The following is a 72,089-nucleotide window of genomic DNA, read 5'->3' as shown; positions in this document are numbered from 1 at the left end:
TAGAACATGATAAACCAGTTGAAGTTAACATAGGCTTAATGACAAAGAAGCAGCTTAATCATAAGCTGAAAGAAATTAGGAATGTCAACAAGGTAAAGGAAGCTAGGAAAAATAGGAATGGAAAGGAAGGTGTGAACAAAAGCAATAATTATATGTCTTTTCCTAATGCTCCTAGAAAGAAATGTTATAACCGAGGAAACACTAACCATCTTGCTTCTTTTTGCCGGAAGAATAAGAATATAAACTCTTTACCTCCTAAGTCAGGAATTAAGAGTCAGTCTGTTAGGTTTAAGCCATAAAATCCTTGTTTTCATTGTGGTAGTTTATGGCATTCCATTTATACTTGTAAGGAATATCATAGTTTGTACTATGATTATTATCAAATAAAACCTTCTTTAAAGAAAGTTACTTTAATTCCTTCTAGTGTAAAGTCTGATGCAAAGTCTGATATAAGTTCTGATAAATAGCATGTTAGCATAAACTCTGATATTAAATCCGCTGCAAATGCTAACAAACTTAATAAGGCCAAAGGATCCAAGCAAGTCCGGGTCCTTAAAACTAACCATTAGTGGTCTTTGTGATTGCAGGGTAACAGGAAAGATATCCTAGTACTGGACAGTGGATGTTTAGGACATATGACTGGAAATAAAGCCCTGCTATCAGACTTATGGAGATGGCAACATGGGAAAAACTCTGGGATATGGCAATATCAATCTTGGGAATGTCATCATTGAATCAGTAGCTCTTTCTCAGGACTTAAACACAATATGCTAAGTGTGAGTCAAATCTGTGACAGAGGTTATCATGTGAATTTCTTTGAAGAACACTGTGAAGTTATAAGCAATTCCATAGGAAAAGTGGTTCTGAAAGGATACATGCATGGTAACATTTATGAAGCCAGACTTTCAACAAGTACTGATGGTTCTGCAATTTGTCTGATGAGTAGAGCATCAATTGAAGAAAGCTGGAATTGGCATAAAAGACTCTCTCATTTAAATTTCAACAACATAAATGAGCTTGTAAAGAAAGATCTTGTAAGAGGATTGCCAAAATTAGTATTTGCTCTTGATGGCCTTTGTGATTCATGTCAAAAGGCAAAATAAAGAAAATCTTCTTTCAAGAGCAAAACTGAATCCTCAATTCTTGAGCCTTATCACCTACTACATGTTGATCTATTTGGTCTGGTCAATATCATGTCTATTGCAAAGAAGAAATATGCTATGGTTATAGTGGATGAGTTCACAAGGTACACTTGGGTGTATTTCCTGCACAAGAAGAATGAAACTGCATCTATTCTAACTGATTATGTTAGACAGCTGGATAAGTTGGTCAAAGATTCTGTTAAAATTATAAGAAGTGATAATGACACTGAGTTCAAGAATTCAATCATGGAAGAGTTCTGCAAAGAGCAAGGAATCAAACAGGAATTTTCTGCACCTGGAACTCCACAGCAAAATGGAGTTGTAGAAAGAAAGAACATGACTCTCATTGAAGCTGCACGAACTATGCTTGATGAAGCAAAGCTACCAACCTACTTTTGGGCTGAAGCTGTGCAGACTGCTTATTTTACACAGAATGCTACACTCATAAACAAGCATGGAAAAACACCATATGAGATAGTGAAGAAAAAAAGCCAAATCTGAAATACTTTCATGTATTTGGATGTAAGTGTTTTGTTCTTAAGACTCATACTAAACAGCTGTCAAAATTTGATCTAAAAGCTGATGAAGGAATTTTTGTTGGATATCTACTTTCCACAAAAGCCTTCAGAGTCTATAATTTAAGAACAAGGGTTGTCATGGAATCTATCAATGTATCTTTTGATGATAAGAAGATTGTTGGACTTGAAGATTTCAATGATCAAGATCAGCTGAGATTTGAAAATGAAGACTTAAATTCTGATTCTGTAAATTCCGATGACTTAAACTCTGATCTTGTAAGTTCTGATGGGTTAAGTTCTGATGTCATTGAAACTGTGGTAACAACTCCAAAGGAAAATACACCTGTCTAGGGGGAGCAAGATGAATATCCTACCACAACTCAAGACTCTCAAGAAGTATTAGAACCTGTCTCTGGCTCTTCAAGTTCTGATTCTTCAAGTTCTGATGAGCCAAATTATGATAATTCTGGAAACTCTGATACTTCAAGTCCTGAAGGATCCAACTCAAATTCTGAAGTCTCAGAGAGCATAACTACAGGGGGAGCATCAGAAAATGCCGATGGAGATAGCATGGATAATGAGGGAGGATCCAGTTCTAGAAATCCACTTCCATCTGCAAGGAAGTGGACCAAATCACATACACCTGACTGAATTATTGGAGATCTTGAAGCAGGTGTCAGAACTAGAACTGCAACATCAAATGAATGTCTCTATCATTCTTTTCTATCTCAGACTGAACCAAAGAAAGTGGAAGAAGCTCTTCAAGATGCTGACTGGGTACAAGGTATGCAGGAAGAGTTAAATGAATTTGAAAGAAATAAAGTCTGGACCCTAGTGCCAAGACTAAAGAACAGATCAGTTGTTGGCACAAAATGGGTGTTCAGAAATAAAACTGACAGTGATGGCATAATTACAAGGAACAAAGTTAGGCTGGTTGCTAAGGGTTACTCTCAACATGAGGGTATTGATTATGATGAAATATTTGCACCAGTTGCTTAATTGGAAGCCATAAGAATCTTTTTGGCTTATGCAGCTCACAAAAAGTTTAAAGTCTTTCAAATGGATGTGAAAAGTGCTTTTCTCAATGGAGAATTGGAAGAAGAGGTGTATGTTGAACAACCTCCAGGCTTTGTAGATTCAAAATTTCCAAATCATGTCTACAGGCTTGACAAAGCACTTTATGGCCTTAAGCAAGCTCCAAGAGCATGGTATGAGACTTTAGCTCAATTCCTTATGGAAAGTGGATTTCATAGAGGTACAATTGACAAAAAACTGTTCTACCTCAACCATGGAAAGGACTTACTTTTGGTACATATATATGTTGATGATATCATATTTGGTTCTACAAATGCCAAACTCTGTGAAAAGTTTGCAAAACTAATATAATCAAGATATCAAATGAGTATGATGGGAGAACTTAGTTATTTTCTGGGACTTCAAGTCAAGCAAAATGAAGAAGGTACTTTCATCTGTCAATCCAAGTACACCAGAAATTTACTCAAGAAATTTGGAATGCAAGACTGTTCAACTGCATCCACTCCCATGGCCACTGCAACCAAGTTAGATAAAGATACAGGTTCATCAGTACATATTACTAACTACAGAGGTAAGATCGACTCTTTACTCTATTTAACTGCAAGTACACCTGATATCATGTATGCTACCTGTCTTTGTGCAAGATTTCAGGCTGATCCAAGAGAACCTCATCTAATAGCTGTGAAAAGAATTTTCAAGTACCTCAAGGGTACAGCTGATCTAGGATTGTGGTATCCTAGAGAATCAGACTTTAAGCTAATAGGTTACTCAGATGCAGATTTTGCAGGATGCAAAATAGACAGGAAAAGCACAAGTGGAAGCTGTTAATTTCTTGGAGGCAGATTAGTTTCTTAGTTTGGAAAGAAACAGAAATCAATTTCCATATCAACTGCAGAAGCAAAATATATTGCTACAGGAAGCTGTTGTGCACAGATTCTTTGGATAAAGAATCAGTTACTGGATTATGGGTTAGAATTTTCTAAAATCCCTATTTTCTGTGATAATCAAAGTGTTATTGCTATGACAGGTAATCCAGTTCAACACTCAATGATAAAGCACATCAGCATTAGGTACCATTTCATAAGGGAATATATGATGGAAGGTACAGTGGAATTGTATTTGTGTTCCAACAGATCAACAACTAGCAGCTATCTTCACAAAACCACTATGTGAAGCTATTTTTATAAGATTGGTAAATGAACTTGAAATGGTTTCAGGTTCTTTCTCTAAATCTGCTTAGTTTTTGTTCTCATGCATCAGACTTTATGATCAGTGTTTATAGATTTTTTCTTTCATGTAATATGTGCTTAAATTGAAATACATTAAATGCTGATTATTATCTGATGTGGATCTTTATACTCTGATAGTGATTTGAATGTTCTGTGACTATTCAATCTAATGAGGATACATGTACTAGATGCTGATCTAAGTAGTCTTTAAGGTACTAGAAATCCCATGTTTGAATTAGTTGTTTATATGGAAACTCATTAACACAAGCTAATTCTGATTTTGAGCTAAGTCAAATTTACTTTGTGTATCTTATTACTAAGTCATAAACTAGATTCTTGCTTCTTATCTATCAAATTTTGATGTCAGTAAACCTTAAGGATGAACCACATGCTTGATAAGCCACTTATCAAAAGAAAAGAAAAGAAAAGAAAAATTAAAGTCAGATACTCCTTTGAGATATAGAGAAAATAATGTGGAAGTGAAGACCCACGTGCATTGCTGGTATTAAGTAATATGCATTAGAAATGCAAATAAATTTTTCTTGGTGACTTTTCACATTCTCTAATTACTGGAGAAATACTTTGATAATAGCATAAATTCTGATAAGCAGTTGTGACTCACTTACACTGAGAAGCCACTGTAAAAAGGAATTTCAAAAGATGCATAAAATGAGTACAAACAGTTGAGGTGGATTCTTGCATAAATTTTTTCTATAGTAAACTTCATGATTGCTGACAGATTTTAAGCACTTTTCTTAGTTATGCCTTATTTCTAAGTTGTACTGAAGTTTATCAGACTTTAATCTTTATCTGATATTCTGCTAAATGCACACACTCTCACTCCATATGAATGATGAAAATTACTGTGGTGATTAAGTTGTTTTTGACAAACAGTTAAGTGTCATTTGCATAAATTCTGAGGACAAGTTCTGATGGAAGTTCTGATGATTAAACTCTGAAGAATCAAGTCAGTATTTGTGTAACACCCCCAAATCCGGGGTCGGGGATCCGGGTTGTCACGAGTTCCATTTCCCTTAATAACACCCAATCTTAATAAACAATCAACTACTCTGCACTGTGACCCCACAATAAACACACACACCACAAGTTATAGTCTCAGAGATGAATACCCAAAAAATAACACAAGTCATTTTATTCCACATAATAAGCCATTACACCTCAAGAAGGTTCTGAATAAATTTACATTTCTTTGCCATTATTACAATTCATATTATACATAAGTCTGGTTCATCCATAGTTGAAAACCTAGCCTATTTGTAGCTCCTACCTCAGCTACGGCGACATCAACGCTTCCAGAAAACTGCAGAACATTTTCTAACCGCTTGCGAATTAAAAGCTTGGTCCTGTTCATCTTGTCTATCTGATGTTGTGTGATGAAAGAAGAAAGCAAGGGTGAGCAACAAGCCCACCGAAATAATATGTATAATAATTAACAATATATGAGCATTCTCATAGTACTCATGAAAGTCTTGGTCAAGAAAAAATGAACCAAGCTGATATCTTAACGCGACCAAGTCGCAAAATATTCAGTATATCTACATATATACTTTTCAAAATCTTGGAAGTCCTCTTCCATGCATAATACACACAGAGTTCCAGTGTATAATTGTATAAAAATATCGTTGCAAGGTGATCTCATATATCTAACCTTGTCTCAACGTTTTTCTGAAACCTTTGTCATTCATAAGACAATTATTAACTAGATATAAGTTTAAAAGATGAAGTTACAAGATACTCCAATATACTTATATCTTTTCCGAATACTACTTGAACTACCACCGTTCAATGTATAAATAGTTCATCCCATAGATTAAGCTACAAGACAAAACTTGTATAGAATCAATCTTTAAAATATCATCAAAATAAAATGAAGTTACGAGATACTTCATTTGATGCAAACATCATTTTGAAAACTTGACCCTGCCAACACTCAACAATCGCCCAATCGTAGCCTTTCTATCGAAGTGCTCTGGGTAGTGTTGCAGAAATATCCAATTGGATGATGAACTCATTATGGGAGTTTTGTCGTGCCAGGAAGACCACTTACGATGATCAGTCGCAGTAGTACAACCCCACCATTTTCTACATGTAGAGGAGAACCTGTCGGATTTACTTGTCAACCGAACACTAGACTCCTAAGGAATGGACCGTCTTAGCGGAACTTCCGGGCCATTTGGGCCAATATAATAAGGCTAGGTCGGCGCCACTCGACCACTTGCGCCACTCCTAGTTCAGATGAAATCCATGACTATGAAACGTAAAGCTCGTTCCCCTTTTCCCCAAGTAGAAACTTGTTGATACGACTCCACCAAGAAGACGTATCTAGCTGGAAAGGAGAACTCACCGATATTTCCCAGGCGATGCCTGTTAATGGATTAACTTGTTCCAAGAATTTTACTTCTCGAGTGTTGGGTAAGTAATCAAAAATTCTTTTATCAAAATAGCAACCTTGTTGCGAATATACAATACACCACAGAGCCGGATCCCTCAGGTTTTGAGCGAGTATTTAAATCCCCTTCGAAAGTAGGATCTTAAATATAAACATGAGTTTTGGGATCCGCTCTAACTTTAAAAATCATTTTGAAGACTCGCAAAACATTTTTAAGAATGTTTGGCGTGATGCTGATTTAATAAAATAAATCAGTCCCAATATATTAGAAAATATCTGAATATTATTATTTAAATAATATTCCCATAAAGAATAATCTTTATAAAAATAATTGTAGTAAAAGTTGTAAAACTTATACTTGAAATGAACATTAAATAACCAAAGATTTACTTATACGAAAGTAATATCTTTATTTGAATAATCAAAAGCAAGTTTGATTATCGACACATTATTCTTTAATAAAATAAAGAATATTATTTAGTAAATAATCGGAGTCATAAGTCCTCGAATGAATATTCAAAATAATATTCATTAATAAAATAAACGGAGTCATAAGCCCTCGAATGAATATTCAAAATAATATTCAATAATAAAATAAACGGGGTCATAAGCCCTCGAATGAATATTCAATATAATATTCATTAATAAAATAAAGTTATCGAATAAACCTTATTCGATTCATAGTTTTAAAAACTATTCATATATATATATAAATATATATATATATATATATTATACTCGGGAGCCTCGACTTCCGGTTTTAGAAAAAGTTCACCTTTGGGTCCCCAATACTAAGGGTATATGCAAATTACCGTTTATCTCTAGCATAGGTATTATCAACTGAATCAACAGATATATGTATCAAGAATACGAAACAGGCATGCATATATACCATATCACATGCTACAATATATCGCAAGAATTTGCTAAATAACCATTATGCATATATCACAAGATAATGCATGTACAAATGTATACATCACAACAACAGTATAACGGATAGAAAACTTTCCTGAGCGACTGGGGGTTATAAATGGCTTGGGACGAGTCTGGTAACCTATAAACAACATATAAGTTGGAATTAAACCAAAGTCACTTATAAATCTATACTTTAACCAATTTAGACTCTAACGCTTGCTTTGCGCTTAATGATTCTCTTAAGTCGCTCGAGTACCCTCGGCTCCACCATTTTTAATAAATTAACCATTACGAGTTTTAAGGCGATTCTTTCGCGAGTGCCTTACCAACTGCCTAACACACTTTACATAAATGTTTCATATCCCAATTAGTCATTTAAAGTCCTTAACCAAGGTTTCAAAGTAAGGCGAGGGGTAATGATTCGTTCGCAAAACGTCGTTACTTAAAACGGCCGTTTCTCCTAAACCGTACATCGGAATCAAACGAACTACATATCAAAATGAAGCTCGTAACATGAACTATCTAATCATGGAAATGGTCAAAACCTAGCAGTGAGTTCACGGGTCCTAATGTTAAGAACAAAAACATCCTAAAGTAAATCGGACATTACGACGACTATGTTTACGCGATTACCCAAATTTAAAACACTCCAATTCAACCCACAATCAATCCACAATCACAACCCAATCAAAACTCCATCCATACTACATCATAACAGCCCCAAAAACTCAACATTAACAATTTATACTTATTCTTAAACTTGAATTTAACTACACTTAAGTTCATTAATCAACGATCCAAGAATTACCACCCAAAACTTCACAAAACTAACTAATCTCTACATTCACAACAAGCAAGCCTCCCATGAATTAAAATCAACAAAACTAAACCTGATTACTCAAATAAAGTTAGGGTTTGGAGGGGTTATACCTTCCTTGGAGAGTGGAGAATCAAGAGAATGGCTTGGAATCACCCTTAAAGTCCTTATCCAAGCTTAAACTAAACAAAACTTCAAGAACAAAATTTTAGTTCTTGAAAAACACTATTCACCATCTTCTTCCATGATTTTTAGGAAGGGATTGTGAATGATTTAGGAGCTCAAACTTATAGGATATCCATAACTATGCATAAGGAGTCTTAGATAATTACCTTGTGATTTAACAATGCTTGGAACTTGATTTTTGATTTTCTTGCTTTGGAAAAGAAGAAAAAGTCGAGAGCATGGAAGAAGAAAGGTGAGAAAATGTTGTGTTTTTGGTGAAAATGAATTGTTGGCTTGGTTGGTTGATTTTTGATTTGTTTTGTTTTGTTTTATTACCTTTTTACCATGGTAATTTTTGTGTGGTTCTAATTCAACCAACAACACACTTGCTTGGTCATGCTTATGTCACCATGTGATGTCATCCTCCCTCCTTTGTCCTCTTCTCATTGGTTTGATGACATCATCCTCACTAATCTCTTTGATTAGCTTTTAATTATTTGGCTAATGACCGCTGATCTGTTATATGGTTTGCTTAACTTTCGTTTTCGTTTATCGTTTGAGGGATCATACCCTGGATCTTATTACTTGGGTTCCCTTAACCTTTCTCAATACATTATATTCCTTTTATGATCCTCTCTTACAATCCTTGAATTTAAATCCTTTTTATCCTGTTACCTTATACTCAATTCTTTCTGTATCTGGTAGATTTTCGGGAAAAATCAAAAGGTTCAAATTTGGATTCTGACGATCTTTACATACACTTATATATCATATAGAGTACCAATAAAATCTCAGAATATCCACAAAAGAACCCCTTCATAGTGTGGCATGAAAAGTTTTCTTAATCAGCATAATCAGCAAAACACTATTCATAAGGGTTTCAAAAATTCCAAAAATTGGGCTTATTACAGTCTCCCCTCCTTAAAAGGATTCTGTCCCGGAATCAGATAGAAAATGAGTAGGGATACTTTCTTAGAATTGCACTTTCTAACTCTTACATAATTTTCCCACATTGTGGTTCTACCATCAAACTCTGACTAGTTTGATAACTCTTCTCCTAAGCATTTGTCCATTTTTGATCTATAACCCTTCCTGGTTGCTCCATGTAGGTTATGTCTGATTGCATGTCTATGCGCTCATGTGCCCCTATTTATCTGGCATCCGAATTACACTTTCTTAACATTGATACGTGGAACACGTTATGAACTTGCTACATATTCGGGGGTAGGGCTAGCTCATATGCTAACTTCCCAATACGTCTTAATACCACAAAAGGTCCAACAATTCGTAGGCTTAGCTTTCCTTTCTTTTTGAACCTCATCAATCCTTTCCAAGGGATACCTTTAACATTACTAGGTCCCCAATTTCCTATTCTTTCTCCTTTTGTGTCGAATCAACATACTTTTTATGTCCATCTTGGGCTACTACCAGCCATCCTCTGATTAAATCTATTATATCCTTGGTCCTTTGAATCACTGCTGGTCCGGGCATCTTGCGCTCTGCAATCTTCATCCTAATATAAGGGAGATCGACATTGTCTTCCCTCAAGGATCTCATAAGGCGATATCTCGATAATGACATGATCTATTGTCGTGAGAAAACGTAATCCGCGTTAAGTGATCATTCCAAATTCTTTCAAGTCTATTGCACAGACTCTTATTATAGCTTTTAGCATTAGAGCTTTTGCTTCTCAATACCCATTCTTTTCCAGTTCGTAATCGCTACTACCTTCCGTTCCTAATATTATACTGGCTATACTTTTGCTCGTTAGCGTTCTATAACCTTTTAATAACCACGTCAACCTTAGTATCACGAATGTGTTTCCATTCCGAATACCACCACAACTTTACTACTCCTTTTTCAGCTGTTTCTATTTTCCAAAATTTGATCAATTATATAGAAGTAAAGGAATGTGTTGAGAGATCACTATGATCATGAACACTTGTTCTATTGCATAGTTAGTACAGAAGGTGGCCAGCCTTTAGTACTTGACAAGCAATTAAACAACATGTGGTATCCTACTAGGCTTCTATCACACAGATAGATAGTCATTCGAAAATACCTCCCCTTCAGGAAGGGTTGTTCTTCTCAGCTTATATGAATTGAAAAGGAGAGAAAAGAGCGAATTGAAGAGAATTGTATATATGAAAAAAAAATATACTGCCACAAAATATCTGGCTTGGAACCTACCTCTTGAAAGGAATATGTCCTAAGTCCAATCATGAATTAGGATTTAGGAATAACTTCCTGTGTAATCTATTTTGATTTCATTGATATTAATAAAAGACTTGTTTTGTTTTTATTACGGGCTCTATCTATTTAAGTGTTTAAATAAGATATATCATAGTTTAGAGTAAAGCTTTTTATGGATTATGATGAGATCATAATAGTGAGACCTAAAAGATGATAACTCTAAACTTAAATAGTTCCTGATCATAGGATTACTAACTGGTAATTAATAATCCGCAAAGATCGGTACATACTATGTTTGCTTCATTATGAAGGATGTCTGTTCTCATAGACATTTGTGTGGTGACACTATAGCTAGTATGTAGGTGCTTATTATAGAATAAGTTCACTGAACATGACTCGCACAGCTGAACAACTGATGGAGTTCACTCACGTGTCAGCAGTTGTTCACATAGTGATAGTTGTACAAGTATCCTTGGACTTGAGGTCATCATAGTCATCTTGTGTACACTGAACTATGCTTTGGTTTAGTTCTTAGTCTCCAGGAACAATTATTAGGGCTCTACTGGGTATAGGAATTTGTACACGAAGATAGTGTATGATCAATAAAGGATCTACCCCTTCCAGTGTAGGAAGCGAATGTTCAAGGCTGATCCACTTATGCTAGTTCAGGAATCTCTGGCCAGAGTGAATGAAATTAGAAAGGAGTTTCTAATTTGCATAGAACTACGCATAGTAAATGGTAAGCAAGTGATTAAATTAGATAGGCTTGACACGAGATCCATGCCTTGTATTTAATCGGGACATTGTAGGGTAGAAGGAGTTTATTGTACGGTAACTATTCACTGAATAGGTTCTTGGTATTCTAAGCAGTGAATTTGTATTATCCGGATAGTCGCGATATGCTGAGAAGTATCCCTCACGATGTAGAATAAATGTGATTAATTAATTAATCATATTTAATAAATTAGAGAATTTATATAAATAATGATAAAATAGTTTTATTATTATTTATTTCTACTACCGACTTAATATTGAACCTATAGGGTCACACCATAAAAAGAGAATGATTTAATGGTAGAGGAAATTATTAATAATGGCTAATAAATTATTTATTTATGAAATAAATAATTAATTGGCAAATTTAATAATTGATTAAATGAGATTTAATTGATGATAAATTAATTAAGAAAAATTCTTAATATTATTAATTAAGAATTTAATTTTTGGAAATTAAATCAAGAGAGAGAATTTTTTCTAAAGTGTTTAGAAAAAGGATTAATAATTAAAAGGTTTTTTAATTATTAATGAGAATAATAAATGGGATAATAATAATATTTATGGGAAAATTTCAGCTGAAAATTTTGCCTATAAATACACTATTATAAACCCTATTTTTATTCCAACCCAAAAAAAAAACCCAAAAGTTTTAGAAAACCAAATTCTCTCCACCTCATCCTCCTCCTTAACGTCGTTTTCTTGGTGGATACCGGTGGAGTGCTTCACGTTTGAGGAGCAGCTGCTAAGGATCTCCGAACGTTGCTTTTGGATCGCATATTAAAGGTTAGTAATCGATCCCTATGTTTTTACCACAATTTATATGCTTTTATTTGGATTTTATGTGTGTAAAAGTGTTTTACCATGTCTCTACTGCGATTAAAATCCAACAATGGTATCAGAGCATAGGTTGTATGCATATAGATCTGTGATAAAAATTTCAGAATTTTATGTGCTTGTATGAATTAATTATGATTTTTACAAGTTATATCATGGATTAATTTTGTCTGATGAGAAATCGTTTCTCAGAATAATTTTGAATGTTGATCTAGGTTCTACAAGTGTTGTAGATCGTCTGGGTATTTTTTTCATAAATTTAGGATGTATAGATTTTTTATTATGAATTTTTGAAGTTCTTACAATTAAATTCGTAATTAAATAAATCATATATATATATATATATATATAATTGATTGTAAGTATATATATATATATATTGCATCTGCTGTATTGCTGTTGCTTGTCTGTCTACTACTGCACGGAAGAAAAGTACAGAGAATGACAGATCAGGCGGCACGTTGTTCGAGGAGGGAAAAAGACGGCGGCTGCTGCGAGAAAAGAAAAAAAAAAGGGGTGTCGCGCATTCCCGGAATGCGCGACACCCTGTGGCGCATTCACGGAATGCGTTACACCTTTTAATGGCTTAAAAGGGTTGTAACGCATTACCGGAATGCGTTACAGGGCTTGTAACGCGTTCCTGTAATGCGTTACAGCCCGACTGTTCACATTAAATTTAATTTTCTGGGAGTTTCGTAACTCCGTTTTAGGCGTGCAATATACCGTTGGATTCGTTTTTCTGAGACGGATCTAATGGAGTGATCAATTTTAGTTTATATAAAAGTTTTGAACTGTTTATATTTCCATGAAGTGTTTTAAAGCTGTTTTTAACTGTTTTAACTACTTTTAAATGCTTTATGTGATACATAGAGATGTATAATGATTAGACCAATATGCTAGATGATGTAACATGCCTACCTTGATGTTTATTCATGTTTATATATGTGATATATGCTTAGTTTATCATGCGATGATAGATTTAGGTGAACTGAAATGAACATAAGGTGTTTGTTAGACAATCTAGTATAGTGAAATTATTTCATAACCTTAATAACAATATTATGAATACAATCATGAGATTATTGTGTTTGTGAAACACGTAATTGAATATGAATTTTCGATATGAGAGAAATGATGATTCTGTCAACAACAGATTTCTATCTGTAAGAAAGGGTTATTAAGTGACGCCTCTTGACAATGCTCCACCCGATCTGGGAATCATCTGATTATTGATTATTGATTTGAAATATTTAATTTAAAAGGAAGAATCTCTTTATAATATGATTATGATTGTAATGTAATATAATCCCTCTAAAATTAAATAATATCAAGTAGTAATTGGCCAATGATACAACGGGCTTGTGTCGGTCATAGCCTTCCAACATGATAGAAAGTAGTTCTTATTTTTGAATTATTGTCGGTTCGTGCTACAACCGAGGGCTTTGATTTTGAAATAAGAAATACTTGTCTATTACATAGAGATGTGTACATTGAATAAGAATCTAAAGGTCGGTACGTGCCACAGCCATGGGCCTTTGGGGACTGATTCAACTGTACGGAATGTTGGGTTAGACTTGACTTAGAATATTGAGTTTGTCGTGCTACAGCCGAGACTCAATTATTCAAGAGGCTAAAGTTTGATTAGGGAATAACATAAGATGTAATTGACAAGAGTTGTCTGCCTATTGAACATTACATGGCGGTTCGTGCCACAGCCGGGGTTGTGTAATGGAATGTAGGAACCCTATTCCCACTAGCATTATGAATGCTTAATTTTTCACGTAGGGGGTTGAATAAATTAGGTAAACTAGTGGGAGCCACTTATGAATAAAGGCCCGATTCATATAGTGTTTTTAAAATGAAATCGAATATTTGCTAAATGTTGTTATGTGTTTATCATTTACAGATTTACAATATACATTATGTCTTATGCACTATCACTAAGGAGCATACTGGATGCTCACAAATTGACTGGTCCTAATTATGCTGACTGGCTTCGAAACTTGAGAATTGTTCTCAGGATTGAGAAGCTGGAATATGTGATTGACTCACCTAAGCCTACTGAACCTGCTAGTGATGCACATAATGATGAACATGTTGTGTATCGTAAGTGGATAGATGATGCAAATGTTGCTCAATGCATCATGCTAGCTTCCATGAACATTGAGCTACAGAAGCAACATGAGCATATGGATGCTCACACTATCCTAATGCATCTACAAGAGTTATATGATGTGGCGGGAAGGACAGCTCGATATGAGATATCGAAGGAGCTGTTCGGTTGTAGGATGTCTGAGGGATCATCTGTGAATGACCATGTACTTAAGATGATCAATTTGATTGAACGTCTTGGACAACTTGGTTTTTCCATGGATGGGGAGCTGAGCCAAGACTTGGTCTTGCAATCGCTTCCGAGTTTGTTCTCGCAGTTTGTTGTGAACTTTCACATGAATAAGTTGGATGTCAGCCTGCCTGAACTCCACAACATGTTGAAGACTGCGGAATCGAATTTTCCCCCTAAGAAGAGTTCTGTTCTTCTAATTGGTGAAGGTTCCAATCCTAAGAAAAGGAAGAGGAACTCTTCCAAGAAGAAGAAAGTAGGTGAAGAAAAGCCGGTTCCACCAAAAGCTAAAGACCCCAAGAGCAAAGTTGTTTGCTTTCACTGTAACAAGGTGGGGCACTGGAAGAGGAACTACAAGGTTTACCTTGCAGAATTGAAGAAGAAGAAGGGTAGTGAGACTACCGCTTCTGATTCAGGTATGTTCATGATAGAAGTGAATATGTCATTAAATCAAATTTCTACTTGGGTATTAGATACCGCCTGTGGTTCGACCAAGGAGAAGTAGGACTCTTGAGGAAGTGGAGGTGATTCTACTGATGGGAAATGGAGCAAGAGTTGCAGCTGAAGATGTAGAATCATTTCATTTACATATGCCTACGGGCAAGACTATTATTTTAAATAATTGTTATTTTGTTCCCTCGATTGTGAGGAATATTATTCCCATGTTAGACTTGGCTGGATTTTCATTTATTATTGAAAATAATGAATGTTCTATTATTAGAGATAATATTCTTTATAGACGTGGTACTTTAAATAATGGTCTGTATAAATGTGACATAATTTACTTCAGATTGAACAAACTAATAAAAGAAAAGGGATGATGAAAATCTCACTTCATAGTGGCACTGCAGTCTCCATTTAGTAGACATGGAGAGAGGACTGCAAATTTGCTAGGAATGGTACACACAGATGTATGTGAACCAATGTCTAAGCAAGCCATGGGTGGATTTTCATACTTCATTACTTTCATAGATGATAGATCTAGATTCGGATATGTGTTTGATGAAACACAAGTCTGAAGCCTTTGAAAAGTTCAAAGAGTATAAGTATGAAGTGGAGAAACAAACCAAACATAGTATTATAATTCTTCGATTAGATCGAGGTGGTGAATACTTGAATGGAGTGTTTCTAGATTATCTCAAAGTAAATGGTATACTCTCCCAGTGGACTCCTCCAGATTAGTATCTGAAAGGAGAAATTGAACTTTGTTAGACATAGTGCGGTCCATGATGAGCTATGCAAATCTTCCAGTATTCCTATGGGGTTATGCATTGGAAACCTCAGCATATTTACTGAATAAGGTGTCTTCCAAATCTGTTCCTCAAATTCCGTATGAGATATGGAAAGAAAGGAAACCGAGTCTTAAACACATTAAGATTTGGGGATGTCCAGCTTATGTCAAGTAAGTTGACCCAGATAAGCTGGAATATCGATCCGTAAAATATAGTTTTGTGGGATATCCTAAAGAGACTTTAGGGTATTACTTTTACACCGATCATCGGGTGTTTGTCTCCAGACATGCTACCTTTTTGGAAAAGGAGTTTATCCTTGAAGGAAACAGTGGGAGCAAAATTGAACTTGATGAAGTTCAAGAAGCACAAACTACTACGGATAGTGGAAACACCTGTTCTGACTGAACAACCTTTTGTGGAACAACCCATTCATAGATCAGGGAGAGTGTCTCGCCAACCTGAGAGGAAATATGGCCTTGTCATTGAGAATGACAATGAGTTGTCGATCATTGATGATGACGACCCTGTGACCTATAATGAGGCTATGAGTAGTGTTGACTCAGAAAAATGGCATAGTGCCATGAAATCCAGAATGGAATCTATGTATACGGTATACAAAAGATAGATTATAGCAGATGGTCAGGTGGAGACCTATAAGGCCAGGCTTGTGGCAAAAGGATTCAAACAAAGGCAATGAATTGACTTTGATGAAACCTTTTATCTGTAGCCCTGTTAAAATCAGTTCGGATTTTGCTTGCGATTGCTGCTTACTACAACTATGAGATCTAGCAATTAGCCAGATGGTTTTCTTTCCAAGAGAAATGAAAACCTAGTGTGTAAGCTGCTGCGAACCATATGTGGTTTAAAGCAGGCTTCTCGAAAGATGGAACATTCGTTTTGATGAGACAATCAAAGAGTTTGATTTTATCAAAAACGTAGATGAACCATGCGTCTACAAAAGGGTTAGTGGGAGCGCGGTAACATTTCTTATATTGTATTGAATTAGAGTTGACACACATAATAACATAGCAGACCCACTCACAAAGCTACTTTATGAAAGTCACTTTGATCGTCATAAAGACAAGATGGGTATTAGATACCAGAGTGATTGGCTTTAGTACAAGTGGGAGATTGAAAGGAATATGTCCTAAGTCCAATCATGAATTAGGATTTAGGAATAACTTCCTGTGTAATCTGTTTTGATTTTATTGATATTAATAAAAGACTTGTTTTGTTTTTATTATGGGCTCTATCTATTTAAGTGTTTAAATAAGATATACCATAGTTTAGAGTAAAGCTTTTTATGGATTATGATGAGATCATAATAGTGAGACCTAAAAGATGATAACTCTAAACTTAAATAGTTCCTGATCATAGGATTACTAACTGGTAATTAATAATCCGCAAAGATTGGTACATACTATGCTTGCTTCATTATGAAGGATGTCTGTTCTCATAGACATTTGTGTGGTGACACTATAGCTAGTATGTAGGTGCTTATTATAGAATAAGTTCACTGAACATGACTCGCACAGCTGAACAACTGATGGAGTTCACTCACGTGTCAGCAGTTGTTCATATAGTGATAGTTGTACAAGTATCCTTAAAATTGAGGTCATCATAGTCATCTTGTGTACACTGAACTATGCTTTGATTAGTTCTTAGTCTCCAGGGACAATTATTAGGGCTCTACTGGGTATAGGAATTTGTACACGAAGATAGTGTATGATCAATAAAGGATCTACCCCTTCCAGTGTAGGAAGGGAATGTTCAAGGCTGATCCACTTATGCTAGTTCAGGAATCTCTGGTCAGAGTGAATGAAATTAGAAAGGAGTTTCTAATTTGCATAGAACTACGCATAGTAAATGGTAAGCAAGTAATTAAATTAGATAGGCTTGACACGAGATCCATGCCTTGTATTTAATCGGGACATTGTAGGGTAGAAGGAGTTTATTGTACGGTAACTATTCACTGAATAGGTTCTTGGTATTCTAAGCAGTGAATTTGTATTATCCGGATAGTCGCGATATGCTGAGAAGTATCCCTCACGATGTAGAATAAATGTGATTAATTAATTAATCATATTTAATAAATTAGAGAATTTATATAAATAATGATAAAATAGTTTTATTATTATTTATTTCTACTACCGGCTTAATATTGAACCTACAGGGTCACACCATAAAAAGAGAATGATTTAATGGTGGAGGAAATAATTAATAATGGCTAATAATTATTTATTTATGAAATAAATAATTAATTGGCAAATTTAATAATTGATTAAATAAGATTTAATTGATTATAAATTAATTAAGAAAAGTTCTTAATATTATTAATTAAGAATTTAATTTTTGGAAATTAAATCAAGAGAGAGAATTTTTTCTAAAGTGTTTAGAAAAAGGATTAATAATTAAAAGGTGTTTTAATTATTAATGAGAATAATAAATGGGATAATAATAATAATATTTATGGGAAAATTTCAGCTGAAAATTTTGCCTATAAATACACTATTATAAACCCTATTTTTATTCCAACCCAAAAAAAAACCAAAAGTTTTAGAAAACCAAATTCTCTCCACCTCCTCCTCCTCCTTAACGTCGTTTTTTTGGTGGATACCGGTGGAGTGCTTCACGTTTGAGGAGCAGCTGCTAAGGATCTCCGAACGTTGCTTTTGGATCGCATATTAAAGGTTATTAATCGATCCCTATGTTTTTACCACGATTTATATGCTTTTATTTGGATTTTATGTGTGTAAAAGTGTTTTACCATGCCTCCGCTGCGATTAAAATCCAACACCTCTGAACTATAGAGGTTTGTCATAGGAGAACAAAACATATGTGTATATATATCAACATCAATTATTATCGCATTGCATTTCGCATGCTTAAATATTTTTGTTATTCCGTCCATCATTCTATGGACCCATGCTCTTCCTCGAGCTTATACTTAATCACCTTTGAAACTCCCTCGACATCGAAAATTGAATCTGGAATCTCATTTTATACATCATCGTTACTAGAATTCTATGCTTGCACTGCAACCTTCCCCGTATAGTAATACGACTCTTTATTGATAGAAGGAATAAATATTCAATAAGTAAATAATCGACCTAGTTTTTCTATCAAAGATAACTTATACGTCAACACGACCCGATTAGTGGTACTCAATCTCAACATCCACTCCAATACAACTCCCACGGTTGTGATCAGCTCATTGCTCGCAGAATCATTGCTGCATTACTATGGTCCACCACTGACCTACTGTCACTTTCCATGAAATCTTAATATCTAATCATACGGAGTCCATACATGTTGTATAGAATTCTTCTAAGGAGTTAACATAATCACCATTCATAATTCATGAAGAACACTCCTGATCCTGACATACATACATGACATGAAGCATATAAAATTGTAGAAGAGTTTCAATCAAAGCACCGATAGCAGGTTAATAACATTCTTAATCATATGCCTTAAATAGAAGACTTAACTCAAAGGTTCGTCTAGTCCTTTTTGAAACATGGTCCTGGCTTATCTCAAGATAGTATCTTCTGAGATAGATAGCCCGCTCATGGCGATTACAAGAATTAACCTTTACCAACTACTATTATGGTTGGGTATTGGACAGTCATCAGAAGGAATGTCAATCTTCCAAACCATAATACAACCTTCACAACTTTAACCCTCATCACTGTATTCCTTTGGCACAAGCGCCTATAATTATCCTCTTACCTTTAAAGTGTCGGCCACCTCTTTGGCCTTTCCTGATAGTAAAATTTCCTTACAGTCAATGTCACTTTAACCAACTCCAAATAAATTTTCTACCTGATTTCAATCACAGCTTATGTGAAAATGCTTTCCTTAAAATCTGATGAGTAAAAAAAAAATCACCATTTTTCCATAAGTTATTGCCTCAGTATTTAGAGGTTAATCACTGTCATGACTGACTCTCAATCATATTTAGAACATCTTTTATCTTAGGTCCTAATTGCCCTGAACAATTTCGACCTTTACTGGTTCGATCCATACTTTCTCGTGGTTTAACATGTGCCCCACTTGGCATCATTATAATTACGTCATATTTCCTTTATCAATATTTCTATTCTTGAGAATTTTGAATATTGCTTTTCTCCTTGTAAAACCTCTAAGGTTATCCTTGAATCGTTCCTCCCGTATTCCCTAGATACAGGGCATATCAAAATACCATATACTAATACTAGAATCATTGTCTATATACTTTTGAAAAATTTCTCCACTGATTCTTTAAAGGTTGTTGTTACCTTAATCCTTTCCAATTCATACTGTCAAAACTCATACTATCCTTATTAAGGGTGAAATGCCAACCTTTATGCATTCCCCTATGATTCATTTTAAGTTACCGATGTTATATCCTTAATTCCACCTTTAAAAAGGTACATGCATCCTTCCATGGATAAATCAAGTCATATATTCCTGATAAGGGTGTCTTATTCAATCATTTCCACCTCGATAGTATATGCCTAATTTCACAATAACATCTGTATTCAAAATGAGGTCAATCAATATGGCCTCCAAAAGATAACAACGGTTATCCGCTTTTCTTGCCTAATTTGGTAATGATAACAAGGATGTTCTGGAAGATATTGGTCGTGGTCAACGTGAACTTCTTCTTAATAATTCCTTATTTACTTTTCTTGTTTTATCTCAACAGTCACCTCAATGCTGGGATATTTTTCATACCTGGCGTCTCCCTTTCTGGGTATCAAGCCACCGGTCTTACACTTCACATTCTTGAAGGTCACTTCCTTCATCCACTTTTCCTAATTTCTTACTTCCTTGTCTCCTCAGTCTATCCGCGTCTCATTATTTATCCTTCGAACTATCTCACGGTTTCCTTGAATCCTCCCAACTTAAAGGGGGTACAATATATGTATCTCTTATGCCTTCAACCAGCAATTTAACTCATGGTGAATCACCCTCATCATGACGATTACATACTTTTCTATTTCTATTGCTACGAGTCTTTAGGGTTTCCTCATACCCAACTTCCTTATTATTCCTCAAACTCTATTACCTTTATATTCCTTTCCACTTCAGTTTCTTTTTATTTTCCTTTCTCTTATCATTATTTCATGAACCAACACAACATAAGCATTGATTTCAAATATCCCGTCATTCTGGATTCGTGTCCTCAGAACGAATCTTGACAACTTTTACAGCTTATATTCATAATTCATCATACTCGTCCGCCTTTGTTCTGGCTCTAAAGCTTTTACACTATCTCCATAACCTTGGGAAGTACTTTCCTGAAAACAATTGACTGAACTTTAATCAGTTTATTGTAACATCTTGCTCCGTGCTTTTCTTGGTCTTTCACCAGTGGGTGGTCTCTCTCTTAGGAGGGTAAGTGACAAAAACAGTCTTTTGTGATTCGTCAATCATTTAGAATCTCAAATGATTCCTATATTTCCTTTAGCCAGGCTCTTGCCTCGACTGGGTCAGCTTGTTCCTTGGAACTCTAAGGGCTTAGCGACTTAAAGGTCCTGAAAGAATTTCACACCACATTGTTTCCTCAAGGTGGTGGTTAGGGGTAAAAGTATAAGTTTTGTTTTAGGCAGGTCCATGGATTGCCCAATAGGAGTACCATCCTGGTTCTTCCTATCTTGCTCGACTTCTGTTTTCTCAGTCTAAATATTTCTTCCTACTCCCCATAATTGGGGTCATCTTTTAATTTAAAATCCTCATTTTCCACTTCATTATATTCTGGGTTCCTTATAGCTTAATTACGACTTCCCTGATTATCACATTCAAGGTTTTTCCCCTAATCTTATTCCTCGTGGGGGCATAATGCTTGGAAAAAAAAATTAAGAATCTCTGGATATTTGTCTTATTTACTTTGCTTAAGTCTTTCCCTCGTTCCGTCCTTGCATGATTGCAAATTATGAATTCTCAAGTTCTATAAACTTCATGACACTCTCTTAAGTGTTAATAGTGCAATTAACAATATGAACTTATCATAAACAGGCTGATCTGAACTGAAATTAACGAATATATACATAACCATTTGTTCGAGGGTACAACAACTGAACACATTAAAGAGAATTACATCATGTGATCTGATCGCTTCTATCCCAAAAGTACTACCATAGATAATCATCTAGTCATTAAAACTAATCATTCATAACTTAGGCTAATCCTCCAAAAGCAGAGCTACATGAAACCCTTGTCTGATCGCTTTGGCTCTGCACACTACCATGGATCAAGAAATACGGGCACGCACGACATCCCTAACCTGCTCCATCACAGAGGTGATGAGGTCTAAGATAGTTGCAAGTAGAGCTGGATCAATCTGACCCTCAAGATGGCCTCTAGCTGTAACACGGGTGGTAGCCTCAATCCTTTCCATGCTATGAGCTAATCCTGCCGGAAGTACCCCACCCTCAATCCTTGGTGCAGTAAGTCGATCCAACAGATCACTCCTAACATTACGGGCCTCAGACAGGCCACCCAAAGTCATGTAATAATCGGCGATAAGAGAAGCATGAGTGGTTGCATCTAGCAGTCCATGGGGTGCAGGTGGTGTAGGCCCAGGGGATCCAAATGGATAACCAAGCACGGTATCAGGTGACAATGGTGCAGGAGATAGAGGTGGCATTTCCTCAGTAGGTGCTGGGCTCTGTACAGGGGAGGGAACAGGAATTGGTGGAACCTCATTGATGTCTTCAGGAACCTCATTGGTGCCGTGGAAGGCCCCACTCCTTCTGCCCTCATTAACCTTTGTGCCCTTGGTAACTCTTCATCCTCTAGTGCCACCCTCGCGGCCATTCTTGCTCTGGTAGTCGCCCTGACTATGGTCATCAATTCCTCAGCGGTCCTCTCTTCATTCTCGTCAGGATCCTCCACGAGATCCTCCTCGGCAACAATCCCTTCTGGGATAACATCCTCAACCGCAACATTCTCAATATGAATCTCATCCGGTTCCTCGTTAGGGTACTCTATCAGATTCACAATTTGATCTCCAACATGTAATAAAACATCCTCATGTTGATGCTCCTGAACCTCAGGGTTCGGTGCCCCGCTTCCCTATACGAGAACGAACTATGTTACTACCACGATATTTATAAGGGTTCCCATAAGGGTTTTAACTGTCAGTACTACATTAGGTAGCCCGACTATGAACTTGGCAAGAGTTCTTATTATCTTAGTGAACTTATTATCATAACGCCACATCATCTCTGAGGTTTATAACGCTTAGCTCTGATACCATTTCTGTAACACCCCCAAATCCGGGGTCGGGGATCCGGGTTGTCACGAGTTCCATTTCCCTTAATAACACCCAATCTTAATAAACAATCAACTACTCTCCACTGTGACCCCACAATAAACACACACACCACAAGTTACAGTCTCAGAGATGAATACCCAAAAAATAACACAAGTCATTTTATTCTACATAATAAGCCATTACACCTCAAGAAGGTTCTGAATAAATTTACATTTCTTTGCCATTATTACAATTCATATTATACATAAGTCTGGTTCATCCATAGTTGAAAACCTGGTCTATTGGTAGCTCCTACCTCAGCTACGGCGGCATCAACGCTTCCCGAAAACTGCGGAACATTTTCTAACCGCTTGCGAATTGGAAGCTTGGTCCTGTTCATCTTGTCTATCTAATGTTGTGTGATGAAAGAAGAAAGCAAGGGTGAGCAACAAGCCCACCGAAATAATATGTATAATAATTAACAATATATGAGCATTCTCATAGTACTCATGAAAGTCTTGGTTAAGAAGAAATGAACCAAACTGATATCTTAACGCGACCAAGTCGCAAAATATTCAGTATATTTACATATATACTTTTCAAAATCTTGGAAGTCCTCTTCCATGCATAATACACACAGAGTTCCAGTGTATAATTGTATAAAAATATCGTTGCAAGGTGATCTCATATATCTAACCTTGTCTCAACGTTTTTCTGAAACCTTTGTCATTCATAAGACAATCATTAACTAGATATAAGTTTAAAAGATGAAGTTACAAGATACTCCAATATACTTATATCTTTTCTGAATACTACTTGAACTACCACCGTTCAATGTATAAATAGTTCATCCCATAGATTAAGCTACAAGATAAAACTTGTATAGAATCAATCTTTAAAATATCATCAAAATAAAATGAAGTTACGAGATACTTCATTTGATGCAAACATTATTTTGAAAACTTGACCCTGCCAACAATCAACAATCGCCCAACCGTAGCCTTTTTATCGAAGTGCTCTGGGTAGTGTTGCAGAAATATCCAATTGGATGATGAACTCATTACGGGAGTTTTGTCGCGCCAGGAAGACCACTTACGATGATCATTCGCAGTAATACAACCCCACCATTTTCTACATGAAGAGGAGAACCTGTCGGATTTACTTGTCAACCGAACACTGGACTCCTAAGGAATGGACCGTCTTAGCGGAACTTCCGGGCCATTTGGGCCAATATAATAAGGCTGGGCCGGCGCCACTCGACCACTTACGCCACTCCTAGTTCAGATGAAATCCATGACTCTAAAACGTAAAGCTCGTTCCCCTTTTCCCCAAGTAGAAGATACGACTCCACCAAGAAGACATATCTAGCTGGAAAGGAGAACTCACCGATATTTCCCAGGCGATGCCTGTTAATGGATTAACTTGTTCCAAAAATTTTACTTCCCGAGTGTTGGGTAAGTAATCAAAAATTCTTTTATCAAAATAGCAACCTTGTTGCGAATATACAATACACCACGGAGCCGGATCCCTCAGGTTTTGAGCGAGTATTTAAATCCCCTTCGAAAGGAGGATCTTAAATATAAAAATGAGTTTTGGGATCCGCTCTAACTTTAAAAATCATTTTGAAGACTCGCAAAACATTTTTAAGAATGTTTGGAGTGATGCTGATTTAATAAAATAAATCAGTCCCAATATATTAGAAAATATCTGAATATTATTATTTAAATAATATTCCCATAAAGAATGATCTTTATAAAAATAATTGTAGTAAAAGTTGTAAAACTTATACTTGAAATGAACATTAAATAACCAAAGATATACTTATACGAAAGTAATATCTTTATTTGAATAATCAAAAGCAAGTTTGATTATCGACACATTATTCTTTAATAAAATAAAGAATATTATTTAGTAAATAATCGGAGTCATAAGTCCTCGAATGAATATTCAAAATAATATTCATTAATAAAATAAACGGAGTCATAAGCCCTCGAATGAATATTCAAAATAATATTCAATAATAAAATAAACGGGGTCATAAGCCCTCAAATGAATATTTAAAATAATATTCATTAATAAAATAAAGTTATCGAATAAACCTTATTCGATTCATAGTTTTAAAAACTATTCATATATATATATAAATATATATATATATATTATACTCGGGAGCCTCGACTCCCGGTTTTAGAAAAAGTTCACCTTTGGGTCCCCTATACTAAGGGTATATGCAAATTACCGTTTATCTCTAGCATAGGTATTATCAACTGAATCAACAGATATATGTATCAAGAATACGAAACAGGCATGCATATATATCATATCACATGCTACAATATATCGCAAGAATTTTCTAAATAACCATTATGCATCTATCACAAGATAATGCATGTACAAATGTATACATCACAACAACAGTATAACGGATAGAAAACTTGCCTGAGCGACTGGGGGTTATAAATGGCTTGGGACGAGTCTGGTAACCTATAAACAACATATAAGTTGGAATTAAACCAAATTCACTTATAAATCTATACTTTAACCAATTTAGACTCTAACGCTTGCTTTGCGCTTAATGATTCTCTTAAGTCGCTCGAGTACCCTCGGCTCCACCATTTTTAATAAATTAACCATTATGAGTTTTAAGGCGATTCTTTCGCGAGTGCCTTACCAACTGCCTAACACACTTTAGATAAATGTTTCATATCCCAATTAGTCATTTAAAGTCCTTAACCAAGGTTTCAAAATAAGGTGAGGGGTAATGATTCGTTCGCGAAACGTCGTTACTTAAAACGGCCGTTTCTCCTAAACCGTACATCGGAATCAAACGAACTACATATCAAAACGAAGCTCGTAACATGAACTATCTAATCATGGAAATGGTCAAAACCTAGCAGTGAGTTCACGGGTCCTAATGTTAAGAACAAAAACAGCCTAAAGTAAATCGGACATTACGACGGCTATGTTTACGCGATTACCCAAATTTAAAACACTCCAATTCAACCCACAATCAATCCACAATCACAACCCAATCAAAACTCCATCCATACTACATCATAACAGCCCCAAAAACTCAACATTAACAATTTATACTTATTCTTAAACTTGAATTTAACTACACTTAAGTTCATTAATCAACGATCCAAGAATTACCACCCCAAAACTTCACAAAACTGACTAATCTCTACATTCACAACAAGCAAGCCTCCCATGAATTAAAATCAACAAAACTAAACCTGATTACTCAAATAAAGTTAGGGTTTGGAGGGGTTATACCTTCCTTGGAGAGTGGAGAATCAAGAGAATGACTTGGAATCACCCTTAAAGTCCTTATCCAAGCTTAAACTAAACAAAACTTCAAGAACAAAATTTTAGTTCTTGAAAAACACTATTCACCATCTTCTTCCATGATTTTTAGGAAGAGATTGTGAATGATTTAGGAGCTCAAACTTATAGGATATCCATAACTATGCATAAGGAGTCTTAGATAATTACCTTGTGATTTAACAATGCTTGGAACTTGATTTTTGATTTTCTTGCTTTGGAAAAGAAGAAAAAGTCGAGAGCATGGAAGAAGAAAGGTGAGAAAATGTTGTGTTTTTGGTGAAAATGAATTGTTGGCTTGGTTGGTTGATTTTTGATTTGTTTTGTTTTGTTTTATTACCTTTTTACCATGGTAATTTTTGTGTGGTTCTAATTCAACCAACAACACACTTGCTTGGTCATGCTTATGTCACCATGTGATGTCATCCTCCCTCCTTTGTCCTCTTCTCATTGGTTTGATGACATCATCCTCACTAATCTCTTTGATTAGCATTTAATTATTTGGCTAATGACCGCTGATCTGTTATACGGTTCGCTTAACTTTCGTTTTCGTTTATCGTTTGAGGGATCATACCCTGGATCTTATAACTTGGGTGCCCTTAACCTTTCTCAATACATTATATTTCTTTTATGATCCTCTCTTACAATCCTTGAATTTAAATCCTTTTTATCCTGTTACCTTATACTCAATTCTTTCTGTATCTGGTAGATTTTCGGGAAAAATTAAAAGGTTCAAATTTGGATTCTGACGATCTTTACATATACTTATATATCATATAGAGTACCAATAAAATCTCAGAATATCCACAAAAGAACCCCTTCATAGTGTGGCATGAAAAGTTTTCTTAATCAGCATAATCAGCAAAACACTATTCATAAGGGTTTCAAAAATTCCAAAAATTGAGGTTATTACAATTTGTATGAAGAATCACATAAAAGATGTTCACTTTTTGAGTTGATAAGCCATATTCTGATGACTGTTAAAATCTGATAATAGACAAGTTCTGATATTAAATTATAATAGAAACTCTGATGCTTACGTGGCATTATTCTTTACTTGACTTATTTGTGGTAAATACCGAAACGGTCATATTTAATCAGAATATAATTAGGTGAGATAAAAATAGTCATAAGCATTTGGGTTAGTGGTAAACATGTTTGTCCTGAAAAACTGCATGTGGACGGTAATTATTGCTTATTTCTCATGCCCATTAACTCCTGCTTTAACTTTTTACTGACTGTTCACACGTTGCCAGGTATAAATTGTCTGCCCTGCTTCATAAATATAACTGTTGAGTGGAGAGAGTTTATATATGGGAGTTAAAAGATTTTCTAATCTTTTACCTACTTTTCTATTCTTAATCTCTCTTATTCTCTCTCTCTCAAATATACTATGAAGCTTTTTCTTACAGGACTTTTATTAAACACCTTGCTAATACTCTCTTTCTCACTTAATCTTTTACAGAGATGGCACCAAAAGATATTATTTTCAATGGAGTGAAATTGTCCCTAACAATTACTTGGCCATTCTTAGCAAGGATGAAGCTCCATCCGAACTTCACTTTATTCAGGACTTCCTTGCTCACTCCGATATTGGGTATGCTTTGACCCAACCTGAAATAATCTCTGGAACTCAAGTGCTGGAGTTTTGGAGAAGTGGTGCATATGATGATGGTGGTGCTCATGGGTCCTCAAGTATCATCTTTTCAAAAGGGGAGGATGAACATGTAGTAACTGTGGCTACAGTACGCCAAGCACTGCAGTTGCCTGAAAACTGCACTTATACAACTGTTGAGGAGCCAGTTCTTCAACAGCTAATGGCCAGTCTGGGGTATGAAAAGATATTGGAAAAGCTGGGTCAATTGAAGAGATCCAATATAAGGAGGGAATAGAGTTTCTTCTTTGACTGCATCACAAAGGCTTTTGCAAACAAATGCTCTAATTTTAATGCAATCCCAATTCTCAGTCAACAAATCGGGTATGCTCTCATAAATCAAACTGATTTTGATTATGCAAGTGCTATTTTAGACTTTATTGGGGATATGATGACAAAAGATAGGAATACAGTTTACTTTGCTAGAATCTATCAACTTATTTATAGTTTTTGTTGTTCTGATAAGCCCCAATTAGCTAGTGAATCCATTTCACCATTCAGACTAGCTAAAAGAGCTTTTAATGACTTATTATCTACTGATAATAAGAAGACTATATTAAGACCCCTCCAAATTCCCAACTCTGTCAAACAAGCCTTAATAAACTATGATCCAGTTAAATACACTGCACTATATCCTGATGTCCAACCATCTGAACCTCATCCATCAGAACCTCCAACCACTTCACAACCAACCACTTCTCAACCACAACCAAAATCTACCATCATGACATCTTTCAAACCATCAACTCAATCATCTCAACCTGAATCATCAGCACATACCATCAGATCTTCATCTTCAAGGCTAAAAAGGACAAAGCCTGTTCCTCAGCCTCCACAAAAGAGAAGAAAAATGATTCTCAGGGATGAATCTGATAGTGAAGAGGAAGCACATGTTCATGCATCAGAACCTCTGATAGTTGAAGCTGAGAATTTTACTTCTCAGAAAGAAACTGTAGCTCAAAGTTCTGATACTTTGAAGAAAACTAGATCAGTAAATGCTGCTGCTAAAGCAACTCCTTCATTGGCAAGGAGATTGAAGAAAATGAGGGCAAAGAGGTATAATGCTAAGCCTACATCTGAGGATACAACTGAAGCTGATGAAGGAGATCAGGAATCTCTGATCTCAAAAGAGCCAATTATCATTGAATCTTTGCCACCTACAGCTAAAGACCAAGACACTGATCCTGATACAGTGGTAACACCCCCTGTCTCTCCTATTGAAGCTACATATGAGGTTATTCCTACAGTAGATGAGGTTATTCCTGAATCTCCAGTTGCCTCACACACTGTTATTCTGTCAGAACATAATGAATCTTCTTCAAGTTCTGAAGACAGTGTTTCTGTTGAGACTTCAGCTCCCATTCTGGGAAAGGAAGCACTGGTAAAGAAGTTTATTAAGCAGGATGCACCTATACCTTGGGAGGATACTCGCAAGGGGGTTGAGTGGACCAAGAAGTGGAATGATTCTGAATTCATTCCAAGCTCTAACATTCTGACAGAGCATGTGTCAAAAGCTGATGAGTTATTGTCAAATTCTGATTTCAAGACACAGCTCAAGATCACTGCTCTTTCTACCAAGCATCTTTAAGGTCTACATTGTGAAACTCAAGAAAAGGTTGATAAGCTTCTAGAAAAAGCTGATAAGCTAGAAATGGAGACTAAGCTTGACAAAAAGAGGTCTATCAGACCTATTTCTGAAAAGGTAGAAGCAATTGAGAAAACCCAAGAGAAGCAACAAGCCTAAATTTCTGAGGTTCTGGCAAATCAAGCTTCTCAACAGGCTCAATTGTATGAAATTCAAACTTCAGTAGAACTTCTTCTCTCACTCCTACTATCTGATGATGCCAAAAGGGGAAGAAGATAGTTAAGTCCAAATGCTCAGATGATCAAATACTGAATAAGACAGATGATGAAACTGATAACCAGGGAAACCCTAGTCAGGGTAGAGGTCAAGCTCAGAGTAAACAAAGCAGCAAAGTGAAACTAAACTCTGATGCAAGCAAATCTTCTACTCATAAGAAGACAAGTTCTGAAGCTGCTCAAACTGAAAATCTGATAGCAAGTACTGAAATTCAAAATCCGAGATCAAGTTCTGATGAGCAACATCTGACAAAGCCTGATGTTCTGATACAAGGTGGAAGTCAAGATTCTCAAAAGTTCATGCAAACTCTGAAGCTCAAGGGAAAGCAGACAACTGTCTACTACAAGGATCCCAAGATTCAGACACTTGATGAAGAATTGATAGAATATTATTTCTGAAATATAATCCAGGAATGGCTTTAGATAATCTCAAGGAGGAAGAAGCTAGATTTAAAGCTGAAAAGACAAATCTAAAGCCAATAGCTTATGTTGCTAAGAAACCTCCAAGGCCTAAGGAGAAAGGCATTGTGATCAAAGAGAAGACAATTTTTGAGGCATCAAAGCCCAAAACAAGATCACAATCTGAGATTGATCTTAAATGGAAAGGAAAGGAAAAGGTTGATGAACCTACAAAGTTTCAAAAGAGGAAAATATCTTCAGTTATGATAGATCATGTCTATCAAACTATAATTCATGATGATTGTTATGGATAAAAAACTAAGGTTATTATTTGCTGTATTTATTGCTAAGGTTCGGGAGCTCAAGGCTTTTAATGGCTGCTCTCGTGTTTCGTAGCTTAACTCTGCCTTTACGAGATGCCTACGTATCTCTGTGAATTAGAGAATCAAGCCAAAAAACGTAGTTCTGATTGGAGGGGTGAGACCCTTTATATAGATGCTGATGGTCCTTGAATTGGACTTGGTATAGGAGACCTGGTGGGCAAGTCTCATAATTAGAATGGACTTTTGAGTCCTAAGTAGTAGGAAATTGATTCCTTATCCTTTTAGGTCCCTCTGAGGCTAATCTGCAAGGATTTATATCCTTATCGGGACTCTTCTCAATAGCTGATTTTTCCCTTATTAATTAATTACGAAATTAATTAATATTCAGGGTTTTTGGGCCATCTTTGTTCCATCAGGCCTGATCTGGTCCATCAGGCCTGATCAATGTATTGACCTTTTTGGTCTGAATGTCATACATCTTCTTATTGGGCCTTGCAGCCCAAACCATTTATAATTATGTAATTAGGATTTATTTATCCCTATCAATGATGATACTCTGACTGAAGAAGATGTTCAAACTCTGAAAAGAAAGAAGATTTCTGAAGAATCAAAGACAACCTCTGACAAAGCTCAAGTTGTTCAGAGTGAAGAATAGCAAGCAAAAGCAGAAAGTTATGATAAAGTCAAGAAGTTAACCTCTGACAGTGCTCAAGTTGATTTAGACAAAATGGAAGTAGCTGATAAAAAGAAACTTCTGTGGAAAAATGTCAAACCATCAGATCCAAAGAAAAGCCAATTGCTGTCTGATTTCATGTCTATTGGGTTAAATTCTAGAGAACCAAGAGATAGGGCTGGACTAGGTTCTGATGAAGCTAAAATCAAAACAGGACTTGAAGTTGTTACAAGAGATCCATTTTTACCAACTGATAAACCTCTTGAAGATGTTACTCAGAAACACCTTAATAAGGTTCTCTCTGTTCAAGTGGTACTGGATGCTCTTGATAAGCATAACAGCAAAGAAAATCTGATTTTATTTCTTGAAGATGGAAGGACATATCAGATGTAAGAATCAAATGCACTGAACAAAACTCTAAAAGAACTTCAATTCTTTCATTACCTTCTAGAGGTAAAGTATAATATTATCAGGAGATGGTCAAAATTCATATTGAAGACCATCAGAGATAAAGTAAGAATTTTTGGTTCAAGATTTACAGAATTCATTCCTAATAATGTCGAAGATGATGGAAGTGAAATTCCAATGAAGAAGAATTCTGCTAAGCTTGAGGTAATACCGAAAAATAAATGTCTATGCTACAATGAAGATTCTTCTCATCCTAGGGTAATAAGACTTGATAATGGTTTAGAAAGAAACCATATCTCTGCTTTAAGGACTGCAATCTACCAGATTGGAAGTCAGAATGAAGAGATGAAGCAAGTCAAGACTACACTCTCTCAGGTCCTGAGGATTAAAGAAGAAAAGCTGATATCACACTTTGTTAAGAATTATTATGGATTCAGATTGACTCAGTGAGATTGGTAAAAGCTACAAGGACTGTAAGTTGTAGTTAGTTACTCATTTAAATTCTCTATACATTTGAACTTAAATGTTTTTGATATCATCAAATCTATTAACTTGTATATTTTGCATAATTTACAAGTTGGGGGAGATTGTTAAATATATTTGAGATGTCATGTCTAATATGTTTCATGTTTAGTTTTCAGATCTTAACAAACAGGAAATATCAGGACTTACTGGAATCAGTACTTACGGGAAGTCAGAACTTCATATCAGAACTTAAGGTCATATCAGTATTTAAGTACGGGAGGACTTACAGTTAAGGAAGGAAGCTGATTAATAGTAGAAGATCGAGACTAAAACAAAAGAAGATATGCATGGAAAGAATTAGAAGACTGGAAGACTTGTATAAGATATCTGATTGATACATTTTAGGAGACAAAATTATATTCCATATCAATTAGAAGTTATCTTATAACTGTGTAATATATAAACACAAACATAGGTTTACACTATATGTGTTATAATTATCGAGATACATTATTCATTGTAACCTAGCAGCTCTTAGTGATATTTGTTCATCACTGAGAGGGAACAGTTCCATTGTAACAGAGTTTATTATATTGAATATATCTGTTTACTGTTACTTGTGTTCAAGATCAATTTGATTGTAATAATACTGTATTCAACCCCCTTCTACAGTGTTGTGTGAGCTAACATTTTACTTTCTTTAAAGCTTTGAAGAATGGTAAGCATTTTTCTCCTGACTTGGAGATGAAACGTCCCAGAGCAGCAACCCTCCCAGTAAGTTTCTGCACATCCTTTACAGTTCGTGGAGGTTCCATGTCTAAAATGGCTTTTATCTTGTCAGTATTGGCCTCAATTCCCCTCTTGGAGACCATCAATCCTAAAAACTTCCCAGACCCTACCCCAAAAGCACACTTGACGGGGTTCAACATCATTTTATGATATATAATCAGTCTTTACAAGACTCTTGACTAATATGTCATCTACATAAACCTCCATGGTTTTCCCAATAAGGTCTTTAAAGATCTTATTTACTAACCTTTGGTATATAGCTCTTGCATTCTTGAGACTAAATGCCATAAAAGGTAGAAACAAATACCAAAGTTCGTGATAAATGATACCTTTTGGGATGTCATCCTTATGTATTTTTATCTAATTGTAGCCACTAAACCCATCCATAAAGCTTAGCATCTCATGACCTGCAGTTGCGTCTCAAAGTATCTATCCTTGGCAGAGGGAAACAATCTTTTGGGCATGCATCATTTAGATCAGCAAAATCAACACACATCCTCCACTTTTTATTAGCCTTCTTTACCATTACAAAATTTGCTAACCATTCCAGAAATTGTATCTCTTCAATAAAACTAGCCTCTAAGAGCTTCTCAACTTCTTGATTGTTGGCTTCCTTCCTTCAGGGGCAAAGTTCCTTTTCTTTTGCTTTACGGTTTTTCAATTAGGATCCACATTTAACTTATGGGTGATTAATTCAGGGTCTGTACCGGGCATATCTGCTACCGACCATGCAAACACATCATTATTTTCTTGCAAGAACCTTGTTATCCTCCCTCTAAGCGGCTCCTCCAGCGATGCCCCAATGAAAGTTAGTTTCTCAGGATCCTCGGGAACCAAAGGAATTGGGATAAAATCCTATGCAGGTTTTCCTCGTTTCTCATCATTTTCACGAAGATCCATGTCTTCAATGGGTAGAACATGCCCCCGGCTCCATCTACCCTCAACGAGGCCATATAAAAACTTCTTGCCATCTTATAGTCTCCCCTTTCTTCTCATATTCCATCCCTAGTTGGAAACTTGATCAATGAATGATATGATGATGGGACTGCTTTGAAAGCATGTATACCCGTCCTTCTCATGATTGCATTGTATGTTGATCCAACCTTAACCATAACAAAATTTAACATATGTGTAGCTTGTCTCGGCTCCTGGCCCATTATTAGAGGTAGTTTAATTATCCCTTCAATGGGACATTCGACTTCAGTGAACACATAAATTTGCATATTAATTGGGGTTAATTGAGAATCGTTATATCCCATCCTTATAAAGGTATCATAAAGTAAAATTTCTACTAATGCTCCATTGTCTACAAGGACTCTCTTCACCGGGTTGTTCTCTATGATAGGTGTTATAACTAGGGGATCGTCATGAGGAAATTTATCCCCTTCCAAATTGAAATAATCGAACGATATTGTTAATCCATTCTTGGCCCTTTTCGGGGCTTTCCCAACTATGTGCATGACCTCACGAGCATATGACTTTCTTGAGTTCTTAAAAGAGCCAGCCACATTCGGTCCTCCAAAGATCATATTTATTACTGGTCCTCGGGGTTGAGAATTTTGCCCCTGATCATTTTGATCTCTTCTACGCTCATCAAAGTTCCTTCTCCAATTATTGTTTCTTTCCCCTCTCTCTCCATCTCCGGTATACTTAATCAAATTCCCTTTTTGAATAAGGAACTCAATATCATATTTTAATTATCGGCACTCATCGGTGTCATGGTCAGCATCCTTGTGAAATCAACAATAATTACTTTTATCTGACTTGGCAGCATCTACCTTCAGAGGCTTTTGGCAACGAATGTCTCTGTCACTCTCGATTTCCATCAAAATCTGACTTCTTGGAGCATTAAATCTAGCATACTCAGTAAATTTCTGTCCAGGTCCCCCTTTCTTGGGGGACGTATCAGCTTCTTTGTTAACCTTATGATACTTGTCATTGGCACAGTATTCTTGATCAGTCTTTCGCTTCTTGTCACCAGTGGGTCGTTGTTCACCACTGTCTTCTTCATACTTTCCTCTACCTTCATATACTTTTCGGCCCTATCCTGGAGCCGCAGCATGCTTTCGAGAGGGTGTTTGGCCAGTGACATCTTGAATAACTCATCTCTAGTCCCTTGATGTATGGCTATCATAGTTACCTTGTCGTCAAGATCTTTGACCTTTAGGGCCTCCTTTGTGAATCGGTTCAGGTAATCTTTAAGGGATCCTTCACTACTTGGACTAAGCCCATGAGAGAAGCCAAACTCTTCTCGTTTACTCTGCCACTAATAAACTGCTTGATGAAATCTTCGCTTAAATCCTTGAAAGATCCAATAGAGTTTGGGGGCAGACGGCTGTACCATCTTTAAGCCATACCCGACATGGTTTGTGGATAGGCCCTACACTTGATAGCGTTATTTACGGGCTGCAACAATATTGTGTAAGAGAACATCCTGACATGGTTAGCTGGGTCGCCAGTACCATCATATGCTTTAATGATGGACATCTTGAACTTCCTCGAGATGTGTACATTCATTATCTCTTCAGTGAATGGTGGGGTTGGATCATCAAGATCTCTTAGGGGCATTAAATCACTTGGATCAGCCCTTGGGGTCGCAACCCTTCTTGGTGTTGGACCTTACAGGTCTATGATAAGAGGAAAATCTCTTGGCCTTGCTAGAGGTAGAGGTCTTGGTGTCAAGTGCATCTCCAAGTCACGCTTCTGCCTTTGAATCTCGGCTTCATGAGCCCTGATCCTCTCTTATACATCTTGGGGAATCATCTCTTGAGTGCTCTTAGGCTGTTGATGACCGCAAGACATCGACTCTTTTCCAGCACGTCACCTCCATGGAGCCACTTCATCTTCCAACGAGTCGGAGTCTCTAGCGGAGTAGGGTCCAGAGAATTCTCGATTTTCAGGGATGGGAACCAAGCCATTGATGTATAGGGGCGTCCGACCTTGTCCTTCACTACGATTAGAGGGTCCACTTTCTCCACCTTCAGGATATAAAGGCATCCCGTAAGACGGGTTGGTGGTCCCTGAGGTCACGACCGTCGAGTATTCATACCCAATATATGGTTGTATATAGTTGCTGAAATTGGGGATCCGTCCTTTGAGGAGTTAGGGGATTCGTCCCTTGTGGTGGATCTTGGATTGGGGGATTCGTCCTTTGAGGCTGGGCCTCAGATGCCCCTATTGAGGTCCCTCATTGACTGGTGGAATAGGTTGAGTAGGGGGTATCTCCACCACTGATGAGATTGTTTCTGATGGGATTGGATCGTCAATTCCACTGTTGTTTCTGTTTCGTGTGAGTACCATGGTTGTTGTTATTTCCACCGACGACGCCAAATGTTATGGGTAAAAAACTAAGGTGTATTTAATGCTAGGGTTCGTGAGCTCCAAGACTCGATTTGACTGTTCTCGTATTTCGTGACTCAATCTGCCTTCACAAGATGCCTACGTACCTTGCTGTATGCTAAGGATCAAGTTAAAAATGTAATTCTGAATTGTGGGGTGATGCCCCTTATATAGGCATGAGATGCCTTGAATTGGATTAAGGTTAGTATACATGGTGGACAAGTCTAAGATTTAGAATAGACTTTGGAGTACTAGAATGTAAGGATTTGCTTCCTTATAAGACTGTGTGGCTTGAGTACTACTCTTTTGAGAGTTTGATTCTGATTTGTACTTGTTCTCAATTATAACTTGGGTTGATATATGACCTACAAATTTAATAATAAATTCTTGGTCCGCGGACCCTTTGAGCCCAATTAATGACATATTAATTGTTGGGCCTTAATAATCGGGCTTAATTAATGCGCTTATTTATTACGCAGTCAAATTATTTTTATCCCCTATCATAGTATATATATATATAATAAATTAATAATAATTACAAAAAAAAAATTTATTAGTACATTTTTCTCGTCATTTATTAGTAATTTAATAATTTTAGATTTTTTTATTTTCGAAAATTGAATATTTAGTTTTTTAAGAAAACTATCTAACATTATTATCACAATCAATTTATCTTCAATTCTTCACATGTTCATAAATTTCATTAAATAACTTGTAATTTACAAAATCAAAAATAAGTAAATTATGAAAACATAATGGTATTTCGACATCGACAATTTAAAAAAAATAATGTACGAATTTCAAAATTATAAATATCTTAATAATTTTAAATAAAATTGAAAATATTCTTAAAATTCGACAAGAAATAAAGCAACAAATAGACAGGATATTAAAATTTTATTGTTGAAGAAATAGATCAACCCTTTTAAAAAAGAGAATCATGCTTTTGAGTAATCCTTTATAATAGATTATTTTTGTCATTTTTTTTTTATATTAGAGTATGAAAATATTTTTATGTTGGGAATATATGTTGAGTGAAAACTTATAATACCCGATAAAAGGGTACAATTGTTCAAAATACCGATTGACATGAATGTCCATCCAAAATATCAACGAACTACATATTAAGAGGATGCGTATTAGTGATTTAAATTTTTATCAAAGAACACGCATTTATGCGTACTTTTTTTTTGTCTTTTATGGAACACACATTTGTGAAATGCATATTGTATTAAAAACATAATAAGAGTATGCATAATTATAATGCACATTCTTTGTTAATTTTAATAAATTTGAATATGCATCTCCGAAATACATAATTTGTGGATATTTTGGACGGTTATTCCCGTCAATAGATATTCTAGGCACTTGAAGTTGGGAAGTAGGGGTGTACGCGATTCATAGCGGATCAGTTTTGAGGTAAAAGTCGAGCCAAACCGTGAAGAGCGGTTTTAAAAAATTAACATATGCGGTTGCGATTAACCGCATCATTTGCGGTTGCGATTTTACGGTTATTGCGGTTTGGTTTGTGATTCAACCGCTTACTATAAAATATTAAGAATCACAAAAAAAGTAAATCAAAACATTAATAAATTTAAGTTCGAGTTGCTTTTGATAAAGTTAATATTCATATTATTTTTTTAAAAAAGACAAAGTCTCACGTTATTGAGTATTAACTAAGATAAATTATCGAACTACTTCAAACTCCGGTGTGCTTGGCTACCCGAACATGCTGCTAATAACAAAATATTATCAGTAATGGACTAGGCTAATGAGTTTAAATCTTTGGTCCTTAAAGTAATGAATTATACTTGAAGTCATAATAAAATTAGTGTTAATCTATTAATCTTAATATGTGTCACCAGTTCAAATCTGGTTCCTGGCACATGATTAATTTTTATGAGTATTGAATAATAAAAATTTAAACAAAATAAATATGTTTATTTATTATTTTATATCTATCTATACTATTATATTAAAGACGAAATATTAAAAATTTGGTTGTTGGTCGTTGGTAATTCTATTATATTTAAAATAAATATATAATATATATTTTATTATAAATATATTTTGCGATCTGTTGCGATTTTACGATTTTTACAAATTTAAAACCGCATCCAAACTGTAAATAAGCGATTATTAAATTTTTTATCCGCAACCAACTCCGTTTTGTAATTATCCGCAAAATATGGCTCAATTACGATGATGCGAGCGGTTCGTCTGTAAACCGTATTTTGGGTATTCCTTCTGTTTAGAGCATATGCACCGGTTGCAAATTTAAGTTGATTCATCAGCTTAATTGCTGCTGAAAAAAGAGAATGCAACATGCCTTTTTCAATTCCATCAAATTTTGATGGACCATCAATTCATTAAGCACGCTATTGATTTTCAATAAAGTAGTTAATGACCATCAAATGGTGGGGCAACTAATTGGAATAATATCTACTACTATTCTCCTATTTTTGTTGCCAAAAGACCAACATTTTTAATAACTATAATTTCAAATTTTACCATACATTTTTTTTTCTTATAAATAACAAAAATAAGTATTTTATTTGTAACATCAATTTTTCACTCATATTTTATTACATATTTTATGATTTTTTATATTTATAGTTAAGAAAATTGGTTATATTTATAGTTTAAAAAATAATACTATTTTTCGTACAATTAAATAATAGAACCGAAGTTAAATATATGCTATTTAATCTATATTATTACGTAAGATAATTAATATTGTGTATTATTTACTTGATAAACAGTAATTGATGAATTAATGAAATTTTATGAGTGTACAAAAATGATGAATTTTTTTGATTTAAATAATAATAACTGTCATTAATTCAATTGATGAATTGGTGGGTACATTTGCTCTTGGAGGATACGAAAAGGTGGCAATCAAACAATTCTAAATCTGGCTTAAGTTTTAATTAAAAAAGTTTGGTAAAACCTTGCCAGCAAATTCAGTAAGGTCAATGTCATTAATTTTTCAGTTACTTTGTTCCTTCTATAATTATTTTGTATCTATTCAAATTAAATTCTTTAAATTTTAAAGTTCACCTGTGAATTTTCGTGATTAAATATTTTATTTTTGATGCATTGCCATTGATTTAGTTGAAATTAGGGCTTACAAGTGATTTTCTCAGTGTTTGATTATCCAAGAATCTAGATTGTTCACACTGGTAAATAAATATTCATTTGAGACTCTGTTGTGATTGATTTAATCCTTAAAGATACGAACTTTTTACTAAAAATCTTGTTTTTTCTTTGATTTTGTACTAACCAAGTACTATTTTAATTGCCCAGAAATTGATTCTGTCTTTTGATTGTTGTTGTTTTATTATGAAGAAGGCATTCAAGAAAATCTTTAAGACCCGGTCAAGAACACATTTAGAGGTATGAGTTTCTAGTTTTTTAGACTAAAATAAGTAATTTGAGTTCTTTGGATATATGGTTACATGTTCTGAAGTTATGTGGTGATTTGTATTGATTAAAGCTTCATCATGTGTTTTGTAACAGGAAGAAAAAGAAAATATGGAATATACGTCAACTAGCAATGCCAATCATGTGTTGCAGTCTGAGGTATGATTGCATTTGGCTTTGTGTAATCTTTTATGCTTTCTCTAGGGGTGGCGATTTTCGGAGGTGTTCGGGTTTGTAAAGGTGTCGAATTGATGTCATTCTAAAGCTTGCTGTAATTTGAGATATATGAATGTATAAGCCTAAACGAATAAAATAAGAATTAGCAAGTTATTTTGAAGACATATTGTTGAAGTTATTAATAGGAAGTACCTTGATTGATTTTTATACAAACATTTCTTACAAACTCAGTTTTTGATTATAATGTGTTTCAGAATTTTTATGTTTACTATCAAGGCTAAGGCCCCTTAAAAAATATATATCCTCGGGAACTTCAGGATCAAGTGGAGACTATTTGCATATGCTGCGTTGAATAATTATTTTTAAATAATAGATACAGATGTAAGGCTCTTTTATATTTTATTTGTATTGTTTATGAGGAGAATGATTCACAGTTCCATAAAAATACTTCTCCTACAACTTAAAGGGGAAGACGTTTATGTGTTTAAGATTCTGTTTCATTTATTAGGGGATTGAAGAGGGTTCTAACAAGACGAGGGACAATCTTGCTGCTAATGTGATACTTAATCATGATTTCTCTAGAGGGTTGGATTCATGGCATCCGAATTGCTGTGAAGGTTATGTGGCTTCAGCTACTTCAGGCTATCCTCAGAATGTATCAGCTCGGCCAGACAATTATCACGCTGTAATTACAAATCGCAAGGAATGTTGGCAAGGCCTTGAGCAAGACATCACAACAAGAGTTTACCCAGGTCCCACTTATACAGTATCTGCTACTGTTGGTGTATCGGGCCCTCTTCAGGGAATTGCTGATGTTTCAGCTACACTTAGATTAGAATATCGTAATGCAGCAACTAGCTATTTGTTCATTGCAAGGTAATGGAGTTTTTTTTTGGCTGGTCCATTTATTGTATAAGAAGTAAGAACACACTTATACTTGTAAGAGTTGCTCTATGCAGAACATCTGTTTCCAAAGGAAGGTGGGAGAAGTTGGAAGGAACATTTCTGTTGTCAGATATGCCTGATCAGGTTGTGTTGTATTTTGAAGGACCCTCTCCTGGAGTCGACCTACTCATAAAATCAGTTACAGTATCCGATCCGTCTAGTGAGTTCAGAGTAAGCTGGATGTGCATCTCATTTTCTCTTCTACTTGAACTCACAGATTATAGTATCTGATTATTATCTTTGTTGTGTTAACTAAATACTGTGAAATTAGGACCTAAAGAATTTCATGAAGCATATGGATTATTTCTAGTTATATAGGTCTACCGGGCTAGACTCCAGATCAGTAAACCGTGAAAAAAAAACCTTAAATGAGAACGCAGCGGAAATCTTAAATGAGAGCCCCTTTTTTATTATTAGATTGGACCTGTTAAATGCATTCCTCAATGTTATAACTCTCGATAAGAATTCAGCATCCCAAATTAGGTTAATCCAGTATAGTTACTGACTTTGACTCATTAATGTCATATTTCCCTATAAGGCTTCACTTCTTCCCCGTTCCTCCCCCAAAGAGAGCATAGCTTTAAACTTTGATTACACTTTTTTAGTGGTACTCTTATACATTTGAAAGATTGAACATGTTCAATTTCCTAAATTTTGCGGTTCTTGTTTAAACTTACATACACACAGACACAATTTTTTTTTGTTTTTTTGCTAAATACACACACATCTTACTATGCTACATCCTCTAATTTCTTGACATAAGTATTATTTAAACTTCACCTTGTTGTTTGTGATAAGAATTATAAGAAAATAAGAAAACCCATCTGCGAGCAATGCCATCGGTGCCTTCAATTCTGAGGTTTGATAAAATTTGATATTGTCTCAAAAAAGTTTGAGCATCTCTGCTATCCGCCAGAGCTCTCTGGGAATAAGTCAATAACTGCTGATATACATAAGTTTTACTTTTAATTTTCACAGATACAATTTATTATTTTTGCTTTGTGCTCTAGACTTTAAAGAAGTAAATTTTAGAAGCATATTTGGCAACTTATAAGCATGCACTGCATTTTATAATTTCTTCATAAAACAAAGTAGATATATTTAATCATATATGATCATGTCTTTACTTTTGTTTTCTTTTAATTTGAGATAAAGATAATTTTTTTACAATTTAAGTGGCATAAATGTACGTATTTAGCATTTTTTTCCGCTAACAGAGATCAGAAGAGGGTTTTGAAACTTCAACGAATAACCTCGCTGCCAATATCATACAAAACCATGACTTCTCTGGAGGCTTGGATTGTTGGCATCCGAATTGCTGTGAAGGGTATGTGGCTTCAGCCACTTTGGATTGCTCCAGGGAGACTCCAGATAGGTCAGGCAATTATTATGCTGTAATTACAAATCGCAAGGAATGTTGGCAAGGCCTGGAGCAAGATATTACTTCAAGAGTTTCCCCAGGTTCTGCTTATACAGTTTCTGCTATTGTTGGTGTATCAGGGAGTCTTCACGACTTTGCTGATGTTTTTGCTACACTTAGACTAGTGTACCAAGATGCAACAACTAGCTATTTGTTTGTCGCCAGGTACTGGAGTTTTATTTCTTTTTGTGGTTGATCCCGGTTATAAGAATACAGTTGTAAGAGTTCCTACATGCAGAACTTCTGTTTTCAAAGAAAAGTGGGAGAAGCTAGAAGGCACCTTTTCATTGTCAGATATGCCTGATCGAGTTGTATTATATTTTGAAGGACCCTCTGCTGGAGTAGATCTACTTATAAAATCAGTTGAAGTGTTTAGTACTACATGCAGCAAGTTTAGGGTAAGTTGTGTCTATAATATTTCTTTTTTACTTCAACAGTATAATTCTAGTATATATATGAATTGTTAATTGTGGTGAATATATAAAACATGAGGTCAAAATTTGGTTAACTTTGTTACTAAATATACTTGTATAATATCATTTCTAGTTTGTAAATGTGTTAGACATTATAAATTTAAGAGCACAAGAATTTCATAAGTTCGTTTTTTTGGTATAATAATAAATTATTGGTTTAGAAGTTAGAAATCGTCAATGCACAATACTTTTCTTCCCAGTCTCTTTTTCTTGCCAGTATATTTGTCTTAAAATTTCTTTCCAATATGACAGACTGGAAGCATAGAATATGTCTCTGGTGGAAAGGAAATCACCTTGAATCCTGAATTTGAGGAGGGCAGTAAGAATTGGTCGGGAAGAGGCTGCAAAATTGATTTACATGATTCCATGTTGGATGGAAAAATTCTTCCACTTTCTGGAAAGTTCTTTGCATCTGCAAGAGAACGCACAGCAAGTTGGCATGGCATTGAGCAGGACATAACTGCAAGAGTGCGCCGAAAGCTTGCATATGAGATGTCTGCTACAGTTAGAATATTTGGTAACAATGTTAGCGATGCAGATGTTCGGGCTACATTGTGCGTTCAAACATCAGATCACCGTGAAGAATACATAGGAATTGCCAAGTTAGTTCCTCTGCCTTGTGTGTGATAAATATGATAAAATGTTATACATGATCTGTGGGGCTTTTTATATGACGTGCACAAATGCAAAATGTACAAAATTTCTGTAGGTTCCTCAACTCCACACACACACACACACACACATATATAATATTCTGTTTTTTTGAACCAGCATGATGGAGAAATTATATGTAATGTACTTACTATGAAGTGTTAATTTTATACTATCTGCATGCTCGTGTTTCCGACTTGGAAATTATTTCTGCTCTATTCCTCTTGTAGAACTCAGGCAACAGATAAAGATTGGGCACTATTGCGTGGAAAATTCCTTTTAAATGGTTTTCCTTCTAAGGTAGTAATTTATATGGAAGGTCCACCTCCAGGTACTGATATCCTCCTCAACAGTTTTACTGTACAGCATGCAGAAAGTCGTCCTCCATTGCGTGCTGCAAAAGTTGTTGAGGTTAGCTGGCCAAGTCATTTAGATGTAGTAATTTTTTATTCTATGGTTAACTAACTTGAGATCTTTGTTGCTTATGTTTCAGAAAGTAGATTTTGGAGCAAATATAATGAAAAACAGCAACCTTTGTAATGGAACAAATGGATGGTTTCCCCTTGGTAATTGCACTTTGAGCACTGGAATTGGTTCTCCCTATATATTCCCCCCAATGGCAAGAGCTACGTTAGGGCCTCGTGAGCCGTTAAGTGGTCGCTGCATTATTGTAACAAATCGCACTCAGACTTGGATGGGTCCTGCTCAGATAATCACAGATAAAATAGAACTCTATCGTACATATCAAGTTTCTGCTTGGGTGAAAATTGGTTCAAATGCAGCTGGTCCTCAGAATGTAAATGTTGCAGTTGGTGTTGACAGCCAATGGGTAAACGGGGGCCAAGTTGAAATTAATGATGAAAAATGGCATGAAGTTGGCGGGTCTTTCCGAATTGAGACACAACCAGACAAGGTGATGGTTTATGTTCAAGGTCCTGCAGCAGGCATTGACTTGATGGTTGCTGGAATGCATATTTTTCCTGTTAATCGGCATGCAAGGTTCAGATACCTAAAGGAGCAGACTGATAAGGTTATAACTAAAATTTATATTCATGTTTTAATACCTTGCAAGTAAAGTTATCAAGTCAATGTTTTAAAAACAATATACTAAGGGTTAGGTGTCCACGGTAATTTAACTTGGCTAAACCTGTTGGTTATTATGTGCCCATTCCATTCCTTAATATTGTCAACATTGTCTAGTATCACTTTTGGTAAATTTAAATAGTTCCCCCCTGACCACCATGCTATTGCAGAATATATACAGTACTTGCCTAATTTATTTCAGAGTATGTACTTGTATACCTAGGCGTTTATATTGCTTTGCCAAATTTTCAAATAATTATTTAATTTCTGATTTGCAGATACGTAAGCGTGATGTCATCTTGAAATTTTCCAGATCAGATTCACGTAGTATGCAGGGAATCTCCGTAGAAGTCCGACAAATACAGAATAGTTTCCCATTCGGGTCATGTGTGAGCAGAAGTAATATAGACAACGAAGATTTTGTTAAATTTTTCAAGAAACATTTTAATTGGGCTGTGTTTGGAAACGAGCTGAAATGGTACTGGACAGAGTCGGAGCAAGGAAAACTAAATTATAAAGATGCTGATGACCTGTTGAACTTTTGCAACAGCCATAATATTAAAACTAGGGGTCACTGTATATTCTGGGAAGTGGAGGACACAGTTCAGTCATGGGTACAGGCTTTGAATGAGAATAATTTGATGGCAGCTGTTCAAAATCGTCTAACAAGCCTTCTTACCCGTTACAAGGGAAAGTTTAGGCACTACGATGTAAACAACGAGATGCTGCATGGATCATTCTTTCAAGATCGGTTAGGAAAAGATATCCGAACGAACATGTTTAAGATTGCTAACCAACTGGATCCATCTACTATTTTATTTGTAAACGACTATCATATAGAAGATGGATGTGACGGCAAGTCATCTCCAGAAAAATACATTCAGCAAATTCTTGATTTGCAGGAACAAGGAGCTCCTGTGGGAGGAATCGGTATTCAGGGACATATCGATAATCCAGTTGGTTCTATAGTTTGTTCTGCTCTCGATAAATTGGCTATTCTTGGCCTTCCAATCTGGTTCACAGAACTTGATGTTTCTTCTTCCAACGAGCATGTTCGAGCTGATGATTTGGAAGTTATGCTTCGGGAGGCTTTTGCTCATCCAGCAGTGGATGGGATAATGTTATGGGGATTCTGGGAATTGTTTATGTGCAGAGACAATTCCCATCTTGTGAATGCGGAAGGGGAAATTAATGAAGCTGGCAAAAGATATGCTGCACTTAAGCAAGAGTGGATGTCTAATGCACAGGGACATATTGATGAGCAAGGGCAATTTGGATTCAGAGGCTTTCCTGGGACATATGAATTGGAAATACTTTTTAATCACTCCGAGAAGAAGAATCTCAAGACATTTGTTGTAGAGAAAGGTGAGTCGCCTTTGGTTCTATCTATCGAGTTGTAGTTTATCCATGTTTACTAATTCTCGTGAAGAAATCTTTCTCCATAATATGCTGATACACGGATCACATTGTATTAACTTTTACCCGTGTGGTTTACGGGCCACGTAATCTGCATTGTCTTTGCTGTTTTCATATTGCAAATGGCTTGTGCAGCAAAATAGTTGCTTTGCTGCTTTAGTAATAGATTCTGTTTGTAGTTTCGTTTGCTGCACTTTATTTATTATGATGACAGAAATGTCAGATGTTTTATCAGCATTTATACATATAATGTAGCCAACTAGCCAAATCGCTCGAGTGAAGTTTTACCAGGAACTAGGAGAAAATCTAGAACATAATAACCATTTATATTTTAGTAAATCACATTGTAAAAGTATATGAGCTACATTATCAAAACGATGTAAAATTGAACCTAAGAGATGAAATTCTGGGCTGACTTCTAAAATACGTGTAAAGTATAATTCTATATTTTTTTCTTTACATTCACCTTTGAATTTCCACCAATCAATTTAGTTTTCGTATACTACATGTGTTGCTGTTTTTTCTTTTGACATTTGTGTTGCTCAATGTTCAAACCTGACGAAAGCGAGACGGACCCCAAATTACATAAAATATTTATATTTTCCCATTATTTTGAGCGAAAAGTTTAAAGCTTTGTACATATAACCTAGACATTGTATATATTTTTTTAAGTTTGAGACATAGAGGTCAAAATATGTGACGCCAATAAAGGTCACGCTTTCTCCAAAAGTAATGTTTACGTTGTTTAAATTAAAATCGTATCAAATTCCTGAAGTTTTTTGTATTATTCATTTTGTTTGTTTCACTTTCCATTGTTAAATTAAAAAATGTAATAGTAAAGTATTTGATTCTTCAAGAATTCAATCAATAGGAATATCTTAGATATCTACCTCTTGTATATAATCTTTGACTATTTATTTAATCCGTAGTAATGAAACTTAAACTGCATTACAACAAACTAGCTTTATACCTGTGCGTGCGACCGTCTATTTGTAAATTATTAATATAAGTATTTTAATTTTAATTTTATTTGTCTTTGAATAATTTTATTTATCCTAAAATATTATTCTAATTAAATTTAACTTCAGTTAATTTTATAAAATAAAATTAATAATGTATCTCATAATTTACATATAATATTTGTTTATGTTATGATTTCAAAATGATATTTTTTATTTATATTATTATATTATTTTGTCGATAATTGTATCTCATAGATTTATTTATCTTTAAATTATTTCATTTATCCTAAAATATTATTCTAATTAAATTTCTTACATTAAATACTCTGTCCTGCCCATTTAAGTTTTTTTTTAATGGAATGTTTGTTTGTTGTAATATATGATGTATTAATTAATTGATGTAACTTAATTGTACATTTTTTATGTTTTTTTGTTTATGTATTTGCTTTTTTTATTTGTTATCTTATTTCTATAGCTTTTTGATATTTGTTTTGGGTTTTATTTAAAGTAATTTCATAACATAAATGATTAGAATGTATTTTATTAAACAAACTACATCTTTATTTCTGAAGTTTATTAGCCAAACTACTTTTTTTTTTAAAAATAATTACGCTTTTGTTGTACTTTGAACTTCTGATATATTAATTAATTGATGTAATTATTTGTATATTTTTTTATTTATGTATTTGTACTTTATATTTGTTTGTTTGTTTCTAAAGCTTTTTGATATTTGTTTCTAAAGCTTTTTGATATTTGTTTAGTGTTTTTATTTAAAATAATTATATATTATAAATAATTAGAATGAGTTTTATTGAATAAATTATATCTTTATTTCATGAGTTTATTAGGTAAACTATTTTTTTTAAAAGATATAATTGGTTTTTTGTTTTACTTTGAACTTAGTACTTCAACTTAAGCTGTGATGATGATAGTTGTGTTCGTTATGACAACCAAATCATCTCACCGTATCATTTTAAGTACTTTATATTAATTATATATAGGATATAATAAGTTCATTTACGATGAAAAACTTAAAAATGTAACTTATGCTTCGAATTTATGACAAACTCGAACATTCAAGTTAAGCGTTAATGTCATCTTTGCTTAGATATAAACCGATTAGAAATATTTAGTTGATTTTTGAAATGTATATAAACTAACTTTTTCAATTCAAATTTAAAAAAAAAACTTATTCAATACAACCTGAATTAAGAAAGGTCCAGTCTAGATCGAATATTTAACTGAATTGAACAAGGAAAAAAGGGAAAATAAATGAACGTATCCGCCAAGTTGAAAATTATATATACAGATAGTATCCATATTCATAGATCGTAATGTTACCATTTTCATCTTTTTTTGGAATGAAACTTGAAGGTATCACAATCATATCCATATTGGTCTGTGTAGGAAGAGTCAATGACATGTTTGGTTAAAAAATGGGTAAAGTAAGCAGATTGATAAGAGGGAAGGTGAGAGAAAATTGAGATAAGATGAAGTGATGTGTCTGGGAAGTTTGGTGGATGGACTTGTTTTTACCAAAATTTGTGGGTTAAAATTTAAGTCTAATACGATTTAGTGTTTAAGTAATTAAATCAAGAAAGTAAGAAAGTAAGAATAAGAACGATAAAAGTAATCGACACAAGCAAATGGTGATGCGAAAAACCCCCGTGAAAGGAAAAAAATCGCGGATGGGACGTTACCCAACCGAAATGATTCCACTATAATGATGTTAAGATGATTACAAGTGATTACAATCAATGAGATAATAATAAAATGTGGCTGAAAACTCCTTCTCCGAATATGCAGTCTGGACGTGTCGAGTGTGCGTCTGGACTTGTCGAGTGCGCCATTTGTACTCGTCGACTGTGTAGTCTACTCGTCGGCTGAGGAGAAAATGATCTATATGGTGTATTATTGTGTATATATGTAGAGGTTGAGTATTTGAAGTGTTGTAGTTTATTTATGTATTATAAGACTGTGTGTTGTAGATACTGTATGAATTATAACTATTAATATATATGATTCATTGGATATGTGAGTAATGAAGTGAATGAGTGTAGATGATAAAGTATATGTGAATGTAAATTGACTAATGAATCATTATCAAGTGATATTATGTATACATAGGTAGTAGAGAGAGTAGTAATGTTTTTGTGTAAGTAAAAGTATATATATTATGGATATAAGTAGATAATGTATGGAATTTTTATATATAATGTGTGGGTATTGAAGAGATAGAGTGGGTATAGGAGATGAAGTCGAGTTCTAATCCAAGTAGAATTGTGTAAGTGTGTGTATATGTAGATAATGATTATCTCTCCATTTTATCTTGTTTAACCATCCTCATATAGCTCCCATGGTTGCTACAATTAAACCACATCCTTACTGCTTGTTGTTGGAAAATAGGAGATGTAGTTTAACCTCCCTCCTATTTTTAAGGGTTGTTATTTGACTTAGTTTAGCTGCTGTTCCATTCTCGTCCGTCTGCCCCGCTCCCGTCGTGTCGACTGTTCCCGTCGGTTTCTTTTGTGTCAGCAGAAACTCTTTATGTTGTAATCGTCATATTTAGTAATCTTCATGTCCTGACGGGTGAAAATCCAGTACTAACAGGACTCATATCTACCATTTACTTTCGCACAAGCATAATACCTAAAATTTCAGTGTCAACCAGTTGAGCAATTGAGGACATTTAAGTTAAGGTCATTTTTGCTAAGATATAAATCAGTTATAAATATTAAGTTAAATATTGAAATGGACATGAACTAATTTATTCAAATAAACCTGAAATTATAGAAGGTCCTATCGACATCAAATCTCTAACTGAAGAGCAAGAAAAAGAAGAAGAGAAAAGTTATGAAGGTTCCATATTCTAGATCTTATTCTTCTTCGGTACTATTACCATTTTCAATTTTTCATCTTTTTGCGGAATGAAACTTGAAAATATCACAATCACATTCACATCCATAATGGTTCTTTATTTAATTTTTATGCACCAAGATGGTAAATAAATTTCGTTTTTGTAGGTCATTTGGTAACCAACCCATTTGAAAATTCTCAATTGCCTGCAAGGTCAAGGTGGTATAACTGTAAAAAGGGTGTCATGTCCTACTATGTTTAGGCCAGCTTAGAATTTTGTACATAGGATTCTGCCTAAATATATAAGTGTGGGGAGTTGACTTGTGTTTTCCACTTCACTAACAGTAAATCTGCAGTACTGTATTTGCATTATTTGATGAATGTATCTCACATAGTTAATGTCTTGTCTTGCTCTCTCTTTCAGTCTCTTCTTCGCGTACTTGATTATGCAAGGATGCTACTGTTTACGATTTCAAAGTTAGCTTTGCATATAATCCAACATTTGTAATTAGTAGACCGTGTTGTTGGCACGCAAGCTCATTTGTAATCAAGTCAGACCGACTCCTAGTTTTAATTTATCAAAGTCTGGATTCTCCGTGATCAGTAGGCTAGTTCCAATCCTATTCGCTCGAGCCCCGGATATGTGTTTTTTCTTGCATTTATGAAATTATACACAAATACTCTCCAGCAACTTATCTCGCCAAATAAAGATGATTGAAATAAAAATATGGTCTGTTCAAAATAAGAATAATTCATAATAACTGATCGATTTTAGTTCCTATTGCTTCCAAAGATCGGTTATGTATATGATAACATGTTTTCTTAGAACTTCCCTGTAAGTGTAACTTTTTGTCTAACTTATATACAAAGAAAAAGAGTATACAATATTAAAAATACTCATTTTAATATACTGAGGAAAGCCCGTTATCATAATTTTATGTAAGTAATCAAATAATGCACTGTTTTTTGTTTTCTCTTATTAATGAGAAGTTAATATTTTTTCACTTTTTTATTGTGGTATTTGATTTTCATTTATTGACGAAATTTTTATGGGATTTCAATTATAATTGATAATTTAACCGAGTTGGAATTATTTTCGATCGTTCGGAAAACCAAATGACAAGCCAGTTAGGTTTGTAAATATAGCGGTTGATTTTATGTTTGACTTTGGTGATGTGGAACTGACATGTGTCATAAAATTTACACATGATGACACATCAAATTTGTGTAAAACGGATTATTAATTTTTTGATGAAAACCGAACGATTTGGTGATCAATTTTGACTCAGCTTCCTATAATTTTCATATGGCTAGGCGAGCATCAAATTCGGTCACCAGTATCTTTTTTACGGCTTCTACAATTTACATGCTAGAGCATCTCCAACAGGATGGACATTTTGGCTAAAAAGTTTATGTGGCAGTATCATAAACATATTAGCTTAAAAAAGTACCCCTCCAAATAACCAAATAACTGTTAGCAATATTTTTACATATCTTCTATCCTGTCTTCTATATTTATTGAACCTGTAGCCATTAGCGCCATTAGCTAAAATATTCACGTTAGCTTTTTACCTAATTTAAACCTAAACTCATTTATACATACATATATTAATATTATTTAAAACATATGCTTTAAAACTCTTATTTTATATTTAATATATGTAACTTTAATACTTTTTTTCAAAATTCTAATATTATATTATAATAAACTATACTTCACTTATAATTTTTATATATTTGTAAGTAATGTTTCTATATATTAATTTTATTATACTTATAATTTTAATAATTTTTAATTTTATAAAATTTACTTTAAAATATTTACATAAATATAAAAAAATAAAAATATCGTCATTAAATATTTTTGATTTAAATAAATGTTTTATTTTCAATTGTATTGAATATAATTAGCTTAAATTTAATTTAATTGTATATTTAAAATTAAAAATAAAATAATATTCTGAATATAACTAATGAATATAGCTAACATTACTGAAATATAAACCCTTAAAAGAACAAAATTTTAGCTAATTATATTTTAGCTAACAAATTTACCAAATAACTTGGAGATGCTCTTAACGAATTATTAACGAGTTATTGTAAAGTAGGATGTCTATTTAACTATCGCAGCGTGACTTTCAGTCTTGTAAAATATACATTAATTATCTAGCCATATCTAACCAAATGCTACCAACGGGGAGGAGACTATCAATTCTGCATATCCAAGTGAATATTTAACGACAATCTGTTTCATTGTATTGTTATTTCGGTAAATGCGACGAAAATGATACATATATAATTATCAAATAGAAAATATAGTATTGTTAAAATTCGAGCCTATATTCTGTTACAAATTTCGGAAATCGGATTTATTTGGTTGAGGTACCAATTTGTGATTTATCGGACGATTATTAAAAAATTGGATAATTTATCGGTGATTTATCGGAAATCGGATAAATATTTTTGACCGATTTTTGTGCAATTTATCGGCGACTTTTGAAAAATCGACCGATTTTTATAACAAAGACTATATTGTTTTTTGTTTCAAATTTATTTACTATAAACATCTAACTTATATTGTCTTGGATATGCTTACAAAATAAACATGCGTCAACTATTCCAATAGTTATGTCATATATTGAATAAAATGGAATTCGATTTCAAAAATAATGTTCATATATTTAATTATTGATTCTAGACTAAGAGAAAAGACAAGAAGAAAACCCCTAGTCTTCTATTCTGTCACAAATCATATTATATTCTACACATTCACTCATCCTTTATTAAACCATACCCTCGAACAAATTCCATATATGGCTGCTCCAGAGAACATGTCCATTGTTTTCTACTTAAAATTTTAATAAACAAACTTAGCCTGTGTCCTCATTTTCTTCCTCTCTCCTCTTCCTCTCGCAAAACACACACTCATATGTTTCTCTTCTGATCATTAACCTCGGAAAACGTACTTAGGCACTAATCCAAAAGATGGGAAGAGCTCCTTGCTGTGATAAAGCAAACGTCAAGAAAGGGCCATGGTCACCCGAAGAAGACGCCACTCTTAAATCTTATATCGAAGAAAATGGCACAGGTGGTAACTGGATAGCTTTGCCTCAAAAAATTGGTAAATATTGGAATTTGCATCACTTTCTTTTAGAATATGATCAGGATCTTATACTCTTCGACACTTTGTTTTCAATTTTTATCTTTAAATCTTATTAGTTTATTTCTTCTCAACTTAATGTAAAAACAAAGTAAAGATTTAACTGTTATAAAAGCACATAAATATGTTTGTGGAATTAGGGCTTAAGAGATGTGGCAAGAGCTGTCGCCTTAGATGGCTAAACTATCTTCGTCCAAATATCAAACATGGAGAATTCTCAGAAGAAGAAGATAACATAATTTGCAGCCTCTATATCAGTATTGGGAGCAGGTAATTAGTTATAAATATTTATAATGGATCGAATTTTATCATAACAAGAAATCAATAATTGTGTATGAGTTCTCATTTATGTCTGCACAAATAGGTGGTCAATCATTGCAGCACAATTACCTGGAAGAACCGATAATGATATAAAGAACTACTGGAACACAAGGCTAAAGAAGAAGCTGCTAGGTAAGCAGAGAAAGGAAGTACAAGCACGTAGAGATCACGCGATTCAGAAGCAGCAGCAGGAGATGATGAAGAAGAAAGTGATGGGAAATCAAGAAACTTCAGTTATGCTTGCTGTCGATTGCAACAACGTCAGCCAAAACCCTTACTGGCCAGACCTAGCCGTGTTGCCTCCAATTCCATACTCAAACCAAGAGCCGCGATTTAACGATCACACTTCTTTCCGAAAATTACTTATAAATCTTGGTGGCAAATTTTCTGATAATGATCATGTTGATCATAGTACCCTAAATCCCGATTTAATTTCCAACTCTCAATTTTGCTTAGATGGTACTATTTCATCTCTTCAGCCAGTACCTCTCGTCGTCAAGAGCTCTGATGACTTGGATGCCTTAAACGGTAACATTTCTCAATCACCACATAATAACCACTGCAATATGGATAATCAAGCTGAAGGCAGCACATTTCCAGGTGAATTTATGGAGGAAATGTTGTACAATATTCCTCAAAGACACAACGGATTAGAGTTTTTGTACGGGGACACAAGATTCAGTAGTACTAATGGGGAATTAATTAACATGGAATGGGGTGAGATGAACTCTCTAGCGTACCTACCTCCTATTGATTCCAGCTGTGAATCAGCTCTTCAGCCTACAACCAATGTGCAAAAAGTCGGTTTTGAGGGGTTGAGGTACATGGGACCCGAAGCGCAACGACAGTAACGGCATTGTACATTGAGGTCATGTAAATTTTAATGACTAGCACCAATAGGTGGTTGCAGATTGTTGGCAAAACCCTAGCTGAATCAATAAACTCATTTTTAGAAAAGTTTCCTCTTATGTCTTATTTATGATTGCTCTATTGATGTTATTGTGTTTGTTTAGTTTTTCGATAGACCATATAATTAGGGTTAATTCCTCTTGATTTTGTGGGCGTGTATTTTGTAAGATACGAGAAATGGACTCACTTGTGTGCTACATATATATGTGCAACGTTTTTTTGTTCAATAACAGAATCTTTAACTAATACAATTTATATATCTGTATCTTTAATTAGCTTACGTATATTTACATAGCTGAGAATTGAGATAGTGAGATATGTGCAGGTTGAAGTGTATCTTGAAACCCTCAAACAGAAGGGGCAGCCAGTATATTCCTCAGACATCTTGGCTTAAACTCTCTGCTGTTTAGTACCTATGGAATTTTATGAATTTAATACAATAGTCGGTAACAGGTTTCTACTTTCTACATAGTTTACTGTAATCGAGAACACTTTCTTAACTTCAGCACCAGGGCTTTATATCTAGGCTCTTGGTGAAACGTTCAGAGATGAGACATGTAGTTTCTGTTATTTATGCTATATAATTAATCTATGTCAAATTGAATTTTTTTTTTAGTTAACTTTAATGAGTTCCGGAGTCCATATATATTTTGTAATTAAAATATTACATAAAATAATACATATCATTATTTTTTATGAATTATCTTATATAATTATTATTATTTTTAAGGAAATTATGCAAAACACGTTTACGAATATACAATTGAAAGAATGTTATTATATACAAAGCATGTAAAGTTGCACGTACATATACATATCGTTGAATATACATGTTTTACTTGTAAAATATATAATATTTGCAAGATTTTCATTAATAAAACATGATTCGTAAACTAATATTTCCTCCAATATAGCAGAACGTATTTGAACTCCATGACTCCGCAAAAAAAAAGCTCCATAGAAATTTCTTTTTCTTTTATATATTATGAGTATTTTATTATATTTTCATCACCATAATAGAAAAAATGATCAAAATATTTTAAAAATAGGTCGAATCGGGTGGCCCTCACCCTGGCATAGGCATAGTAGAATTTGTTTGTTCAAAATATTGATTTTGTGAAAAGAAGCACAAAATATATTAATCGATGAGATGCAGAGGGGATGTTGTTATGCCCAAAATTTGGTAAGCGTATTATCCGGGTAAAAAACGGGTCAATTAGATGAAATTAGGGCAAGAGGGCCAAGTTCAAAGAAAGATAAGAAAATCCCTTTTTCCCAAGAAAGTAAAGACGCACCCTCAGAATGATGAACAGATGAGAAGCCATAATCTTAAGACGATAGGGCGCCCCCACAATGCCATAAAAATAGAGGAAGCCCTAACTTCTAGGAAAGTTAGGGTGCGCCCTCGAGTTATAAAAGAAGAAGATTTTGACTAACGATACAGGGTGGCGCCAACACATGAGAGTGTTAGGGCGCGCCCTAATAGTCAACCTGGAACACAATGAAATTTCAACATAAGGCTTGGACGAATTCTTTGGATGCTTCGTGAGGATAGAAAGACGATGGATGATTATTACTAACATATTTTCTCCAAGTACTCTATTGAAGAACTCCTTCCTGTAATGCAACCACAAGAAGACGGTGTCCGTTGTCAGAGACCTTCAAAGGTATGCCTGGACGGAAGGCCTCCTCCTCTAGTCAATGAGTGTCCTCATTGGGGAGGTAAGGTGAATGCTGGTGTGTGCTTTGGGAGTTCCGTCTCTGTAGTCAACGGGTGTCCTCGTTAGGAAACTTCGGAGTATTCTGCACTTTGCACCCAAAAGCTTGGGACAGGAATGCGTCCAATATTTGGGGTGAACCATGGCTATACCTGCGTCCGCGGACTAGAAAAATAGCTGATAGCGGAGGGTTATCCTCAGCCGGGGAGATGCCTTATCCGTGAAGTCTCGAATCCACATACAAGCCTTGAACCTTTGTGGTTAGGCTTCATCGGCGGACATTCCTAAAGCTAGTAGAAGATGGTTTTCATCCGGTTTCCTACTGGGCCTCGGGATGAAATATCTAAACCCATTAGGTTTCTTGTTCCCCAAAAACTACATTCGATCGCTTGATTATCTATAAATAGGAATACACATGCAAATTGAAAGTGGTTTGATGTTGAGAGCGCAAATGAGCCACCACTAACCCTAAGAAATCTCAGTCACCATTAAGCACAACCACCAAATAATGTTCACGCTTTATGATGAAGAATCACTATTACTGATCTTTTTTCCGGCTACAAACCTCGAAATTTGTTGCTACCAAATTCCTCCATCAATAAATTGACGCTAGAAGGAGGGGCTAGTCAAGATCTGCATCTAGAAGGAAAGATGTTTCAATATCATGATGGAAGTTCTTATGATGGAGAAAGTTCTGAAGAAAGCTCAAGACATGGTTAAGGCCGCCATGAACCCTATGTTCCAACCCAAGTAGACCGCCCTAATCCAAACGTTGGGGGTCAATCACCGGTTCTGATCAGCAACGCTGATCTGTTGGAGCAACTGTACCATATAGGTGATGCCCTGCACGAATTTGATTCAAGGTTGGGCATGGTGGAGCGACATAAGAAAATGATAGGCCGCCGTCATAATCATTCTTCCCATGCACCTGGTAAGGCCCACATGACTGAAAGAGATGCTCTGGTTGGCCATGGCCGAGCCGAAGGTGAGCATGTGCCAATTACCCCACGACGGTTGAATTACTCCAATGATACAACCCCGATCATTAAGCTTGTTGATGAAGATACTGATGAACGAGAGGTATCGCGGGTGGATAATCGGGTGGTAGCTCTACCACAACGTTAAGGATGGACTCTGGAGGAGCGGCGCCAGGCAGAAGGTCTGCCAACTAATGAGCAACAAGGTTTTACTGCCCTGAAAGATCTTTTAGGGATCTATTTGGGAAATGATGACCTGAGGATGATGCTTTTGGAATGGCAGAAGGATACAAACTGAGGAGACGTGATGCCCCATGGTTCAACGCGTGTGCCCCTGAATCCTTCTGGAAATCAGGAGCGACACCGCGACCATGAGAGAGCTCCTCCTCATGGATCGATGAACAGACATGGCCGGGACTATGAGAGTGATCGTTGGAGAAGGTCCGAATGGTGTAGGAGAGGTGAAAGCCACGGTGGATATCTAGATGAGAACCGATGCACCAACTATCACCATTATAGGGATACCCATGCCAATGACCATGATAGAAGAGATAGTCGCACGAGAGATAATAGACAAAGGGATATTTAGGCATATAACCGTGAGATTCCTCAAGGCCGTGACCGAGGGCAAGGAGAGACTCATGGCAAGAATCAAGGACAAAATCAAGAGATACCGGTAGTGCCAGGAAGGGGGCCAACAGATGTCCAAAATGCTAATCAGTAACCAAAAGAAGCACCACCTCAGCCTCAGCCTCAGGATCCACAACTTAACATGTAAACCATCCCCGGGATTGGAACTTTTAATGTGGATGACCTGAAAGGACTACTTATCCATTTGGAAAGAGGAAGGGTAACAACGATGACCGAGATACCTTTGCCATTCTCGACATCAGTAAGGGAAGCACAGTTACCGGCTGGGTATCGTAACACAACTACTGACTTACGATTTCATGGAAGTTCAGATCCGATCGAGTTTCTGGGACGTTTCAATATAGAGATGGATGTTTATCAGGTTCCAGACTTGGCCAGATGTAGACTCTTGGCTGCAACCTTTAAAGAAAGTGCTCAACAGTGGTTCCAAAAGCTTGGACCTGGAGTAATCACTTCTTGGGATCAAATTAAATCTTTATTTTTTAACGAAATTCTAAGCGGCTGTATGTTCAGTCAGTAATGACCTTGGCTAATGTCAAACAACGGGAGAATGAGAGCTTGACATCCTACTTTAAAAGGTTCAACGCCGAATCTACTAGCGTGAGTGGCGTCTCAAACGAAGCTCTAAAAAGTTTTTTAATAGCTAGGTTGAGAGTCGGTTCAGAATTTTGGAAGCATTTGTAGGGGAAGGATCCGGCTATTATGGCTGATGTCTTGGCCCAAACGGAATCTTTTAAAGCCTTGGAACAATCTTTGGCAGAAGTTCGCTCTGTCTCTCAGGTAAGCCAGAAGGGTAAAGCAAGGAAAAGGGACAAATCCTCAAGTCCTAGGTATCGAAGGGATAGTCGAAGCCCGAACCGAGTAAATGCCGCAACTATGCGAAAATAGGGGAGTCCTCCCCCAAGTTATGATAGTAAAACCGGTAGATATACTCCTTTGGTAGCCTCGATTGATCACATCTTTGAGGTGAATGAAAATAAGGGATTTTTTAGGAAACCGAAGGCTCTGTCATCTTGGCAGAGCAAGGATAAAAAGAAGGATTGTAAATACCATGAGTACTCTAGACATAATACTCATGAATGTCGTCAGTTAAAAGATGATATTGAAGCTTTGATCAAAGAGGGTTACCTTAGTGAATGGGTGGTTAAGGAAGTAAGAAGGCATAGAAATGGTTCTGACAAAAATAAAGGAGGAATAGAGTCGCACTCCTCGTGGATCCAACAACGAAGTTCTGGAAGAAAATAAATTTGTCAGGGATGTGAGCATTTGGGCAATATTCGGAGGAGATCCTGGAATAGAGTGTAGCAATCAAGCTTTGGCAAGGTACACAAGGGTATCCCGATACATGCCCTTGACTGTCATTCATAGATTAGAAACTCGGTCACCGAAGGTGATTACAGAGAAATCTATGGATATCACCTTTAGAGAAGCGGATTCCAGGTGGGTACATCACCCTCACAATGATGCTATGGTTATTTCCCTCCAAATTGGGACTACGAATGTCTCTAGAGCTTCGTAGGTAATGGAAGCTCAACAAACATCTTTTACTACATCACTTATAAAAAATAGGTTTGCCCGACCGAGATATGTCAGGAGAAGATTCTTGGGTTTATGGTTTTTCTGGCGAAGGTGTCTGAGTCCTGGGATCGATTTAGTTACCATGCACCTTAGGTGAAAGTCCTCTCTCTGTAACGAAGATGCTCGAGTTCAAAGTCCTTAATCAGGAATCTTCTCACAATGTGTTGCCAGGATGACCTTTTCTCAGAGAAATGAGGGCCATCACTTCAATTTATCACCTAACGATAAAATTTCCTACCCCAAACGGGGTTAACAGCATAAAGGGTTCTCAATATGACTCTCAGGAATGTTACCGACAAGCTATGAGGGGATTTTGAAGGAAGGACGTTGAAGTCGGAGATACCTCCGACGATGAGCCAGAAGGTATGACCGAGCAACCAATCGAAGAAATTCGTGTCCACTATTATGTTGAACAAGAGGATTAATACTCCGTCGGACCAACCCCAACAACATTGCTCTTAGTAGATTCTCCTAGGATCGAATTCTTAGAAGAAGAAAAGCTCTCAAACAATGACATAATCCAAGGTAGTTTCAATGGGAAACAGCTTGAAGGGAGAGCTGATGTTTTGCAAAGTTTGGGACAAGTTGTGTACAAGGTAGATTCCCCTCCTCCTGAGGGCGCGCCCTTAACACCACAAATTTCAGGAGAAGTTGATGCCCCTCTGACACATGGCGCGCCTTCATCCAAAATGATCTTATAAGAAGTTGATTCTCCTCCTCTAGAGGATGCGCCTTCTAAACTAAATATGAAAGATTATAATCAACTTGACCTGGATCCACGAATTCTACTGCCCATGGAAAAAATGGGGCCAGTTGAGGACACTATTTTAATCCAAATTGATAAGAAGGATCCAAGTAAAGTTTTGAAGATTGGCTCTCAACTAAATCCAGGATTGAGAGAAGGACTCTCAAAATTTCTCTTGGAAAGTCTTGATGTCTTTGCGTGGAGCCACTCAGACATGGTTGAAATTGATCCAAAATTCATGTACCATCGATTGAACATCGACTCCAACCACAAAGGAGTTCGATAAAAGCGCAGGGCAGTAAGTGGAGAAAGGGTTGTGGCCTTGACAGAAGAAGTTGATAAGCTTTTGGAAGTTGGGTTGATTAGGGAATCCTTTTACCCATAATGGTTGGCAAATCCGGTGTTGGTAAAAAACCCAACGGAAAGTGGAGAACTTGCATGGATTTTACTGATCTAAATTAAGCATGCATAAAAGACAGTTTCCCTTTGCCAAGAATCGATAAATTTATAGATGTAACAGAATGGCATGCTCTTTAAAGTTTTATAGATGCTTACTCCGGTTACAATCAAAATTTCATGTATAAGCCTGATCAAGAGCATACTTCATTCATTACTGATAGAGGACTCTATTGCTATATTGGGATGCCGTTTGGTATTATTAATGTCAAAGCCACATACCAGAGGCTGGTGAATAAAATATTTAAAAGGCAAATAGGAAAAATAATGGAAGTGTATATAGATGATATGCTGGTGAAGTCTAAGGAGGCTAAAGATCATGTAACACACCTGGATGAAATGTTTCACATTTTGAGAAAATATAGGATGAAACCGAATCCATAAAAATGCGTGTTTGGAGTGGAATCAGGGAAGTTCTTGGGGTTCATGGTAAACCATCGAGGAATTGAGGCAAATCCGACAAAAATCAAAGCCCTGCTAGATATAAAATCTTCCATTTGTGTGTAGCAGGTACAAAGCTTGACATGGGGGATTACGGCTTTGAATCGTTTTGTCTCTAAATCCTCAGACATATATAAGGAATTCTTTAATGGCCCGTTTGGGAAACTAGAATTCATTTAAAATTCTGGATTTGATCAAATAAGCTATTTGGAAATTTGAATTTGGATTTCATTTGAAATCCAGGATATTCAAATATTAGTATAAACATGAGAATTTGAAATGATAACTCAAATCCTGTCATTTGAAATCCCTCATTTAAAATGAAATGTAAGTTTCCAAACGTCGCCTAAAGTAATTAAGGGTATGGAAAAGATTTTATATAGATTCCAGAATGTGATGAAGCTTTTCAGAATATTAAAGAATAGTTGGGAAATCCTTGTATGTTAGAAAAACCAGAATTTAATTAGTATTAATTAGTTTTAATTGATTATTTAATTAGATTTAATCATTTATTTGGATTTAAAAAATTCTGAAAAATAGTTTCGAGCTTTAAAATATTATTTTAAATTATTTCCTAGGCTCGATAATTATTATTAACTCATTTTAAAGTCAGATCCGGGTGTTCGGACCCTGTTATTTAATTATAAAATAATTTAGAGACCCGTTTTAATTCCGAAAAATATTCAAAAATTCGTATTAAATACCTGGAAAATCATTTTAACAACTAATCTTCTTTGAAAAATTATTTGGATTGAATATCTTACGTTCTATATTCTATAAGTGATCTGATTGTTGTATAATATGACTGTATGTGCATTGTTTGAAGGTTTTTGCTATAACTTTCAATCCGTACGTCGGATTTGGGAGAAACGAAGGGTAGATAGAAGCTTGTAACGAATAGAATGAGATGAGAAGTAGTATTAATAAGTACATGTGATGTCTAACAGATGAAGTGAGACATAGAAAGGGAAAACAAGTGGTCAGTGAGTGGGAACCAATTGACAATAGGGAGACACTGATTTTATACTTTCTAGTGTCAGAATATTTTATCAGCGCGACTCTAATAAGGGAGGAATAAGGCCACCGGTCACAAGTATATTACATGAGTAAAGTATTATTAGATGTTGAGACCAGATATACTAGCATGGAGAAATTGGTATATGCCCTTATCCTTGTCGCAAGGAAATTGAGGCCGTACTTCCAGTCTCATAAGATAGAAGTTCGCATTTCTTATCCTTTAAGGCATATCTTGCATAAGTCGGGATTATTTTGATTACTACGAAAGGGCATTATTTGATGATTTCCATCCATTTCAAGCACTATGTCATAAATAACGACGCCAAATATGAAGCTTTGATTAATGGGATGAAAATGGCACTGGAAATAGGGGTTGTAAACTTGATAGCTCAGAGTGATTCCGAGTTGGTAGTTAATCAATTTAATGGAGGATTCCAAGCTCGGGGCCCTCGAACCGAGTTATACATGAGATGTGTGCAGCGCCTACTTAAAGAGTTTGGTAACATAAAACTGGAAGGTGTGCCAAGAGAGGAAAACAGTAATGCTGATGCTTTGGCAAAAATGGGTTCGCAAATGGAAAATGTATTGTTAGGACAGATTCCATTAGGAATTTAAGAAATCCCGAGTATTCCCAAGATAAATGTGTTCCACGTAAAAGAGGTTACGCAAGAAACTTGGATGACCCCCGATACACAACTATATTCGTATAGGAACTTTTCCAGAAGACAAATTACAGGCTCGGCGCCTTCGTTATTGTAATAACCCCAATTTTTGGGAAATTTTGAAACCCTTATGAATAGTGTTTTTGTAATAACCCCAATTTTTGAGAAATTTTGAAACCCTTATGAATAGTGTTTTTGCTGAACGAGAAAACTTTTCATGCCACACTATGTAGGGGTTCTGATATGGATATTCTGAGATATTATTAGTACTCTATGAAGTATATAAGTGTATGTAAAGATCGTCAGAATCCAATTCCGAACACTTTGGTTTTTCCCGGAAATCCACTAGATACGGAAAGAATTGAGAAAAAGGTAACAGGATAAAAAGGATTTAAATTAAAGGATTATAAGAGAGGATCATAGAAGAAATACAATATATTGAGAAAGGTTAAGGGAACCTAAGTAATAAGATCCCGGGTATGATCCCTCAAACGATAAACGAGAACGAAAGTTAAGCGAACCGTATAACAGATCAGCGGTCATTAGGCAAACAATTAAAAGCTAATCAAAGGGATTAGTGGGGATGATGTCATCCAACCAATAGAAAGAGGACAAAGGAGGGGTGATGACATCACAAAGTGATGTAGGCATGACATGGGAAGGAAGGAGGTGTGGTTGAATGAGAACCACACAAATTCAAGGGCAACAAGGTAATTGACTAAATCAAACAAAACAAAAACCTAGCAACCAAGCAAAACAAATCACAAAACACCAAATCCTCCATTTCTTCATGAAGCTCTCGGCTTCTTTCTTAAGAAATGGGAAGTCCAAGCTCCTCCACTTACTATTTAGCAAGGTAATTATCTAAGCTTCCCCATGGATAGTTACATACTTCCTATAAGTTTAAGCTTCTAATTCCAAGCCAATCTTTTTCTATAAATCATGAAAGAAGATGGTGAATAGTGTTTTCAAGAACTAAAATTTGTGTTCTTGAAGTTTTGTTTAGATTAAGCTTGGATAAGGGCTTTAAAGGTGATTCCAAGCCATTCTCTTGATTCTCCACTCTCCAAGGAAGGTATAAACTACAAACCCTAGCTTTAGTTTTGAGTAATTAGGATTGAATGTGTTTGATATAGCATATGTGAAGCATGATGCTTGATTGGTTGAAGTTTGGTTGAGTTTGTAGAGATTAGTTGGGTTTGTTGCATTGTTGGAGTTGTAAATCTTGGTAATTAGTTAAAGAACCTAAGTAAAGCTTTTAGTTCATGTGAGGAATAAGTATAAATGGTTAATGTGGATTTGTTGGGGCTGTTATGATGTGGTTTGGAGGGATATTGGTTGTATGATTGATTTGGGGTTGATTTGTGGTTGGTATTGAATGGTTTAAAATTTGGGAAATCGCGTAAACATAGCCGTCGTAACGTCCGATTTTCTGTAGTCTGTTTTTGTGCATAACATTAGGACCCGAGAACCCCCTGCTAGATTATGACCACGGCCATGTTTAGATAGCTCATGTTACGAGCTTCGTTTTGATATGTAGTTCGTTCGATTCCGATGCACGGTTTAGGAGAAACGACCGTTTCAAGTAACGGCGTTTCGCGAACGAAACTTTTTCCCTCGCCTTACTTTGAAACATAGGTTAAAGACCAAAAAGGGTTAATTAATGTATGAAACATTTATGGTAAGTGTGTTAGGCAGTTGGTAAGACACTCGCGAAGGAATCGCTTTAAAACTCGTAAAGGTTAAATTATTAAAAATGGTGGAGCCGAGGGTACCCGAGTGACTTAAGCGAATCGGTGAGCGCAAAACAAGTGTTAGAATCTAAGTTAGTTAAAGTATAGATTTACAAGTGACTTTGGTTTAATTCCAACTTACTTGTTGTTTATAGGTTATCAGACTCGTCCCGAGCCTTTCTCACCCCCAAGTCGCTCAGGCAAGTATTCTATCCGTTATACTGTTGTTGTGATGAATATATGTATTTGCATTATCTTGCGATAGATGCATGTTGGATAATTAGCAAATGATGCGATATATGGTAGCATGTGATATGATATATATGCATGCCTGTTTCATATTCTTGAAATATATATCTGTTGGTTCAGTTGATAATACCTATGCTAGAGGATAGCGGTATCTTGCATATACCCTTAGTATAGGGACTCAAAGGTGAAAATATTTTCTAAAACCGGGAGTCGAGGATCCCGAGTAGATTTTGTATATATGGATATGGATATATATATATATATTTATATATATATATGGTTATAGTTTTCCAAACTATTAATCGAATAAGGTTTATTCGATAACTTTAAACTTTATTTTATTATTGAATATTATTTCGAATATTATTCGAGGGCTTATGACTCTTTTATTTATTTGAATATTATCTTGAATATTCATCGGAGGGCTTATGACTCCTTTATTTTATTATTGAATATTATCTTGAATATTCATCGGAGGACTTATGACTCTTTTATATTATTTATTGAATATTATTTGAATATTCATTCGAAGGCTTATGACTCAATTTATATTATTTACTGAATATTATTTGAATATTCATTTGAGGATCTATGACTCCGATTATGTGCTGAGGTATATTCTTTAGTTTATTAAAGAATAAGGTGTCAATAATCAAACTTATTTTCGATTATTCAAATAAAGATAATACTTTCATATAAGTATATCTTTGATTATTTGCTATTCATTTCAAGTATAAGTTTTAATACTTTTACTTCAATTATTTTATAAAGATTATTCTTTATGGGAATATTATTTAAATAATAATATTCAGACATTTTCTAAATATTCTGGGGACTGATTTACTTCATTAAATCAGCTTTACTCCAAACACTCTATAAAGTGTTTTCGAGTCTTCAAAATGATTTTTAAAGTCAGAACGGATCCCAAAACTCATTTTTATATTTAAGATCTTCCTTTTTTTAAGGGGATTTAAATACTCGCTCAAAACCTGGGGAATCCGGCTCTGTGGTGTATTTTATATTCGCAACGAGGTTGCAATTTTGGTAAATGAATTGATTACTTGCCCAATGTTCGGGAAGTAAGCCCATCTAATTGAGTCGGCATAAGCGACAGGCCGGGGTACGGTCTATCAAAGTGTAAGTGGCTGGGTGGCAGTCCATCAACGCGTAAGAGGCCGGGTGGCGGTCCAGCACAAGGTCCTTATGAGGCCAGGGTGATGACCGGTGGGGGATTCATCCATCTACTAGTAGAAAAGGTTACTTATTGGTATCTTTGCCTGATCAGCAAGATATCTGGTTTATGCCAAAATTCTTTTCCTTTCCAAAATTTATTGGATGTTTCAAACTCTGTTCATACTTTACATAACAGAGGTTCCAGGAAATTTTTAAGAGATATATATGTGGATATATATATCGGGACTAAATAAAGTATCTCATAACTTTTTCATTCAATAATATTTCAAAGATTGAATCTATTCAAGTCTTAACTTGTGGTCTCATCTATGGGATGTTTTTCTTAAAACTTATAATACTTTGAACGGTGGTAGTTCAAGTAGCTTTATAAATGATATAAGTGTGGTGAAGTATTGGTAACTTCATTCCTTGTTTTTACTTATATCTAGTAAGTAATTATCTTACACATGATAGAGATTCTATTAAGTATCCATTTAGATACTTATATTATTGTTATCACTATATATATTATCTTGCGAGCTGTAAGGCTCACTCTTGCTTTATTTCTTCATCACACAACAACAGTTAGGAGAGATGGCCAGACTCCAGCAGACCCAGCGCAAGCGCGTGGGAAGCGTCCCGCGTCTTCCCGTTGATGTTGTAGCTGCTATAGCTGCAGAGGTAGATCTATTGTAGATCAGACCATCTACTTTTGAGAATCAATTATGTATAATTATAACTTGTGGCGGATAATGGCAATTAACGGTAAATTTATCAAGTAATCATTTTGGATTGTAATAACTTTTAAATTGTGGATTCAAAGACTTGTACTTATTTAAATTTCATCTCTGAGACTATAACGGGTTGTGGTGTGTGTTAGTGTGGGGTCACAGCATAAGGTTATTTATTATTAATTAAGTGAAGTGATATTGTGGAAAGAAAGACCGTGACGACCCGGATCCCCGACCCCGGATCTGGGGGTGTTACAGAAATGGTATCAGAGCTAAGCGTTATAAACCTCAGAGATGATGGGACGTTAAGATAATAAGTTAACTAAGATAATAAGAACTCTTGCCAAGTTCATAGTCGGGCTACCTAACGTAGTACTGACAGTTAAAACCCTTATGGGAACCCTTATAAATATCGTGATAGGAGCGTAGTTCGTTATCGTATATGGTAGCGGGACTCCGAACCCTGAGGTTGAGGAGCAACAGCGCGATGATGTTTTATTACTAATTGGAGATCGGATTGTGGATCCGATAGAGCGTCCTAACGCAGGACCGGATGATGTTGATATTGAGGATTTAGCGGTTGAGGATTTAGCGGTTGAGGATGTTGTCCTAGAAGGGATAGTTGTTGAGGAGGATCCCATGGAGGATCCTGACAAGATTGGATAAAGGGCCACTGATGAATTGATGACCATGGTTAGGTCGACTACCAGAGGTAGGATTGGCCGATCACTACCGGAGGTTCGTTCAAGTTGTAAAGATAGTAGCCCCTTTAACGCGGCTTACTCGTAAGACTGAGAAGTTCGAATGGACAAAGAAATGCGAGAACAGCTTTCAAGAACTGAAGCAGAGGTTGGTGATGGCCCCTATGCTGGCGTTGCCGGATGGAAAAAGGAGATTTTGTGATTTGTAAGTGACGCTTCGCATAAGGAATTAGGGTGCTTCTTAGCACAGCAAGATAATCGCGTCTGCGTCAAGACAATTAAGGTAATATGAAATTCGATATCCCCGCCCATGAGCTTAGGCTCGTGGCAATAGTTTTACCCTAAAGATTGGAGGCACTACTTGTATGGAGAGAAGTGCGAGAATTACCTAAGCCATAAGTGCTCTAGTACATTCTTACATAGAAAGAGCTCAGCATACGCCAGAGGAGGCGGTTAGAGCTAATCAAGAATTATGATTGGGAGATTCTTTATCATTCGGGGAAAGCCAATATGGTAGCTGATGCCCTTAGTAAAAAGGAGAGACTCAAGATGATAATGTCTTTGGGAGAAGTGATAAGAGATTTTGAGAAAATGGAAATAGAAGTGAAGGTAACCGGAGCCGGTACCTAAAAGCTGTTTGAGATTGCAATACAGCCCGAATTATTGGAAAAGGTCATATGGTGCCAGAAAAAGTTATGAGTGAAGGCAGAGAGCCAACAAATAGATATGAGATTAATACCGAGAGAGATGATAAGGGAATAATGAGGTATTCCTATAGAATTTGGGTTCCGAAAGTTCAAGAGCGTAAGGATGAGAACTTAGATGAGAGCCATAGTTTGAGGAATAAGATTTAGAGCAAACCCTGAATGTGATAGTCAGGGAGGTCGCCATCAAGATAGAAGGAACCCATGACATAATAGAGTGGAAAATGAGGATTTTAAATTAAAAGATGACCCCAATTATGGGGAGTAGGATGAAACATTTCATACTAAGGAAACAGAAAGTCGAGTAAGGAAAGGAGACCCGAGACGGTACTCCTATACGGCAATTCATGGACCTGTCTAAAAAGAACTTGGACTATTATCCCCAACCACCACCCTGAGGAGACAGTGCGATGGAAAATTCTTTCATGACCTTTAAGTCGCTAAGCTCTCAGAGTTCCAAGGAACAAGCTGACCCAGTCGAGGCAAGAGCCTGGCTAAAGGAAATAGATGAATCATTTGAGATTCTAAATGATTGACGAACCACAAAAGACTGTTTTGTCACTTACCCTCCCAAGAGAGAGACCACCCGCTGGTGAAAGGCCAAGGAAGGCACGGAGCAAGAGATTATAATAAACTGATTAAAGTTCAGCCAATTGTTTTCGGGAAAGTAATTCCCAAGGTTATGGAATAGTGTAAAAGCTTTAGAGCCAGAACAAAGGCAGACGAGTATGATGAATTATGAATCTAAGTTGTAAAAGTTATCAAGATTCGTTCTGAGGACACGAATCCAGAATGACGGGATGTTTGAAATCAATGCTTATATTGTGATTGATTTGTGAAATAATGATAAGAGAAAGGAAAATAAAAAAGAAACTGAAGTGGAAAGGAATATAAAGCCAATAGAGTTTGAGGAATGATAAGGGAGTTGGGTATGAGGAAACCCTAAAGACTCATAGCAATAGAAATAGAAAAGTATGTAATCGTCAGGATGGTGATTCACCATAAGTTAAAATTGATGGTTGAGGGCATAAGAGATACATATATTTTATCCCTAGTAAGTTGGGAGGATTCGAGGAAACCTTGAGATAGTTCGAAGGATAAATAATGAGACGCGGATAGACTGAGGAGACAAGGAAGTAAGAAATTAGGAAAATTTGGATGAAGGAAGTGACCTTCAAGAATGTGAAGTGTAAGACCGGTGGCTTGTTACCCAAAAAGGGATACGCCAGGTATGGGAGGTATCCCAATATTGAGGTGACTGTTGAGATAAACAACAAAAGTAAATAAGGAATTATTAAGAAGAAGTTCACGTTGAACATGACCAATATCTTCCAGAACATCCATGTTATCATTACCAAATCAGGAAAGAAAAGCGGATGACCATTGTTATCTTTTGGAGGCCATATGGATTGACCTCAATTTGAATAAGGATGCTATTATGAAGTTAGGTATAGACTGTCGAGGTGGGAATGATGAATAAGATAATCTATCAAGGATATATGACTTGATTTATCCATGGAAGGATGCAGGTACCTTTTAAAGGTGGAATTAAGGATAGAACATTGGTAACTTAAAATAAATCCTAGGGGAATGCATAAAGGTTGGCATTTCACCCTTAATAGGGACAGTATGAGTTTTGACAGTATGATTGGGAAAGGGTTAAGGTAATAATAACCTTTAAGGATCAGTGGAGAAATTTTTCAGAAGTAAATAGACAATGGTTCTAGTATCAGTAAATGGTATTTGATATGCCCTGTATATAGGGAATACAGGAGGAACGATTGAAGGATAACCTTAGAGGTTTTACAAGGAGAAAGGAAATATTCGAAATTCTCAAGAATAAAAATGTTGATAAAGGAAATATGACATAATTATAATGTTGCCAAGTGGGGCACGTGTTAAACCACGAGAAAGTATGGATCGAACCAGTAATGGTCGAAATTATTCAGGGCAATTAGGACTTAAGATAAAAGATGTTCTAATTATGATTGAGAGTCAGTCATGACAGTGATTAACCTCTAAAGACTGAGGCAACAACTTATGGAAAAATGGTGATTTTTTTTTTTACTTATCAGATGTTAAGGAAAACATCTTCACATAAGCTGTGATTGAAATGAGGTAGAAAATTTAGTTGAAGGTGGTTAAAAGACATTGATTATAAGGAACTATTACTATCAGGGAAGGCCAAAGAGGTGGCCAACACTTTAAAGGTAAGAGGATAATTATAGGCGCGTGTGCCAAAAGAATATAGTGATGATGGTTAAAAATGTGAAGGTTGAATTATGGTTAGGAAGATTGTCATTCCTTCTGATGACTGTGCAATACCCAGCCGTAATAGTAGTTGGTAAAGGTTTAATTCGTGTAATCGCCATGAATGGGCTATCTATCTTAGAAGGTCCTATCTTGAGATAAGCCAGGACCATGTTTCAAAAAGGACTAGATGAACCCTTGAGTTAATTCTTCTATTTAGGGCGTATGATTAAGAATGGTATTAACCTGCTATCGTTGCTTTGATTGAAACTCTTCTGCACTTTTATCTGCTTCATGTCATGTATGTATGTCAGGATCAGGAGTGTTCTTCATGAATCAGGAATGGTGATTATGTTACCTCCTTAGAAGGATTTGATACGAGATGTATGGACTCCGTATGGTTAGCTATTAAGACTTCATGGAAAATGAATGAGTACAGTAGGTCAGTGGTGGACCATAGTAAGGTAGCAATGATTCTGCGAGTAATGAGCTGTTTACAACCGTGAGAGTTGTATTGAATGGGTGTTGAGATTGAGTACCACTAATCGGGTCGTGGTAGTGTATAAGTTATCATTGATAGACTAATTAAGTAGAGTATCTACCTAGTGAATTATTATTCTTTCTTATCAATAGAGAGTCGTATTATTATACGAGGAAGGTTGCGGTGCAAGCATAGAATTCAAGTAACGATGATGTCTAGAATGAGATCCCAGATTCGATTTTCGATGTCGAGGGAGTTTCAAAGGTAATTGTGTATAAGCTCAAGGAAGAGCATGGGTCCATAGAATGATGGACGGGATAGCGAAAATATTTAAGCACGTGAAATGCGATGCTATAATACTTGATGTTGATATAAATACATATATGTTTTGTTCTTCTATGACAAACCTCTATAGTTCAGAGGTAGATTCCAAGCCAGATATTTTGTGGCAGTATATTTTTTTTTCATATATACAATTCTCTTCAGTTCGTTCTTTTCTCTTCTTTTCATTTCATGTAAGCTGAGAAGAACAACCCTTCCAGAAGGGGAGGTATTGCCGAATGACTATCTATCTTTGTGATAGAAGCCTAGTAGGATACCACATGTTGTTTAATTGCTTGTCAAGTACTAAAGGCTGGCCACCTTCTGTACTAACTATGCGATATAACAAGTGTTCATGATCATAGTGATCTCTCAACAAATTCCTTTACTTCTATATGATTAATCAAACTTTGGAAAATAGAAATAACTGAAAAAGGAGTAATAAAGTGGTGGTAGTATGCGGAATGGGAACACATTCATGATACTAAGGTTGACGTGGTTATTAAAAGGTTATAGAACGCTAACGAGCAAAAGTATAACCCGTATAATATTAGGAACGGAAGGTAGTAGCGATTACGAACTGGAAAAGAATAGGTATTGAGAAGCAAAAGTTCTAATGATAAAAGCTATAATGAGAGTCTGTGCAATAGACTTGAAAGAATTTGGAATGATCACTTAATTCGGATTGAGTTATCTTACGACAATAGATCATATGTCATTATCGAGATGTCACCTTATGAGATCCTTGAGGGAAGATAATGTCGATCTCCCTTATGTTAGGATGAAGTTGTAGAGCGCAAGATGCTCGGACCCGCAGTAGTCCAAAGGACCAAGGATATGATAGATCTAATCAGAGGACGGCTGGTAGTAGCCCAAGATGGACATGATAAGTGTGTTGATTTGACACGAAAGGATAAAGAGTATGAAATAGGGGACCTAGTAATGTTATAGGTATCCCTTGGAAAGGATTGATGAGGTTCGGAAAGAAAGGAAAGCTAAGTCTACAATTTGTTGGACCCTTGGATATATTAAGACGTTTGGGAAGTTAGCATATGAGCTAGCCCTAACCCCCGAACCTGTAGCAAGTTCATAACGTGTTTCACGTATCAATGTTAAGGAAGTGTAATTCAGATGCCAGATAAATAGAGGCATATGAGCGCATAGATATGCAACCCGACGTAACCTATATGGAGTAACCAGAAAGGGTTATAGAGTGAAAAGGAACAAGTGCTTAGGAGAAGGATTATCAAACTAGGCAGAGTTTGGTGGTAGAACCACAATGTAGAAAATTGACTCGAGAGTTAGAAAGTGTAATGCTAAGAAAGTATCCCCATTTGTTTTCTATCTGATTCCGGGACGGAATCCTTTTAAGGAGGGGAGACTGTAATAACCCCAATTTTTGAGAAATTTTGAAACCCTTATGAATAGTGTTTTTGCTGAACGAGAAAACTTTTCATGCCACACTATGTAGGGGTTCTGATATGGATATTCTGAGATATTATTAGTACTCTATGAAGTATATAAGTGTATGTAAAGATCGTCAGAATCCAATTCCGAACACTTTGGTTTTTCCCGGAAATCCACTAGATACGGAAAGAATTGAGAAAAAGGTAACAG

At 35.6% G+C, this 72,089-nt stretch overlaps 2 protein-coding genes across 8 annotated transcripts; both read left to right on the top strand.

Moving 5' to 3' along the window:
- The first annotated feature begins 38,999 nt into the window (after positions 1-38,999).
- LOC141720884 (endo-1,4-beta-xylanase 1-like) lies at positions 39,000-45,765 on the top strand. Of its 7 annotated transcripts, none has more exons than XM_074523552.1 (11): positions 39,000-39,059; positions 39,395-39,484; positions 39,608-39,670; positions 40,197-40,564; positions 40,648-40,804; positions 41,851-42,218; positions 42,292-42,451; positions 42,779-43,128; positions 43,408-43,588; positions 43,671-44,207; positions 44,539-45,765. In XM_074523552.1, the coding sequence occupies exons 2-11, from the start codon at positions 39,431-39,433 to the stop codon at positions 45,658-45,660; spliced, it is 3,360 nt and encodes a 1,119-aa protein (XP_074379653.1). In that variant the 5' UTR covers positions 39,000-39,059; positions 39,395-39,430; the 3' UTR covers positions 45,661-45,765. The 7 variants fall into 7 exon arrangements, with proteins under 7 accessions (XP_074379653.1, XP_074379656.1, XP_074379655.1 ...); XM_074523555.1 differs by having other exon boundaries at positions 39,044-39,059; positions 39,437-39,484; XM_074523554.1 differs by lacking the exon at positions 39,000-39,059 and adding an exon at positions 39,075-39,270 and having other exon boundaries at positions 39,440-39,484.
- A 6,540-nt stretch (positions 45,766-52,305) lies between these two features.
- LOC141717116 (transcription factor MYB36-like) lies at positions 52,306-54,065 on the top strand. Its single transcript, XM_074519228.1, has 3 exons — positions 52,306-52,615; positions 52,795-52,924; positions 53,019-54,065. Exons 1-3 carry the CDS (start codon positions 52,480-52,482, stop codon positions 53,824-53,826), a joined length of 1,074 nt encoding a protein of 357 aa, XP_074375329.1. The 5' UTR covers positions 52,306-52,479; the 3' UTR covers positions 53,827-54,065.
- The last annotated feature ends 18,024 nt before the right edge of the window (positions 54,066-72,089 follow it).

This window comes from Apium graveolens, chromosome 4 (assembly GCF_009905375.1).
Source record: "Apium graveolens cultivar Ventura chromosome 4, ASM990537v1, whole genome shotgun sequence".
Lineage (NCBI taxonomy): Eukaryota > Viridiplantae > Streptophyta > Magnoliopsida > Apiales > Apiaceae > Apium > Apium graveolens.
The sequence above is the reverse complement of the archived record's forward strand: the minus strand, read 5'-3'. Positions and strand labels throughout refer to the sequence as shown.

Excerpts from the sequence above, each read along its gene's own strand:
- LOC141720884 (XM_074523552.1), top strand. The coding sequence starts at position 39,431 with ATGAAGAAGGCATTCAAGAAAATCTTTAAGACCCGGTCAAGAACACAT. Across the intron at positions 43,589-43,670 it reads GTGCTGCAAAAGTTGTTGAG|AAAGTAGATTTTGGAGCAAA; the intron begins GTTAGCTGGCCA and ends CTTATGTTTCAG. Across the intron at positions 44,208-44,538 it reads TAAAGGAGCAGACTGATAAG|ATACGTAAGCGTGATGTCAT; the intron begins GTTATAACTAAA and ends TCTGATTTGCAG.
- LOC141717116 (XM_074519228.1), top strand. The coding sequence starts at position 52,480 with ATGGGAAGAGCTCCTTGCTGTGATAAAGCAAACGTCAAGAAAGGGCCA. Across the intron at positions 52,616-52,794 it reads AGCTTTGCCTCAAAAAATTG|GGCTTAAGAGATGTGGCAAG; the intron begins GTAAATATTGGA and ends TTGTGGAATTAG. Across the intron at positions 52,925-53,018 it reads TATATCAGTATTGGGAGCAG|GTGGTCAATCATTGCAGCAC; the intron begins GTAATTAGTTAT and ends CTGCACAAATAG.